The sequence below is a fragment of the Ahaetulla prasina genome, chromosome 3, assembly GCF_028640845.1.
Source record: "Ahaetulla prasina isolate Xishuangbanna chromosome 3, ASM2864084v1, whole genome shotgun sequence".
NCBI classification, from domain to species: Eukaryota; Metazoa; Chordata; class Lepidosauria; order Squamata; family Colubridae; genus Ahaetulla; species Ahaetulla prasina.
In genome coordinates, this window is record NC_080541.1 from 207,061,836 (window position 1) to 207,133,924 (window position 72,089).

The following is a 72,089-nucleotide window of genomic DNA, read 5'->3' on the forward strand; positions in this document are numbered from 1 at the left end:
AAAAAAACTCAGCATGACTGGAGGAGGGCTAATTATGCATCTTCAAAAAAGAGAAAAATTCCAGGGAACAGAGATTAGCCAGTATCAATATCTTGCATCAATGGAGTGGCATGGTGGCCTAGAGGTGGAGCTCTCACCTCACAATCAAGAGGCTGTGAGTTTGATTCTAGGTAGCGGCAGATATTTCTCCCTCTGGGTGCAAAGAGAAAATATCTGCTGCAAACTCTGCATAGGCATCAGGAAGGGCATCCAACCAATAAACGCTCAACTCCATTCAGTTTCCCTGACTCCACCCTAATGCAGGGGATTACAGGGTCATAAAATAAAATCTTGCATCAATATCTGGAAAGATTCTACAGCAGATTTTAGAATGTTTGTTAGCACCTTGAAAATAAGACATTAATTACCAGGAACCAGAATGAATGCATTAAGAATAAATCTTGCAAAGGTAAAGTTATCATTTTTTTAATCAAGCAATTGCCTTAATAGATAAGAAGGTATATTTATATTATATTTATATTATATTATATATTACAATTTAATGGGATGTACTGCTTAGCAGCTGTGGGCTGGTTGGCATGACAGTTAAGGGAATGTATGACTTTCCTAAAAAACTGTACTCAAATAGTGTTCATAAATGGTTCCTCATAAAATTGGAAAGATGTATTCAGAAGGCTGGAAGAAGGATGATACCTAAGTCCTCTATTTGTCAATTTGTCATGACTTTCATGAGAAATTACAAAATCATAGAATGTAAGCATTGGAATTGAGTTTTGAGATAATTTTGTCCGTTCTGCAGGGCAGGAATCCACTATTAAGACAAAATGGAGAAAACGTGTATCGTACTGTATGTACAAAGAACATACCATGGAAGACAAAAACACAACTGAAAACAACAATGTGTAGCTCAGAGTTGATCTGTGGATCGTTGGTGCACTGAAGAAGTTACCTAGTTGGGTAACAAAATGTCTGCAAGCAACCAACCAACCTCAGAGAGCACTGAGGACTCTAATGTTCATATGTTTCAGAAATGGTTTGAAAGTAATCACATGACATTTAACAAAGGACAGAGTTCCTCACATTGATAAAATGAATTGCCTAATAACAATATTTAAGATATCTGGCTTGTAAGACTACTTGTGAAAAATATCTTGAAATAATAATTGACAGCAAACTGAGCATGAGTCAGCAATATGTGGTGGCTGCAAAAAGTGGCTACCTATATCTACAAAATATAATTTCCAAGTAAAAAGAGGTAATTGATTTCAGGATTGGATATTTGAGAGACTACCAGTTTCTGGGTTTTTTGTTTTTTTTTGCCCATCTAGTCATGCTGAACATGCTTCAGGTGCCATTATTTAAGTAGCGTCATATACAGGGAACTCTTGAAACATACTTTCTCTGTTGTGGTTTCTGTTTTTTGGAATAATATGCCCCCAGAAATCTGAATAGCTCCTACTCTGATAATGATCAGGAAGCTATTGAAGACCTGGATGTTAGGCTAGAAACTAGGAGACAGTGAGTTCTAGCCCTGTCTTATGCATGAAACCAGCTGGGTGACTTGGAGACAGTCTCCCTCTCTTCCACTGTCTCTCTTATATATAATTATATGTATGTATGTATGTATGTATGTATGTATGTATGTATGTATGTATGTATGTATGTATGTATTATTGAGAGGGAAAAAATCAGGGTTAAAAACTATGGAAATGTAAAAATAATGGAAGAAAGAAAAAGATATGAAAAGATAAAAGAAAACATAAAAACAGTACAACTCAAGGAAGCGGGGGAAAAGAATGAGAAAGAAAAAGGGAATTATTTAAAGAATTGACGTCCAGTCTTCTTTATATCAGTAACAAACTTGGTTATTACTGTTTTCACCTTTCCAAATGGCATATCAGAAACAACCTTTTTTAAATCATGAGATCATCAATTCATTTTGTCCATTTTCAGCAAGAGTTTCTTGAAGGATTTTTAGTCTTTTATAAAATTAGTTACAGTACTGCAGCAGTACCCTAGAAACAATAAGCAGTTTCAGTGTAATGGTTCGAAAATGGCTTAATCTTAAAGTAAATTGACCTTTAATCTCAATGAGTGTATGTCTACATGTATATATCTATATCTCTCTCGTTCTGTCCTCCTGAGGCATTTGACTTAGTGAAATATCTTCATGCAGTAAATTCCATAAGTTAATAATATACTCAGTGAAAGATTATTTATTTTTGTCCATTTTAATGTTGACTGTCTTTCAAACTGATTTTTTTTTCCTCTTAGCTTTTTATCTTTTTGGTGATATTAAGAAGTTTGAAAGCATGACTAGGTGGCTAAGTGGCTAAGACACTGAGCTTGTCTATCAGAAAGGTCGGCAGTTCGGCGGTTCGAATCATGAGCAGGGGGTTGGACTAGATGACCTCCAAGGTACCTTCCAACTCTTTTACCATTACTATACTGTTATTAATTATTTATCAAATGTCCTGTGTCTGAGTTCAAGGACAATCTGTGAAAAAACTCTTTCTAGGGCTTCATGTTGCTAGCTATTATAAAGTTTATTTCATTAGGACCTACTTAAATTATATCAAATATCAAATTTGACATATACTAATGTGAAATATTAACTCCTATAATCAAACCCTTTAGCAAAACAAATAAATAATGTGTTATATAAAACAAAAGATACAAGGGAAAAATACATTTCATAGTGAATTCGCTTTAAATTGGCAAATTTCTCATGGGAAAAACAACAGCAATGAAATGCATATTTTCCCCTGTAATTTGTTGTACCATAATCAATAAAAAAAAGTTTCAACCTGTTTTATATTCAGTTTCTGAAATCATTCATTAAATTTAACTAATTAGCTGATTGACACTGATCCTCCTGCACAAGTCTGGCATTCTATATTTTAATCTCTGCTTACTATTTTCTCACCCTATTTTTCTTTTTAAAAACATTCTAGTCACTTAAGCCAGTGCTTTACCTATTCTGGTAAAATAAAAGGAATTGACAAATGTTTAACTTAACTGCATTTTGTTCTTTATTACAGTAATATCAAGCAATATCCTTCAAAGAGAATGAGCTTTGCTCATTGACTTGCATAGGCTGAAGTATTTTATAAACCCAGATACAAATAGTATTACAGTAGAGTCAGACCATTCATTCATTTCTCTAACCATTGTAATCTATGTCAGAATCTTAGTCGCACACAGCAGGGTAATGCAGTTAAAAAATTCCTGTTATAAATCATTAACACATCTGCAGTAATAACACATCCAAAACAAAAACAAATATCAAAATTATGGAGCCAACATACCAACAATCAGCATAAAGCTTCTCCATCTTTCTGTCAAAAACTCTCCAAAGGAGCTCCCTCTTTAAATATTCACTCATTCAGCTGTAAGTGCAGTGCTGAAAAGCAGGATATGCAATACATTTGAAAGAAGTCCATGAGACACAGCTGCTTTAATGAGTAAAAAAGAGGTGCTTTCTTTACCTTTGCACTGCTTTCAAAAAATTTGCCTGATCCTACTGAAAAGCAAAGTGGTGAAAAAAATCAAGAAATCAAGTAGAATTCTTCTTCCCCCCCCCCACCTGCTTGTGGCACAATCCCTTGAACATATGCAGGTAGTCCTTGACTTATGAGAATTGAGCCCAAAATTTCTACTGTTAAATGAGTCATTTGTTAAGTGAGTTTTGCCCCATTTTACCACCTTTCTTGTTGTTAGGTGAATCACTGTAGTTGATAAGTTAATAACCCGGTTGTTAAATAAATCTGGCTTCCCCATTGACTTTGCTTGTCAGGATGTTGCAAAAGGGGATCACATGACCTTGGGACACAGCAACAGTCATATATATGAACCAGTTGCGAAGCATCTGAATTTTGATCACATTATCATGGGGATGCTGTGAAGGTCATAATAGAATAGAATAGAATAGAATAGAATTTTGTATTGACCAAGTGTGACTGGACACACAAGGAATTTGTCTCGGTGCATATGCTCTCAGTGTACATAAAAGAAAAGATATCTTCATCAAGGTACAACACTTAATGATAGTCATAGGGTACAAATAAGCAATCAGGAAACAATCAATATCAATATAAATCGTAAGGATACACGCAACAAAGTTACAGTTATACAGTCATAAGTGGAAGGAGATGGGTGATGGGAATGATGAGAAGATTAATAGTAGTGCAGATTTAGTAAATAGTTTGACAGTGTTGAAGGAATTATTTGTTTAGCAGAGTGATGGTGTTTGGGGAAAAAACTGTTCCTGTGTCTAGTTGTTCTGGTGTGCTCTGTAGTGTCGTTTTGAGGGTAGGAGTTGAAACAGTTTATCTTCAGGATATGAGGGATCTGTAAATATTTTCACAGTCCTCTTTTTGACTCGTGCAGTATACAGGTCCTCAATGGAAGGCAGATTGGTAGCAATTGTTTTTCTGCAGTTCTAAGTATCCTCTTAAGTCTCTGTCTGTCTTGTTGGATTGCAGAATCAAACCAGACAGTTATAGAGGTGCATAACTATGAAAAATTGTCAAAAGTCACATTTTTCAGTGCCATTGTAACATTGAACGGTCAAAAAATGAGCTGTTATAAGTCGAGGACTACTTGTACTGTAATACTCATTACTAGAGGAAAAAGATCAGATGCTATCTCCTTGAGCCCACTGCTCCTATTCCTTCACAGTTGATGTGGCTTTTACAAGAAATAAAATAACAGAGAGGACATTAGTTACCAGTTAAGTCAGCACCTTGCATTTACCTTTGTGTGTGTGTGTGTGTGTGTGTGTGTGTGTGTGTGTTTTCTTATTCTTTAGCTCAGCTGTCATTCTTAAGATTTCCACTTTTCTATAAAGTTAAAAATAGAAAGGGTGACACTGGGATGTCCTGTGCCAATCCATCTCTATTCATTACATGTGAAACATGGTGAATTAGCTCACTTTGTCATCTATGGAATACTAGTAGGGCTCTGCTATTTTGCTCACTCGATCCGATTTGTAGGCGCTTATTCCTGCACTTCTGACCTCTGGATTGGATGATTGGAATTCTTCGCTGACAGCTCTTCCTGATAAGGAATTGCATAGGGTTCCCTTAGCCCAGCATGCACTGGGGCCTTTGTGGCACAGGTCTTTGGAAGATACATGGCCAACCCTCACGGTGACCTTTTCATAAATACCATCAGGCCCATGAAACCATCACAACATGTTATCCCCATATTTTTAAAAAAAAAAAAAAAACTGCTGATAAAAAGCTTGTTGCATGCAGAGATTCTCAGGATGCAATCTGTCAATTTGGTGTGACTGAGTTAAGGTGGAAGCAGCTGTGTCACAAGCATCATTTAAGTTTTCTTGGGCTTCTTGGGTCTTAAAATTTGATTTTGAATAGTTTAATTAAAAATGCTTTCTCACTGTCTTTAGTAGATGTGACATCTCGTTTCTAAAATGCTGAGATTTATTAGTAACAATTTTATAGAAATAGTGAGGGTCTTCTAAAGATGACAATTTAATCCTTTGTTTTTGAACTATTTGATCTCTCTCTATATATATTTGTGTATTTGAGAATGTGTTTTATACATTTAATTGGTATCTGTGGGTTTTGCCTATTTATTTATTTGTATTCTGTCTTTTAATTATTTTTTTACAATTAACTCAAGGTGGCAAACTTATCCAGCACATGTTCCTCCTCTTATTTTACCCACAAAAATAATCCTGTGAAGTGGGTTGGGCTGAGAGAGAGTAACTGGCTCAAAGTCACCCGCAGTCACTTACATGGCTAAGACAGAACTCGAACTCATGGTCACCTGCTTTCTAACCTGGTACCTTAACCACTAGACCAAGGGTCTGCAAACTTGGCTCTTTTAAGATTTGTGGACTTCAACTCCCAGAGTTCCTCAGCCAGCTTTGTTGGCTGAGGAACTCTGGGAATTGAAGTCCACAAATCTTAAAAGAGCCAAGTTTACAGACCCCTGCACTAGACCAAACTGGCTATCTTCTGTCCACTCGTCCGTCCATCCTTCCATCCACCTTAAAATTCTTTTTTAAAAGGAGGTAACATACCTATTTAAAATAAATCGATAAGTTGATAAACGAACATGAGAATGTATAAATTAGAGAAATGTAACCTTGTGTAAACCATACTCAACAATGTTAGTTTATAAGTAATACAGTCTGGTGAAACGCCACTGGTAATGCCACATTAAATCCACCTCTTCCCATCTCCCATTTAATTGATGCAATCCTGCAATCCCACATAGCAATCCTCCCCAAATGTTTTGAACTATAAATCCCATAATTATACATCTCCGAGGGAGATGGGCAATTAAGAAATACAAAATATGAATAAATAACCAAATAAACTCAAGAGTCATGCTTGCTGAGGAATGGGAAACTGTGGTCTAACATTTCAGAAGAGATTTTTTTTATTGGCCAAGTGTGATTGGACACACAAGGAATTTGTCTTGGTGCATACGCTCTCAGTGTACATAAAAGAAAAGATACCTTCGTCAAGGTACAACACTTACAACACTTAATGATAGTCATAGGGTACAAATAAGCAATCGGGAAACATTGAAAACAGTATTGAAGGCTGCTAGAAGTGGATAACCTCCCTCATTTTTCCATTGAGTTTAAATACGAAATGTGGATTTCTCATAAAGTGGAAGTCCCTAAAGATGCATTTCCATATCTGAAAAAGGGGAACATAAATGCACCATATTGTGTTCCTATTTTCTTCATTAATCTTCTCATTCCTTCCCCCCCACCCCCGCACCTTTCTCTTGTAACGGCTTTCTTCAACCTGGTGCTTTCCAAATCCCATTAGCTGTAACATCCATGGCCCTCCACAGATTAATAGTGGTATGAACATAATAGCACCCTGGGTGGCATACTGCCAATGACATCATTGTCCATCCCAGATGTTGAGTGAATTGGTAATACACTACCCTACTTTATACTGCTTCAATAACACAGCAGAAGGCTAGTATCTTTCTTCCATTAATATCATTGTGTTCAATAAATCAGTGTCATGAACTTCTAAATGCTTGAAAATAACCACGTGGATCCAAAACCAATGATTCAAGATTTTTATTGCATTCAAGCAAGAACAGGAAAGCTAATTTCAAAGTGCAGTGAAAGATCTAAAAACTGGGATTATTTAAATCATTCATTTGTAGGGAGTGAGTATATTCCTGGAAACGGGACGCTCAAAGGGATTTAAGAACAGAAACTTTATGATTCTTTTTCCAGGGTTGTGAATACATAAAACAATGGGTACTTCAGGAGAACAGAACCTTTGGGATTCGCCTTTTCACACATTTCTGCATCACCCCTTGACCTTGTGGTATTTGTTCCCCGTATGTCAACATTACACCATCTATTTCAAAATGAAAAGTAGAACATAATCATCTGCCATTATCACCAGCTGTTTACAGTGTACAAACCAGCCACACATACCAACAAGAATTTCTGTGTAACACGTTGAATGTTTCAATCCCAGGTGACCTGATGGGGTTTCAATTTTTTGATTCCCTTTGGGAAGCAACACGGGGGCTTTAAGACTAAAAGTTGTGAGTACTAGTGCATCTGCCCATGTTTTAGATGGAATCATTGTGATTCTATGATATCTAAGTGGCATGGATTCCACATGGATGCTCATATGCAGCGAACCAGGGACTATAAACATGTTGGAGTTGCACAGCAAAGAGCACATACTGTTTCTGAAGGTGATAGATAGAGAGGCAGACAGGTGGGATTCAAGAGGGTTGCAGGGGCTGCGGCTGTGAAAATATGACCAAAAAAATCTACAGATAAGGCATGCACATTTGATCTGCATCATACATATTTTTTCCCATGAATCATGTTCTAATTTTGAACTACTGTATAGGAGCACTCCCCTCTTCCCCACTGTATGACTTCTATTGTCTCAGTGGCTAAGATGCTGAGCTTGTTGATCAAAAGGTCGGCAGCTCAATGGTGCGAATCCCTAGAGCCGCGTAACGGGGTGAACTCCTGTTACTTGTCCCAGCTTCTGCCAACCTAGCAGTTTGAAAGCACATAAAAATGTAAGTAGAAAAATAGGGACCACCTTTGGTGGGAAGGTAACAGCGTTCCGTGTGCCTTTGGCATTCAGTCATGCCAGCCACATGACCATGGAGATGTCTTTGGATAGTGCTGACTCTTCAGCTTTGAAACGGAAATGAGCACCACCCCCTAGAGTCAGAAACGACTAGCACATATGTGCAAAGGGGCTCTTTACCTTTTAAAGAAGCTCTGATAAAGAGGGTGGGACTTTATCCTGATTTGGGGGTATAGGGCTAGAGGACTCAAAGAATGACACTGATGCTCTAAACAATGGGTGTCCAACCTTTTGGCTTGCCTGGGCTGCACTGAGTGAAAAGGAATTGTCTTGGGCAGTATAAAAAATGAATAATATAGATAATGTACATAAATCATACAGTAATGTTAAAAGTTTACAATCTTGGGAGGCTGCATTACTAAGGTGTCCAGGGCTGCATACAGCCTACGGGCCAAGGGGTTGGATACACCTGCTCTAAGACTTATAATGTCCTAAGACACCCATTTTGCCTTTAAAGCCCTGCCCAAATTGAGAGAGAGGAAGAAAATCAGTGAAGGTTGGGATGATATCAGGACATTAGTTCACCTCACAGATAAACTAGGTCAATCATTTGGCCATGTCCAGACTGATGATGCTATTACAAAGAGGTTTTAGAGAGAACAAAGTTTTCCCTCTTGTTATTATTATTTTTTAAATTCTGTGGTAAAACTTAGAAAGACTCCTGGGGTCACACTCAACTTTTTGGGGACTCCATGCCCACCCAAATTGCAGATTGACACTTCTTCCTCCCAAACTAAGAGGAAGTCTCCATGGATTTAAACTAGCCTATAAAAGTTAAGTTTTGGTTACAGAGCTTCCATAGATAGAATTTCCAACAAACAAATAAACAAACAAATAATTCGAATAGGATTTGATATATATTTCTTTCATGCAACTGAAAGTAATTCTGGAGCAAGGGGCGGATTTGTATTAAAAGAATCAGCACAGGAAAACGTTAAGTCTCCCCACACCCAAAGTCTTTGATCCCAGATTACATACATCCCTCCCCCCTCAGCAGATACACAGGCAACTCAACTTTTCTTTAACAAACTAAAGAGGATCTGGGAGGTCCAATCTCAAATCTCTAGCATTGCATGCAGAGGTATCCCGTAAAGGCCAAAACATGCCAAGTTGCTCTTTTTAAATCTTGCAAAGTCAAGATTTGTATACCATTCCCACATCTAATAACTAGACTGGAGTCATAATTAGAAATTAGGGCTAGCTGTTAATTATTCAGAAATCTTTTAGCTGACTAATTAATAAGTTGATTTGATTAACAACCCCAACCGACCTGAGAGTTTGGGAGATTTCACATCATTAAAAGTCTGCTCGTGGAGGGGAAGAAAGGAAATTTAGCCTAAGGTTATATGATGACAATTGCCTCAATGCATTATAAAAATAAATCAACCTTTTGGGAAAGTTGGGTATCAAGTGATCTACAAATTAATTTAAGCTGTACCCTTAAACCTGGTGAAACATGCCACATATCTCAAACTTTTCCCTTTATTTTTTTTACTTCTTCTCATTGATAAATTTAAGCCAATCTAGGTTGAGCCAGAGTAAAAATGCTAATATGGAAAGTCAACAAGTTTATAAATGCCAGACATCTGGTTTTTCAATACACATATCATACTCTCCTCCAACTCAAAGAGCTATCTTAAGCATAGGCGGTATCATTTTGTGGCACATTAGAGCTGACGTAGAAAGATTCCTTATCTCTAAAAGTCAACAAACAGGTCAACAAGGTAGTGTATAAAACACAGTGAACTTTATACCTCAGTTTGAAGGTGGCAAAATAACCTTTTATATTTCTGGGTTAATAAAGCTGATGTTTTTATGAATGCTGAGGATACAGCTGGGTTGAGATAGCCATAACTGCTTTTCAACTAAACGGTGTGCCATTCATATTCTAAAATATGTATAAAACTCCTCTCCCAGAGGCACATCTGCATTTTGTTTTTCAGTTTTCATTTCCTGATCCTGAAAGAAAGCCAAACTGATTTTCAATTTTCTGAAATCTCTTTTAAAATGCTAGGACCACATGGATATTGGCAACCTTTTTTGCATTGTTAAGTGAAGGAATTGTCTGGAAAGGACAGCCCATTGCAAAGTTTACTGTTAAGTCCTCTGGATCTGCATCATAATTGAATGAGCAGATTCCTATTTACAAAAGAAGGATGTTCTGCGAGAACAAACAGTACACAGAGAGCCTCTTCCAAAAAGATATGGGGGAAAAAAACAACAACCCCACATCTTCCCAAACCATCACTAAAAGGGCGATTTGCCAATATGAAGTACAATCAACAAAGTGTGTCTTCTTCAAAGATTTCCCAGGCCAATATTTAAAAACGGGGAGGAAACCTTCCATGTGTGAGCCACAAAGTTTAGTATAAATGTGACAAAAATGACCCTTCTCCTCCCCCAGGTCAGAGGAATGGGGACAAAAAAAAAGAGGGGATGAAAATGAATTTAACACAAAGAAATTAAGCCTGCCATAATGTCTATGTTTCACGCTAATAGCCTGCTCCATCCTGCTGTGTTGACCATAATGCTCTATCAAAAGTACTGTCAGGAGCTCCCGCTGAGTGGCTAATTAAAACAATTACAAAGACAAAGAAAGTATCAGTGGCATTCCAAGCTACAAAGAAAGAGATAAAGGGAGAGAAATTATCAATGGTTGATCTCTTCAGCCATAGTTTTTGAAGTGGGATTTATTGATCCCCACAAATGAAAGAGGTTCCTCATATTCACTAAAAATGTAGATGTGTGTTCAGTTGGGACCACTGGCTATATTTTGGACATATGAAAGATGCCACATATGAATATTGCAAAGGTACAACTCACAATTACACTGCATTTAAATATATATTGCAATTTCTGGGATGCCATATAATTGAGCATATGGGAATGCTGATTTATCCTCTAATTCCTAAAATGGCTTATCTTGGGGGAGGGGGGGAAGTGGTGGGTGGGTTGCATTTCCTTGGAGCTGATTATGAAAGTATTTTAATATTTTGAGGAGGCAGAGGAAAGTATTGCTACTATTAGAATGCTTTGAAGTATTTTCATTATGTTAGGGACATTTGCGAAGGGATAAAAAAAATCAAGATGGAGGGAGTGACTGTATGAGGCAAGCACTCCCCTTTTAAGTTTGCATATGATACACATAAAATGGAGTGAGGCTTTGATTACTCAGTTACTTCTGCCATCTTGACTTCTTCACTAGACAATAACTACAGTACTACCTCATACTGCAGTACAGTATCTGTGGCTATCTGAAAAAGGCCCTGGGGAAGATTTCCCTCCTGACTTTAATTGAGGCATGGCGATGTCTAATCCACTTACCCTGGCAACCATTTTGTTCGCCTAAGTTTGCCTGGTGGGCCCTGTGAGCTAAGGAGTTTTGACTGGTGGAACTCGGGAGAAGAGCATTTTCTATCATGGCACACACCTTTTGGAATTCAGTTTGGCCGCATCCGTGTTGGCTTTCCATCCGTCTCCGAAAACATGGCTCTATGCTCAAGCCTCAAAGCTCAGAAGTGGGATGAAAACAATTGCTTGGACATGTTGAGCACTGGAGCAGGACTTTGTTATTGTTTTCCAACTGGTTTATATTTTTGTATATGCTTCTATTATTATTATTTTTTAGTATTGTGAGCTGTTTAGAGTCATGTACAGTATGTGATATGGGCAGCCATATAAATCCACTACAGTAAATAAATAAACTTGTCCCTAACCCAGGAGTGAGTTAGTTGTATCATTGCTAAAGTGGTATTCTTCCACCCCAGCTTCAGGGATAAACTGGTTAGTCTTGGACCCATGTACTGACGAGAGGTCAAACGACTAGCCTTGTGGTGCAACCAAAACAATCTGGAACTGAACACGTTCAAAACTGTAGAAATGGTGGTAGACTTTAGGAGAAACCCTTCCATACTTCCACCTCTCACAATACTAGACAACACAGTATCAACAGTAGAAACCTTTAGATTTCTAGGTTCTATCATATCGCAAGATCTAAAATGGACAGCTAACATCAAAAACATCATCAAAAAAGGACAACAAAGAATGTTCTTTCTGCGCCAACTCAGTAAGCTCAAACTGCCCAAGGAGTTGCTGATCCAGTTCTACAGAGGAATTATTGAGTCTGTCATTTGCACCTCTATAACTGTCTGGTTCGGTTCTGCAACCCAACAAGAAAAACCCAGACTTCAGAGGATAATTAGAACTACAGAAAAAATAATTGCTACCAACCTGTCTTCCATTGAGGACCTGTATACTGCACGAATCAAGAAGTGGGCCATGAAAATATTTACAGATCCCTCACATCGAGGACATAAACTGTTTCAACTCCTACCCTCAAAATGACGCTATAGAGCACTGCACACCAGAACAACAAGACACAAGAACAGTTTTTTCCCGAAGACCATCACTGTGCTAAACAAATAATTCCCTTAACACTGTCAAACTATTTACTAAATCTGAACTACTATTAATCTTCTCATCGTTCCCATCACCAATCTCTTTCCACTTATGACTGTATGACTGTAACTTTGTTGCTGGCAATCCTTATGATTTATACTGATATATTGACCATCATTTGTGTTGTAAATGTTGTACCTTGATGAACATATCTTTTCTTTTATGTACACTGAGAGCATATGCACCAAGACAAATTCCTTGTGTGTCCAATCACACTTGGCCAATAAAAAATTCTATTCTATTTTATTCTATTCTGAGAGGGAAGTCAGGTGGCTGACACTGACTGAAAGACAAAACAAAGATTGGCAATGGATACAGCAAGTTTGATGCTGGTGGAGTTTTCTGCTGATTCAAGGATAGGTGCATAGTACTAATTGTTTGGCAGTGAGGAAAGGCCGTAACAAGTGCTAATTGGTGCCTTTAAGGTATTTTAAACCAGTGTTTCTCAAATTTACCAACTTTAAGCTACGCTGGCTGGGGAATTCTGGGAACTGAAGTACACATATCTTAAAGATGTCAAGTTACATAAACATTGTTTTAGACCAGGGCTGTCAAACTCCTGGCCCACGGGCTGGATGCATCATGCACTGGCCACGCCCATGCCCGGTTAAGCAAGGGGAAAAAAGCTCCGATATATCACATGATGCTGCGGTGACAATGTGAGTTTGACACCCCTGTTTTAGACTATAGGTCATGGGTGTCAAACTCGATCATATCACATGATGTACTGTGATGTATTGCGACATTTTTTGCCTTTGCAGAGCCAGGGTGACGTGGCCTGTGCATGATGCATCCAGCCCATGGGCCACCAGTTTGACAGGCCTGCTATAGGTAGTCCTCAACTTGCAACCATTCGTTTAGTGACAGTTCAAAAATTACAATGGCCCTGAAAAAAGTGACATGACCAGTCTTCACACTTACGACCATCACAGCACTCCCAAAACCTGATCAAAATTCAGGCTTTGGCAGCCAACATGCATTTATGAGAGTTGTAGCATCCCGGCGTCAATGATCACCATTTGTGACCTTCCCAGCCAGCTTCCTGCAAGCAAAGTCAATGGAGAAAACCGGACTCACTTAATGATCATGTGATTCACTTAATAACTGCATGGGTCCGCCTATCAATGGTGGCATGATAATAGGTAAAATCAAGCAAACACTCAATGACGGTGTTATTTAGCAGCAGAAATCCTGCAGGTTGTGATCCTAAATCAAACACTATTATTATTTCCCTATCCCAGGGGTCCCCAAACTTGGCAGTTTTAAGACTTGTGGACTTCAACTCCTAGAATTCTCCAGCCAGCACAGCTCCCAATTCTGGGAGCTGAAGTCCACAAGTCTTAAAGCTGGCAAGTTTGAAGACCTCTGCCCTATCTTATCCAGTATGTGCAGAACATGTGATCATTTACTCTCTTGACTTACGGAATACTGTAGAAATGCAATAATAAACTTGCTTACTTTAATTCTGGGTGTAAATATATTAAATACAATACTGATGTAGTTCATGACCTAAATGAGCCTTAAGCCATTCTGTTTACAGAGCAAATGCATTCTCTTACAGGGAGAAAAGTCAATTTTTGAATTGAAAAATAAGTCTTTTTTTTCCCTTTCATATTCTCAAACTGTTATCACCTCTATTATTTGCAAAACTGTTTTCATCATACCAGAACCGAATAGCAAAGGATTAGTTTGTTCAGTGAATCAGCACAAACTAAACAGTGGAACTATCATGAACTAGGTGGGCCCATTCTGTAATTGGACAGAGAGTGCAAATCAGCTGGTCTTTTAATCATGTCTGCACCAATGAGTCAAATAGCCCAATTAGCCAAGGAGTAACTTCACCTAGAGTAACAATAGTTCTTTCTGTCCCCCATTATCAATGGAAATAACTACAGCTATGATTATTTTCTGAGAAAAAACATTTTCAGAACACAGTCCACACTCCACAGCCATAAGATTGTGCCCTAAAGTGGAAATGCCATAGTTAAAGCAAAGGTGGAATAGAGTATGTTAGCATGTAATGTAGTTCAAAGTAAAATAAAGTTTAGAAGTGCTGAAAAATTAAGAACTGATAGAAACGTCTGCCAGCTGACTAAGTAGATAATGATTTGCATGAAAATACCCTGAGGAAAGTCTGCAATATTTAACAGGTATATTAACATACATGGCTCAATTTTTTTCCCCGTGAAAACCTGTTAACACAGTTTGAAAGCTAATTTTTATATTGGTAATGTTTTTGCTAGTTGCTAGATGGGGCTAGAGAAGCAGAGTGGTGGGAAAATTGGTGTGAAACTTTATGAGCTTGCCAGCGGGTGAGGAAGAAGTCCTGTAAAGGCAATTTTCAATTGATGCATTAGCTTGCATTTTTGGATTATCATGGGTGTTAGGTGCAAAAAATCTTTCTTTTTTTCTCTTCCCTTGATAGCTGATTGCATTAGTTTGGGCAAAAGAGACCGGTAAAACAGAGCTCAAAACAGAAAACATTGCAATGCGTAAAAAACATACTGAGATCTGTACAAATAAGAAAACTAGCAGTGTTGAGGAAAGAAGCCCCATGTACTCTTTTGTGGATTATATCTCTCAATCATCCACCCTTCTGATCATCAAAACACCCCGATGATTGAGAAATCATTGGTAAATATAACAATTACACATTAATTTCCCCTAAGGCTGTGCTGAAAAAAAATCAGAACAACCATTTGATGGCAGCAAAACCTCAAGATTGTATTTTTATGCTGCAATCTAATAATTCAAACAATCTAGCACCATTTTAGTTCGGTGACAATAAACTACAAATTAGGCCTAACACACCCTCATATCTTTTTTTTTATGTACACCGATAGCGTATGCACCAAGACAAATTCCTTGTGTGTCCAATCACACTTGGCCAATAAAGAATTCTATTCTATTCTATTCTATTCTATTCTATTCTATTCTATTCTATTCTATTCTATTCAAAATGCTGAAGTTGCAAGCTCACTGTCAGTGTAGCTTGCTAACATCTTTCCTTCTTTCTGTAACATCTCTGTCTATGTACTTGTGTTGTAGGTTTGCTTTATTTTTTTATTTCTCAGCCTTTGGTCCTAGCAATTTCTTGCAGGCTTCTGGTCCAGTGGTGGGTTTCAAATTTTTTTACTACCAGTTCTGTGGGCATGGCATGGCTTAGTGAGTGTGGCTTGGTGGGTGTGGCAGGCGAAGGATACTGTAAAATCTCCATTCCCTCCCCACTCTAGGGGAAGCTTACTGCAAAATCCCCTTTCCTCCCAATCAGCTGGGACTCGGGAGGCAGATAATAGATGGGGGTGGGGCCAGTCAGAGGTGGTTCGCTGAACTACTCAAAATTTCTGCTACCGGTTCTTTAGAACTGGTCAGAACCTGCTGAAACCCACCTCTGTTCCGGTCAATTACTAACTCCACCCAAGCCTGCTTTAACTTCCCAATATAATCAAAGTCACCTAGGTGCTGTTATCACCTGAGAGAATACCTTTATTAGAACCAATCAAAATGGTCATGAGAAATGGTGGAAATGTTTGAATTTGGCAGCCTTTGCAGTGAGTGAAGCTTTTGTTAAGAATTGCAGAAATATTTCTTCTGGGAGGTTGAACTTTTATAAAGTGGGTTTCAGAATGGAAGCAGGACCTTGAATTAATCAGTGATCGCTGTTGCAGTGTCTGGTTACACCAAACATCCAGAGACAGAGAAGAATTTGTTCCCCCACCAATGTCTGTAAAAACAAATTTGTTCCCCATGCGTTCCCTACCATAAACACTTCCCTACTGTAAACACTTTGCCGTTCCAGTCTCAATAAAGTTCTCTTTTAAAGGTATGTGTTGAAGCTGTTAATAAGATCTGCAAGACTCTGTGTGAGAGGAATCATTTATAGGTTATATGTGTGTTTATCTCCAGCCACAATCTCATGACTCTCAGCAATGTACAAGATGTGGGGGGGGGGAAGTGAAAAGATCCATGATGAGATTAAAAAATAAAACATAGAGAGAATAAAAATAAGATAATCATATTCATCCTAACAGCAAATATAAACAGCAAAAGATAAGGGAGTAGGCAAGAAAGGAGTAGAACTACTGTAAGGCAAGATCTCCTATCCCAAATTCTTTGTGCAATCTAGTAAGATATTGTAGTTGATGTCATCCAAAGCTACTGAGAAGTCTTAAAGGACCATAAGAGGCATAACATCCCCCTCTAAGAACCCCAAAAAGGGTCATCCGGAGAGCAACCTAAGCTATCTTACTTCCATGCTTGGGTCTGAACCCTGACTGAAAAAATCCCAGGTAATTTATTTATAGTTATTGTATAAACACATATTGATGTGTTTTTCTTGCATTTTGTCTTGGACCATGAATCCATTTTAATAAATTTTTCTTCTAAAATGCTGCATAATTGATCCACTGCCATCAAGAACCTTCTCCATAGGAAAAGGTTGAAGGCTGGTCAATATTTATCAAAAGACATATTTATGAGATTGGTCTCCACTTCACTTCCATAGCCCACCTATTTTCCTCCCACTCCATTTTAGCAATCTTTCTCTCTCTTTGGAATAGGTGGACACATTTCCAAATAAAGCTATGAGTTGCACATAATTAGTCACTTTTATTTTTTAAGAATGCAAAGGAAATCAACATGGGGCCAAAAGCAATCTTATAAAGGTCAGAGACTAGTTCTTTACTTTGCAACAAGCTGGGATCCCATTTTTGAAAAATAGAATATTGTAAAAATAAACAACTTGAAGGCTACTTTTCCAAAGGTCTCTTAAACCTTGGGCTGACCTTTTTTTAAAGTTTATGATCAAATCAAAACATATTTTAACTCTATGATTAATAGGGTGTGCTGATCACTTAAGATTTACTTTGATGAATCAAGACAATTTACATTTTTGTCGAGACAGTTGTATTTGAATCATCACTCTGAAAAAAAAGGTATATCTGTGTGTATGCTCAAAACTCCCCAGAATCACTGAGTCAATTGAAAGGACCAATTTGGCTGAGTGAATCCATTCATAGGGATAATTTGTTTGAAACTTCACCAGAATCCTAGGAAACAGGAACCATAACTTTAAAAAAGTGGAAAGGTTTAATCAAGAGGACAATTTATAGCTGAAGCTAATGGGTGATTGCTGTAGTCCAAGATATTTGATGGCAGGAAGATGGCATTGTGTACTCTAATTTTGACTAGAGCAATTCTCAAGACAGTTATCCTGAATATCTGGAACCTTTGTAATGCAAAATATTCATCCCAGCACAGTGTTATACGAAAAGTATATTGAAGCATATCTTGCGACCTTATAAATAAAGTTATATATAGTGCAGTGCATTTCTATGCTAGAAAAGTAAATTGACTAATGTTAATCAAATTAAAAATGATCATGGAATAATGCAAGAAATAATGCACAGTAGAAAATTGTCAGACCATGTTTAGATAGGTTTATTCACAACAATTTTTTTTGTTGGTTTATTCCCAGACAAATGATACATTTAGCATAGGAAATAGTCTTACATAATGAAATCAATATAAAAATATGTATGACTACAGTCAAGAATCCCAAGGAAAGTTGGACTACAGAGTACAGTTTGTGATTATTACTAAAGGCCATATATATGTATTCTTTCTATCTCATTAAAAATGTGTTGGAGGTATTTTGGGTCACATTAGCCAAGCACCTTCGAAGCACTTAAGAGATCCCAGTGGAGGAAAGAAAACGTGGCCCAGTTTCAAAAAGTTGGTCATCATTGTTTAATATAACACGAGTCCTGCGTAAGAAATATTTATGAGTCTTTGCAATTCTGTAATGGAACCACACCTTAGAATTGTTGTATTCTTTTCCTCTTACCTTGATGGATTTCAAGTCCTTCCTTGTGTTTTTTTGTTTCATTTGTTTTGGAGGAAAATAGTTTTTCACATTTATTTTTAGATTAGCTGAAAATGGTGCCAAATAGAGAAGGCTTGTAGAATTAGGTGGATTTCAAGAGCCCTGTAAGATAGCTTAGGTCACAGGAACATCTTGTCTGCTCTCAATGTAGGAAGTAGGAGAAGTGTTAAAAACAACACAAAAGTTTCCTCTTTTCTTTTTGTTGCCTCCAAGCTACTGGAAAAATGAGAACCTCTAGTCAAGTCTGCTAGTGACATCTTAAGGCTGAGACTAGAACTGTTGCATTGTTTGATTTAATAGACTTGCTCTTTGTGCACATTTGGGCTGCCAATATTTGTCAATATTAGTCAATATTTGCAAGATTCAGCATGAAAGTACTGTTACTGAATAATTGCATAGGCTTTATGAAGCTTGTTATTTATGCATTCGTTTTAAAAGAAAAACAAACCTAAGTTTAGAAATTAGGGTATACATCTATTTAAAATAATTAGTACAGTGATGTATGCAACTCCTGAGTTTGAATTCTTGACGCCCCCCCTCCCATCAAACCATGAAGATAATTTAAACTAATTTATGACTCTGCCAAATATCCAAATGTAAAAGGGATATAAAACTTAAATTAGTGACATCTCCATGACCTTTGGTAGCTGGAAACAAACAAAACAACAACAACAAATGTGTGAAGCTGTAAAAAAAAACACATGTTCACCAATTGGCTTTATAAGAGGTATTGGAATACTGCTACGGTAATACTAGTAATAAATGCAACAACTGCCATTCACTGAAAGGGTTCATTAACTTCCAGTGCTAATATTGGATCCACATTTCCACTTTATTCAGCTATGTGGAAGGAGTAGAAGCAAGAATGGTTTGCATAAACAAAAGGTATATATAGTGAATGATGTTAGTGTATATTGGAGTTTTATTATTTCGTGCCTTTACTTTTACTACTCTTACTCTATTTCTGTGTTTTGTGTAACTTTGTTTACCCAATGAAGAAATACCAAAATGAGTATGTATTTATGTATCTATGTATGTATGAATGAAGTATTCACACCCTATCTGAAGTATTATCTCCATGTCTGAATACACCTTAAGCAAGATTGGGATCAACTGGAACAAAGGAGTTGAAGAATTGGAAACCAGGTTTCCTATAGAGAGACACATTTTCAGCTTTGAGGAAAGACAAGTTAAAAGTAATGTGATAGCCATCCTTAACTGATGAAAAAATATCACAAAAAAGAGCACAAAAAGTTTTCTAGTGTTCCTATATATAGGACAAAGAATAGTGGATTTAAGTTATAGGGAGATAGATCCAAGATGAATGCTAGGAATAACATCTTAAGAGTAGGAGCAATTTGACAGTAGGTGCAATTACTACAATCATGAAGCAGGGGGCTGGATATGGTGGCCATTGGGGGCTGAGTCCATAATATGATTCAATCTTATATAATTCTATGTAACGTTAGAAAATGTATTATCTACAGTAGAACAGGATTGAACCATGGAATCCTTGGAGTTTTCTCCCCGGGTTGTTTATAGATGTTTCATTACCTACCTAAAGAGCACTGATTAGTGTATTTTTCAGAGTGTAAGACACACTCCCCACCCCAAGAGGATGGAAATGTTGGTGCGTCTTATACACTGAAAACAGCCATTTTTTGGCTCCTGAAACCCCACCCTGCTTGTCTCATTTTTGCGAAAAATGGGCCCATTTTTCTTAAAAACAGGATGCGCAGGGGGTTTGGGAGGCCTGCAGAGTGCTCCTGAGGGCTGGGGAGGGCAAAAACACCCCCGGTTTCACAAAAACAGGGGTGTTTTGCCTCCCAGCCTCAGGAGCACTCTGCAGGCCTCCCAAACCCTCTGTGTGCCCCATTTTTGCAAAAACGGGCCCATTTTTGTGAAAAACGGGGCATGCAGATGGTTTGGGAGATCTGCAGAGTGCCCCTGGAGGCTGGGGAGGGCAAAAACATTTTTTTTTCCTTATCTCTTCAAAATCTAGGTATCATCTTACACACCGGTGTGTCTTATAGTCTGAAAAATACAGTATGTTATCTAGTCAGGTAATGAAATGTCTGCATGCAAATAATCAAGCTCAGAGAACACCAAGGATTCCATAGTTCAAACCTGTTCCAGATAATACCATTTCTAATGTTATATAGAATTATGTAAAATTATATCAATTAATTAATGGAATAGCTTGCCTCCCAGAATTGTGGGTGGTCCATCACTGGAGGTTTTCAAAAATAGACTGGCAATCATTTGATCGGGATGGTATAAGGTCTTCTGCCTTGAACAGGGGCAGGGGATGGGACTAGAAGACCTCTGAGATCCCTTTCAGACCTATTTTTCTATAGAAAGGTTGTATTTTTTAAATTATTTTTTAAAGAATCAATTTATAGAATAGAATAGAATAGAATAGAATTTATTGGCCAAGTGTGATTGGACACACAAGGAATTTGTCTTGGTGCATATGCTCTCAGTGTACATAAAAGAAAAGATACGTTCATCAAGGTACAACATTTACAACACAATTGATGGTCAATATATCAATATAAATCATAAGGATTGCCTTATCATCAAAGGGCCTCTGGTGGCTCAACAGACCAATGCAGTCTGTTATTAACAGCAGCTGCTTGCAATTACTGCAGGTTCAAGTCCCACCAGGCCCAAGGTTGACTCAGCCTTCCATCCTTTATAAGGTAGGTAAAATGAGGACCCAGATTGTTGGGGGCAATAAGTTGACTTTGTATATAATATACAAATGGATGAAGACTATTGCTTAACATAGTGTAAGCCGCCCTGAGTCTTCGGAGAAGGGCGGGATATAAATGCAAAAAAAAAAAAGCAAACATTTATAACACAAATGATGGTCATTTGATATATTTATCAAAATATCAAAACTTATCCCAAAAAGAATATACCGTATATACTCGAATATAAGCCGATCCGAGTATAAGCCGAGGTCCCCAATTTTACCCCAAAAACTGGGGTAAACTGGGGACTCGAGTATAAGCCGAGGGTGGGAAATGAGGCACCTACCGGTTGGGGAAACCCTCCCTCCCTCAGCTGAGAAGGCTGGCGGCTCCCCCACCCCGCCCTCTCACTGCACCGGCAGGGCTTCCCCACGCCGTCCGGTAAAATGTGAAAAAAAGAAAAAAAAAAAAACCTCGAGTATAAGCCGTATATACTCGAGTATAAGCCGAGGGGCTTAAAAAAAAAAAAAACTCGAGTATAAGCCGTATAGACCCGAGTATAAGCCGAGGGGACGTTTTTCAGCACAAAAAACGTGCTGAAAAACTCGGCTTATACTCGAGTATATACGGTAAGTACTTTTCCACATGGAGACCGCTTCTGAACTTAGTGCTTGAAGTGGAAAAGAACGAAACTTTGATTTTGTGTTTTACCGAGTAGATTTATAGAAATGGCTAGTTCGTATCATTATGAAAAAGCAAAAAGTTGTGATTGGATGCTAATGCCTTATTTTACTGCAACAGTTGGAAAGTCATGCTTTTCTTTCTTTCTTTTTCTTATCCTTTCTCACTCTTCCCCCTCTTCCGCCCACTGCTTTTCTACACAATACTTTTGTATTTTATATCTTATTTTATAACTCAATAAAAATGTTAAACTGAAAATATCAAAACCTGTCCCTTAATAGCTTGAATCTCTAGTACTTCTTATTGCAAAATAAGACAAGGATAGCTGTTTCAGAAATGGTTAAGAAATCAATCTTGAGCATTCTGTCTTACAATACATGGATTTTATAAGGGCTCACAAGAAAGTTTCTTTTCCATGCTGTCCATGAGCTTATTCTGTACATTTCTTGAATTTCTAATGATTCATCATGATCTGGGTCAATATAAAATCATTTGTCTTGTCTCATTTTTTCCTCCTCTTTTTAACTTATTATCCTTAACTTTCCATTTTTAATAAAGTGGAAATCTGACACATTGAAGGAACTGCTTGAATTGTGCTCATGTCAAGGATGAATTAAAATTCCTAAAGGCAGCACTATGGCAAGATCTGAGTCTTCCATTTCTTTGTCATGGCTACTAAGGTATCCGTTCGACAACATATAAAACAAAGTGGGGTAAAACTGCAAAGTCTATAGCCATGATGGTGAACTTATGGCACGCATGCCATAAGTTCACCATCGTGGGATGCAGCGCCTCCTCTATGGGCATGCGAACCATTGCCCCAGTTCGGCTCCGCCCTGCATGTGAGCACGCCTCCCAACGGCCAGCGGGTCCTCGGGTCTCTGCTGCACATGCTCAGGGGGCAGGGCATGTGCAGGGGGGCCACACGTGCATGTGCAGGGGTGTGTGCGTGCCACATGGGTGTGTGCAGAGGGTCCACATGTGCATGCACAGAGGGGCGGGCTGCGTGCATGGGGGCTGTGCACGCATGTGTGTGTGGGCACATGCAGGGGGCCCATACACGAATGCACGGGAGTGGGGCGCATACACAGGGGTACATGCGCATTACATTTTGGGGATTCGGGCGAGCGTGTGCTCATTAGCCTGCATGTGAGCACGCTTTGGCCACTCAGTCCGGAAAAGGTTAGCCATAACTGGTCTATAGCATTGTAAATCTCGGTGTTCTCCACAAAGAAGTCTTGCAGTATATCATCCATTGAGTTTACAAGCTTCTACACTTTGGGCCACGTACTGAATTCAGCCCAGCATATCTCTGCCACATGGCCAGTTTTCAAATGTTAAAGAAACTGTGGAGAACTTTCACTGGATGAAAGTTAATCATATTATACCGGTATTATGAGATGGACTTCGTTTTCTCTTGCTTAATCACTTTTCTTCAAAAAACTTTTAAAAAACCCCATCCCAGTTGAAAAAATATATTTAAGCATAATGTATCATTGTGATTCAGAGAGCTTGCATATCACCTCTCTTTATTTTTCACACCGGTTATCTTTCCTGTTTATCTACAGAACTATACATAGCCTCTAGGTTAATAGGCTGGCCATCACAATGACATAAACATGCCAGTTTCCTACAATCAAATAACCAATGCATCAGGCTCTGAAAAAGTGAAAGGCTGGGAGTGTGGTTAGAGAACCTAATTGTGGCATCATATTCCTGTGTGGGTGTTCACTGCTCTTGTAATAGAACACCGGCATAGTTGTGGGTAAAACGAATTGTATCTGACACTTTTGTGCCAAATACTTCTAATTTATAGAGTCCTGTACATAGCGTGGGAGGCACCAGCACGGAACAGCATTTTCATCTGAAATCTTGACTGTGGATTAGCACACCAAAACATGCTAAAAATGAGATTCCAGCCCAAATAAAGCTGAATGTTTTCTTTTCATTATTCCAGGCCATTATATATTTTCTTGAAGTTCGCTTAATCTAGGCATTCTAGGTAACTCAACTTCTGATTCTGTCTGAAATGATGTAGGGCTTCCTGCCTGGGCAGGGGGTTGGACTAGAAGACCTCCAAGGTCCCTTCCAACTCTGTTATTATGTTATGTTATGTTATGTTATGATTCTCTTTGCCGGATGCAATGTATTCTCCAATTCAAACACTATTTCGTTCTAGATCTCTTTTAATCATTTTTGACCGGGGCTGAATAGGAGGTTTGTTCTCATTACAATTTCCACAAATTAGTACTGATACTCTGTCTTTTACTAGTAGGAGCATGTTCAGAGTAATGGAACTCATTATGCACATATTTTTGGTCATACTCAACATTATCTTTATCCAGAGGAGGTGAGAAACATTTGTGGGCAGGTGTTTCTAGTGACAGTCTTCCCCTTTCATCCCATAGATCAGAGGTCTCCAACCATGGCAAACTTTAAGACTTGTGGACTTCAACTTCCAGAATTCCTCAGCAAGAGAAGCTGGCTGAGGAACTCTGGGAGTTGAAGTCCACAAGTTTTAAAAGTTGCCAAGGTTGGAGACCCCTGCCATAGATAAAGTGGTTGCTTAGCATTTTTTTTTTAGCTTGACTTTCAGTACAACCCTGGATAGCTAAGTATAATCATGTTTAAAAAGCCAAGTTAAAGATTCATTAGGTCAGGCAGGATTCCTGGTGATTCTCTGCACATGTCTATAGATGTAATCACAACAATGAATGGTTTGTCATTATCTTCTTTCGGGATGGTTGTGGCTTTCCCTGACAACAACAATGGGTATCTCAGAGGCTTCAAGTATGAATCAAGTTTGACCCTGCTTACCATTTTCAAGATCAGCCAAGGGTGATGAGGTGCTACCATTGGCTATGACAAGCAAAAATGATGAAGTGTATGTGACTTTAATGTCCCCTTTTCTGCAATCCGATACCACAGACTGTGACTGCAGAATAAGGACAGAGGATAGAGAATGAAGTTATGTGAAAAAAACAGTATAGTACCTAAAAAAAAAGCTTCATTGTAATTTATACCCTGTTGTTATTAAATTTGACAAAATACTGCAGTGAGCAGAGATAATAATGAATCATTTTAGAGGCAGAAGATGATTTTAATGCTAAAGAAATATCACTCATTTATTTATGCAATTTATATACCACCTGAATCCTAGTAGACTCTAGGCACTATACAGATACTAATAAATTAAAACAAATATCAGTAATACTAATCATAATACAGACAATAAAAAATAACAATAGTGCTAGTCACTTCACATTAATTAATTCCTGAACCATTTTCTGGAATTCTCAAGTCTTTACAAGCTTCCAGAAGGTCATGAGAGTGAAAACCATCCAGAAGGAAGCTGTCCAAGAGAAGAGCCCCTACAGAGAATAACTTATAAATTCACAGCCCTCTCACACCTCATAAGAGGGACTTTTAGCAAGCATTCTCTGGCTACTTGGACTGGGTGGGAAGGATCTATCTGGGAAAAGCAGTTCCTTAGATACCAGGACTGAGACCCCCCTATAGGGCTTTAACAGCAACCAACAACCTGAATTGCATCCAGAACACCCAAGCTCCTGCGGCAAAGGTGTACTATGGCAGTAGGATGACTGCATGTTGATCAATACATTTCCAACAGCTAGAGTTTCTGGCTGATTTTCAAGAGAAGTACCATGTACACTGAATTACAGTAATCTGAGAGATGGGTAAGGGAAAGTTTGATGGCTCTCAGGTTCAAGATCATTGGAGCCGTAGCTAGAGTTGGGCAACGGCTCTTCAATCTATGGCCTTTGCCTGTTCTTGACTTTACCCAAGAGATTGCAAAGCCCTCTTTTTTCCCCCCCGAGAAACACAAACATGAAGTTTGTTAAAGTTTGAATTGTCCTGGTGGAATCACTAAGCTTCTGAATCAATAGTTCCTCCCATCTGCTTGGTTTAGACTGAATCAATGTTTCAATTTCTCCTTTCCAAGTCTTGACAGTTACCAAGTATAGGATCATCTGTATCTCCCACTGGCTTTGGAGTGGAGATACATAATCTGCCTATTGATGATCTCATACCCCAAACTGATGGATTATTTCTTACAACAGCTTCATATAGACATTAAAAAGGATCCTCTGGCAGTTCATACCACAGCAACTGAAGATCTGACCCCTGCCTCTCTCTGACCCCTGATCTGGCCTGTCAACTCAGGAAGGAATCTCATAGTAATGGTAACTTTCAAATCCCAGCACAAGTTGTCCACAAGAATGACCAATGTGATTTCTATTGCATGTCTAACCCATGTCCTCCAAAAATCTCTGTAATTTTTACCCTGCCAAACTAGGGTACTCTTAGTAGTCTTTCCCACTGAGGAAGATTGGAGATATGGGTAGACCAGCAATGGTTTCAGAATGGCCGAAACTTCCACTTGTAATAAAACTGAGCTCAGGAAGAGAGTTTGCAATGAAGCTGAAAGCATAGCAGCATCTCTAAACCTGACCCTTTGGCCTAAGCTCATGAAGAAGGTCTAATATCTGGCTATTTGTAGTACTGTCCTTGCAATAAGCACACCCTCCCAGTGCACAACTGTTATTCCATTTCTCTTGCTATGTGATGGGGACTGATGCAGCACCCAAAACATGGTTGAACAGATTTCAGCAACAGAAATGCCTCCATTTCATCCAGCCAGCTTTCGGTCAGATCCATCCACAATTACATTGTCAACAAGGCTACATTATCATGAGTGGACCGGGCATTCAAAAGCACCATTCTAAGCCTTGGCATCCAGTAAATCAGATGCCCAAGAATTAAGATTTAGGGACATTAGCATCACATTTCCAATTTCCCCTTTAGTATGGCTCCCTTACCCTCCCAACCGATACTTGCTCTTGACTATCTTCCTACTATCACTAATCAAGGAGAGAAGCAACCTGGAATTAAGGAGAAATTTCCTAACAGCGAGGACAATTAACCAGTGGAACAGCTTGCCTTCAGAAGTTGTAGGTGCTTCATCACTGGAGGTTTTTAAGAAAAGACTGGACAGCCACCTATCTGAAATGATATAGCGCAGGGGTGAAATCCAGCAGGTTCTGGAGAAGCGGTAGTGGAAATTCTGAGTAGTTCAGAGAACCAGCAAGTTGTTTGGCTGGCCCCAGAGTGAGGTGTGAATGGAGATTTTGCAATATCCTTGCCCCGGAGTGGGGAGGGAATGGGATTTTGCAGTATCATTCCCCTGCCACATCCACGAAGCTATACCACAGAACCAGTAGTAAAAAAAAAATTGGATTTCACCATTGGTATAGGGTTTCCTGCTTGAGCAGGGGGTTGGACTAGAAGACCTCCAAGGTCCCTTCCAGCTCTATTCAGATTTTTGTCTTGTATAAGTTTCCTTCTTCTAAACAGACCAGACAATATTCTCAGTGCATGTTACACTTTATTCTCCCTTTCATCAACTATCCTTACCTCACAACTTATTCAACTTCTCTGCAATCCAAATTCACCCAGTTCCCTTCACCTCCAACAACTATACTTCTGTTCCCATTTCCAATTCCCCAACTGGTTCTCACTCAGGCCAGAAACAAGGAAAGACATCTTTTCTAAATCTCTGTTCCTCAGAGAGCAGAACACTTCTTTCTTCCTCCCTCATTTTCTCAACTTTCTACAATTCCATTTAGGAAGCATGGTTGCACCCAATCTTCTTCTACCAGACTCACCTATTCTCTTCTCTGGCGAGTATGATATACAACACTGCAAGCCAACATTCTGTTTTTCAGTTCTTTTACTCTACTTCATCTTAGTTCTTCCTATTTTTTTAAAAAATAGTTTTCTAAGTTGTAAACATGTAGCCTAGGAGCAGTGAAGGAGCTGATGAGTATTATAAACTGGTACAGGTGATAATTTACTGGCCGTATCTACTTTGTAAAACCAAAGAACCCATGATCTCTAGATAAAGCTCAAAATGCCAGGGCTAGAACAGGGGTCTGCAACCTTAAACACTCAAAAGCGCCATTTGGACCCATTTCCCAAAGAAAAGAAAACACCGGGAGCCACAAAACCTTTCCCGTGCCTGACTATTTCTTGAGTGGCCACAAAACTAGCATATGTAGTTGAATTAAATGTTCTGACACTTTTCTTGGATTTATCTATGGTTGGCCTACAGGGATTGAGAAGCTCAATAAATCACGTGCCGGCAGGTGTTGCACTTTGGCAGTTGTGATGCATATTTTGAGTGACAGGAAGCCACAGCAGAAGGGTGAAAAAGCCACATGCTGCTCCAGAGCCACAGGTTGCTGAACCCTGGGCTAGAAATCTCCTCCTGGACCTAGAATGGTGCTTGACCTTTGAATGTTTGAATGCAGGAAAAAAAAACCTAGTGAGCAAAGATAGAAAAACAACTCTTACTATAATTTAACTTACATTTAAATAATATATTAACACTATTACTCTTCTATCACATATTGGCTATTTCCTCATTTCTTTCATATTACAATGGTAATGTGATAATAAAATTAATCAGTCTCTTGCGACCTCATCTAAAATTTTCCAATATTGTACTGGATTTTCTGACTGTTCATCCCTTGCCTTAGATGGATTACAACTTTTTGCCTGATACAAGACTATATTCTTAACTTTTCACTGAAAAATCAGTCATTTGTTTTATACAAACAATACCTATATAGATTTGTATACCTAAGTATACGTGTATAAACATTTGCTTGTCCATGTGCAACATCTTCAAACTATTCAATTTCCAGAATTTAGGAAACTTAATTTTTAACTAGTTCTACGTTATTGTTTACCGAAGAAATCTTGGTACCTTAGTGGGATGTATCTCAGGAACTGTTTTCTTTTCTAAGCTAGCATTCATGTACATGTACTGAAACAAAACAGTTCAATTCACTGTTTTTTTTACAGGAAATATTCATTAGACATACAGTACCTGTTCTTTCATCGTGTCCTTCCTCTCAAACCTCAGCTTGAGTTCTAGCACCATCTACAGGTGACAAAAAAAATTCACTACTAGCTTCTACATACATATCACAGAAATGGAGTGCATTTCTTCCCATAAACTGCACATAATCTGGAATATCACGTTATCAAGGTGTTGTAATATGATGACTGAACATTGCCCAGCATAGTGAGAAATGCTAAATAGATCCTATATATGCCTGCAACTTTGGGAATGTTCCCAGTAGGCTGTACTGAGGCTGTAAATGATTGTGTTGGGCTACACTGTGCAGTCCTACCTAATTGTTATGGTTACACCGTTTAAGCTGCTTTATTGTATGCTGCAGAAACAAAGGCGACCTTCAAACAAAACCAGGATTTCAAAATAGTTTTTAACTTCCATTAAATAGTGAAAGTGTCCCACTTTTGTGTGTGTTAAAAGTTAGATATGGTGCATTTTTCAGCCAGGGTGCCTGCCACATTCCCTCCTTCTCTTGACAACACTGTGTTCTTGCTTCTCCTCCCAAGTGAAAAGTGACACCTATTTCCCATAAACCAACTGGTGTATGAAGAAGATAATAAGTACATTCCATGCTAAGTCATAGGCCTGGTTTAGGGTGATGCTCAAATGTATCCTGTAGGTGCCACACCTGGAAAAAAAAAGATGATGCCTGATACACGTGGAGCTGGCCTACACTCATCTGAGGCACCACAAAACTGGTCTGCTGCAGATGCGGTTCAGATGTATTGTAGACCATCTGCACCGTGTATTGTGAGCTTCAAAAGCTAGTCCACCTAGTCTTGATATAGAAATCAGATATTCAAAAAGTAGTAAACTGCCCTGAGCCACTTAATTTAAGTTGCCTACTTAATACTGTCAACAACAACAACTGATAATTTTTCTCTCCACTTTCCTCCATGACAGACTTGAACGTTACATGTCAAACTGCTTTTGAAGACAGAAGAACAAAGCCACTTTGGGGAATTATATTGCAACATTATATCTAGCTATTGTTCTTTAGCCCGTCTGAAGTCATTGATCACAGTGGAGAACAATCCAGCAGCGGATTACAATGTAAGACTGTTCTCCTCAGTACTAAAAATGCATCATTTATACATTCAACACGATTTTAAAGGCTGAGATATGAAAGCAAAAAAAGAAAGAAAGAAAAAAGGAAAAAGGAAAGGAAAGGAGAGGAGAACCCAAGAGCCAATGAACAATTTTCAATGGTTCCCATTAAGGCTACAACTAGTTTTGAAGATTGACAGCATTTCCCACGCAGTCTGATTCACTGGGTATTTCTTTAAGCCTAGAATAAAGTTGGATAAGTTATGCTAAAGAGACATTATTTAAGCATGATAGATATTATCTAACAAGAGATTTAGACCTGAAAGCAAAAAGGAGTCTTGTGCAACAGGACTTATCCCCACCTAAGAGCATCTATTCCCACCACGATCCATCCTTAAAGCCAGCAGTATCACCATATTACTCACAAATGCATACTACTCCCATTTCGAGAAAGGGGCACCAGGCTGAGCATGCCTGCTTCATTTAGCAGCCTCTTCTAGAACTGCACTCTAGGACTAAATGGAGCAAACAAACGACTTTTTCAGCCTCCACTCTAATCTGGTATGGAGTCTGCAGGACACAACAAACTCGCATGGGCTCCACTTTGAATGATGGAGTAGGTTTGCTTTGGCACATCTGAATGAGAAGAGGATGAAAAGATTGGTGGAGCTGATGCTCGTACGGAAATGTTCTGCTCTTCAGCACTGACCACTGTCACTTCTTCTGCCCCTTCTTGAATTAAAGCATTGAGCCCTTCCAAATCCGAGCAGCTGATCCCTGTGCCATTGATGAAGGCCTGGTTAGCTGAGACCTCATGGCTGCCTACTGGAATGGTAGAGATCAGGGTCTGGTTTGATGTGCTTCCATCAGCTTGGTTGTGAGTTGTGAGAAGGACTGTGGGTTGACTGACCGAAAGGCTTTCTGCTGGAGACCCAACAGGAAGGGGTGGAGCCAATAAACTCACCTGCTGCAGTATTTGCAGCTGGTTACTGCTAGACAGATCGTCCTGATTCTGAGTTATTAAGGTAGGAGACACAATATTGACTTGACCTCCTTGTTCCAAGCTGCTGCCCTGAGGCAGCTGATGCCCAACAATGATCTTGACCTGCCCTTCCCCATAGGGGGAAGTGTGCAATGGCATCTGCAGATGACTAACTGTAATAGGAGTATCACCATGTGAGGTGGGGTCCATCTGGAACTGCAGGACAGCCAGCTCTGAAGTTTTATTTCCATTATAGTCAACATGTTGCCTTTTATGGCTCCTCAGAGAGTCCTCCCGGACAAAGGAGGCCTCACAGAGATCACATCTGAAGGCTTTCCTGGCCTCCAGCTTAGCAACTTGTTTGGAGGTGCCTTCCTTTGGCCGATCACCTTCCCCTTGACCTATTATCTTTTCTCTGACCCTGATCTTATCGGGATGGGTTTTCTTCACATGGGTGGTTAGATTGCTCCGTTGCTTGGTATCAAAACGGCAGAACTCACACTTGAAAGGGCGATCCTTGGAGTGAATCCTCTCGTGCACTTTGAGGGTCGCCTTGTTGGAACAGGAATAGCTGCACTCTGAGCATTTGACGGGCTGCTCGGGCTGGTGGATGCGCAGATGCTGCCGGAGACTTGTCTTATTCCCGCACTGGAACTTGCAGATGAGGCATTTGAAGGCATTCTCCATGTTGTGCTTGATGCGGATGTGGGACTTCAGGTTACCTTTCATGGCACACCGGACTTCGCAGAACTCACATTTATAAGGCTTCTCCCCTGTGTGCACACGCATGTGCCTCTTCAAGTCAGAGTTGATTTTAAATTTGGCAGGGCACAGACGGCACTGGAAAGGAGCATCTCCTGTTTGGGAGATAAATGTTTGCAATGGCAATATCTGCGTGACAGGGATGCAGATTAAATCTAGCCAAATGAAACTCATGATACTTACTAACAAAGTAATTGGAAAACTATGTACTTACTAGGGCTAAAGAGCATTTTGGATTCCAAGGTGGTACTTTTTAGGCCAGTGTTTTTCAATCTCAGCCTCTTTAAGTTATGTGGACTTCAGTACTCAGAATTCCTTAACCAGCCAGCATTCTGGGAGTTGAAGACCACACATGTTAAACGTTGCTGAGGTTGAGAAATGTTGCTTTAGAGCAGTGGTCACCAACCTTTCGGACCTCAAGGACCACTAAATTCATAATTTTCAATCCGCGGACCACTAATATGATCTGCCTAATGACCAATTGGGTGGCGTGGCTAAGTGGTCATGTGACTGGGTGGGCATAGCCAACTCAATGCCATTCATGTCAAAGGGCCTCTACTTGCCCTTCCCTTCCCAGCCACTCCTTGCTTGCCCGCTCAAGCTCCTTAGGGTCCCAACAGGTAGCAGTTGTTGTAGCTAAGCAGCCACCATGAGAAAGAGTCCATAGTTTGAGGACCCCTGATTTAGTGCAATATAAAAAAATGCAAATAATTTTTCTGTGGACCACCAAAATTTTCTTGCGGACCACCAGTGGTCCACGGACCACCAGTTGGTGACCGCTGCTTTAGAGGGTTTGAGGGCCCATCTGCTCAAACCACACACAAATGCTGGAATTTGTGGTATTACCTTTGTGTCATCATATGTTCCAAAGTACCTCTGATGAGACTGCAATTCCCAGAATTCCCAGGTGGCAGTAAACGGGCTAGCTAAAAATGTTAGAAGTTTCTCAGTATTAGCTTGGGAAGCGTGTCCTTTAAAGCATATCTTGTATAGAGCAAAAGAAACTGCATTTAGAAATATGTTTTCGGTAAAGCTGCTTTTTGAAAGACCCAACTTTCATTGATCCATTTACTGATCTGGTATATAGGCTTTGGTTTATTTAGCTGCTATCTTACTGGAAAAATTGCATTCAAGTGTTGATTAAAAAAAAAAAAAGTACAGTACACTACAAAGAGAAGTTTATAGAGAAAAATGCCAGTGTAAAAAAGGCAAGCGAGCTTTGTCCAACAATGTATTGATAATTCTTGCAGCACATCGACAGCTGTTATGAGCTCCATCTTGTTAATAAACGATGGTTATTGTTAATACTTAAACAAACAAAAAATACTATTGATTTACTGCTGCTTTCCGCCATTTGAACAGCTTGCGTATTGGTTGCCCCCCCCTTCCCTTGTACACACACCACAAGCTGAGTAAGTCACAGGATGCTATTTAAAACAGAAATAAAATAGACACAGCTCCCTAATACAGTGAATTTGTTATTCTTTAATAACTGTGACACATGAGGCTTAATTTACTTTACAAGTTAATATTTTATAGATTTTCATAAATGGAAGATTGTAAAAAGATGCATAATTGGTTTAGCCGGCTGCATGTTTCATTGATTCTAACTAAAGATTTTTGAAATCGTGACATGGCGTGCTGTGGTAATCCATGCATGTATTTAAAGATTAAGGCCCTTGCTATAAAATGTTTATTATACACATTATATTAATGAAGTTGCACAGACTGACAGTTCTGTTCTTTCTATTGGCTGGCCCTGCCTATTATTGCCTACAATGGTCTCCTTTTTCTAAAAAACAGCTGCAGCATTGCACAAAGTCTCCATTTTAGGATGCCAAACTGTATTGTAAAAAAAAAGTAGCAATATTTCATTGCTGTCAGTGCATTTAAGTTATAGTCCATCCATCTCAGTGAACATTAAAGTATTTGGCTTTAATAAAAATGGCTTTTAAAAAAAGTCGAGGAGCTTTAATGTTACAAGAAGCTTGGTTGTGAGAAAGAATAGAATTTTACCAGCCAAAAATCAAGCTATCGCAGGAGAGCCCTTTAGACCAGGGATCCCCAATCTGTGGGCCACAGCCCACTACTGGACCACGACCTAATCGCCATCGGAGCTTGTGAGTGGCTGCCCGGTGTGTGCATATGGCCCAACTTGCATGAGTGTCGTTGTGGGCACTCGTGGCCCAAGCTGTGTGAGTGTCATTGTGGGTGTTTGTGGTCCCACTTGCACAAATCTCATTGCGGACGCTTGCGGCCCCACTCGCGTAAGGATCACCACAAATGTTTGCGCATGCTCCTTCCACAAAATATCCCCTCTTCCCTCCTGCTCTGGGCTGCCAACCCAGAAAGGTTGGGGAACTCTGCTTTAGACAAATAAATTGTGCAGCAATAATATTAAAGCTGGAGAGGACTGCAAAGGTTGGGTACAACCCCTAGAAACTTGGACTTGTGGGAAAGCTCAGAGTCCAGCGCAAACCACTGACATAAGATAGGAGTCTGATTGGAGAGAGGAGAAATGATAACATCTGTAGGATCAATATTGAAAGTTTTCTAGATCAGGATCTTAAAGATTTTTTCCCCACCCCCTTTTAAGCTTTTACTTATAGTATTAATAGCAGACTCAAGCACTGCACTATATCATGTTTTGTTCAGTGGTGAAATGTAAAATTTGTTACTATCGGTTCTGTGGGCGTGGCTTGGTGGGGAGGGTAATAGGTGGGCGTGGCCACCTTTTTTTTACTTTTAAAAGCATTTTTTACAACCACTTTGGCCGAAGAGGTAGAAAAAATGCTTTTAAAAGGCTCTGATAATCCCAGTTGAGCCGCATGATCATCAGAGACTTTTTTTTTTACTTTTAAAAGCATTTTTTCATCTGAAGAAAAAATACTTTTAAAAGTAAAAAAAAACAAAACCTCTGATGATCACGCGGCTCAGCTGGGCATGCCGGGGGGGGGGGGGGAAGAGAGACAGGAACTTTTGCTACCAGTTCTCCAAACCACCCGCTGCCATTGCTATCGGATTGGGCGATCTGGTCCAAACCGGGAGCATTTCACCCCTGGTTTTGCTTAAAAAACATCAATTGATACCCACAGGGGCATCGGTACAAATTGCTAGATAAAAATGAAAAGACCCACACCATGGTAGAGCATGATGCAGGTGGTTCTCAATGTACCTTTCGTTTAGCGACCATTCAAAGTTACGACGACACTGAAAAAACTGACCTATGACTGGTTTTCACAATAATGATTGTTGCAGCAACTCCATAGTCAAGTGGTCAAACTTTGGATACATGGCATCTGTATTTATGCCAGTTGCACTGTCCTGCTGCTATGTGAGCAACATTTATAATCTTCCCAGGAGGCTTCCAACAAGCGAAATCAATAAGGGAAGCCAGATTTGCTTAAAGACCAAATGATTCACTTAATGACTGCAGTGATTTACTTAACAACTGTGGCAAGAAAGGTCATAAAATGGCGGCAAAACTGACGGAACTGTTTTGCTTAGCAATGGAAATTTTGGGATCAATTGTAGTCATAAGCAGAGGCCTCAACTAACAAAAGTTCATTTAGTGACTATTCAAAGTTACAATGGCATTGAAAAAAATGACTTATGATTGTTTTTCACACTTACAACTGTTGCGGCATCGGATCAGCAACCGTTGCGATCATGTGATCAATATTCATTTGGCAGTTGGTTCATATTTGTCCTGGTGTCAGGTCATTTGTGACCTTCTGACAAGCAAAGTCAATGGGGAAGCCAGATTCACTTAACAACTGTGTTACTAACTTAACAACTGCAGTGATTCACTTAACAAATGTGTCACGAAAGGTTGAAAAATGGGGCAAAATTCACTTCACAAATGTCTCACTCAGCAACATAAATTTTGTGGCTCCACGGTGATCGTAAGTTGAGAACTACCTGTATTGCCTTTATACAATTTTATTATTTTTATTTGTGTACTGCCCATCACATCACATCAGGGATGCGGTGGCTCAGGGGCTAAGACAGCTGAGCTTGTCGATCGAAAGGTCGGCAGTTCAGCGGTTTGAATCCCTAGTGCCACGTAACGGGGTAAGCTCTGGTTACTTGTCCCAGCTTCTGCCAACCTAGCAGTTCAAAAGCATGGAAAAAATGCAAGTAGAAAAATAGGGACCACCTTTGGTGGGGAGGTAACAGCATTCCGTGTGCCTTTGCTGTTTAGTCATGCTGGCCACATGACCATGGAGACATCTTCGGATAGTGCTGGCTCTTCGGCTTTGAAACGGAGATAAGCACCGCCCCCTAGAGTCGGGAACAACTAGCACTTATGTGTGAGGGGAAGCTTTACCTTTATACTGCCTATCACCGTTCCATGGTTTTGGCCAGTTCACAAATTTGTATAACTAATTGAAAAATAGATAAATTCTGTTGAATCGAATTGCAATCTTAAATGTGCAAATATTTTTTCATTCCCAAAACCATCTTGGGGTTTTCAGGGCTGAATTGACCTCGCCCCCACCTGCTCCCGGCCTTACCAGTATGTGATCTGAGATGAATGGTGAGCTGGCTGGAATTGCGGCTGGCGTAAGGACAGATCTGGCATTTGAAAGGACGCTCATCGGAATGGATGCGCTGGTGCTTGTTTAGGCTGCTGCTCTCGGCTGCTGCATAGTCACAGTGCTTACACTTGTAAGGTTTCACTCCGCTGTGGGAGCGCATGTGCATTTTCAGCTTGTCTTTTCGACTGAAACTCTTGCCGCAAACTTCACATTTATGGGGCTTGTCACCTGAAGAAGGGGAAAAAAATGTAAAGCACCGAGGGGAAGGAATTCATCTTTTCTAAGATAAAATTGAAATTATCATTCAAGGAGGTTTTTTTTTTATCATGCTGTTTACCTTCCCTCAGAAAATTAGAGATATGTGCAGGGATACAGTAAGCCCCCACCTTTAAATAGTCACAATAATTTGATTCGGTCTAAGAGAAATTTATTATTGATAAATTATAAATTGTTATTTATAAAAGAATTATTATTATTCCTAATGTCTACTAGCATTCATATGACTGTAACAATGTGCAGCAGTTCAGAAAATAACAGTTCTTTATCATTGTTCACCTCAATTTCAACTCCAGATTACAAATGTTTTGCTGGAAAAGGACACAAATTCTAAGAAATCTATTTCCACTGACTTAAAAATAAAACCATTTACAAATAATACGTGATTTACAACCATTTGTTTAGTGACCATTCAAACTTACATTGGCACTGAAAAAAAGTGACTGGTGATTGTTTTTCACACTTACGACCATTGCAGCATCCCTGTAGCATGTATTTATGATGGTTGCAGTGTCCTGGGGAAGTGGGAGGTGTTCATGTGATTGCTTTTTGCGACCCTTTGACCAACAAAGTCAATGGGAAAACTGGATTCATTTAACAGTCATGTTACTAATATAACAATTGCAGCAGGGGCGAAACGCTCCCGGTTCGGACCGGATCACCCGAACCAGTAGTGATGGCGGTGGGTGATTCAGAGAACCAGTAGCAAAAAGCCCTGCCCCCAACCCATGCCCAGCTGAGCTGCGCGATCATCAGAGCGTTTTTTTTTTTAACTTTTAAAAGCATTTTTTCTTTGGCCGAAAAAATGCTTTTAAAAGTAAAAAAAAAAGCCTCTGATGATCGCGTGGCTCAGCTGGGATCATCAGAGCCTTTTCAAAGCATTTTTTTACAACCCCTTCGGCTGAAGAGGTTGTAGAAAAAATGCTTAAAAAAAAAAAAGTTGGCCCTGCCCACCCAGTCACATTACCCCCCACTAAGCCACGCCCACAGAACCCATAGTAACAAATTTTACATTTCACCACTGAACTGCAGTGATTAACTTAACAACAGTGGCAAGAAAGGTTGCAAAATGGGGCAAAATTCATCGAACTATTTTGCTTAGCAATGAAAATTTTTGGCTCAATTGTGGTCATAAGTCAAGGAACAGTTGTATTCTAAAACTCCCAGAATGTACCTGTGTGTGTTCTTAAGTGCCTTTCCATGTCTTTCATTCCGTATGATGTCTTGAACTGACAACCTGGAGGGAGAAGAGAAATAGAAAAATCAATTAATAGGAACCCATTTTAACTGTCAGTTCCTGCAAATGATGGATCTCCTCTTTTCCCAACAACCAGTGTTGGCATATTAAGCAAAGAGGTGGTGAGACCCAGAGCTAGCTGGAGATCTGCTCCCAACCCAGTCTAACCCCAGCACCACTACCATACATGATTTTCAGATAGTATTTGCTCTTCCTGGTAAGGCAGACAGAACATTTCTGTTCTCCTAAAAGTGGCTGGAAGAACATGCAGTGACTTCCAAGCAAGAATGTTATTTCTGGTAAATATAATAATGGTTAAAGGAATCAACAAGCCTTAAATGAAAAAAAAAATCTAAAACGTGAAGAAAATCACCCTTTCATGCGGTGGGGTGAGATTTGAGATAGAGAAAGAAAGAGATGACATCTTTTCACTGTGGTAGAGAAACATTCACAGAGTCTAATTTTCCAGTTTCTTGTAGTGGAAGAAAAGTATTTGAACACTGGGATATACCTACGCAGTCCCACTGGAGCAGATGTCCTGCTGAAAGCCTACTTAAAGGTAAAGGTTCCCCTCGCACATATGTGCTAGTTGTTGCCGACTCTAGGGGGTGATGCTCATCTCCGTTTCAAAGCCGAAGAGCCAGCGCTGTCCGAAGACGTCTCCGTGGTCATGTGGCCGGCATGACTCAATGCCAAAGGCGCACGGAACGCTGTTACCTTCCCACCAAAGGCGGTCCCTATTTTTCTACTTGCATTTTTGCTTTCGAAACTGCTAGGTTGGCAGAAGCTGGGACTAGTAACGGGAGCTCACTCCGTTACACGGCAGCACTAGGGATTCGAACCGCTGAGCTGCCGACCTTCCAATCGACAAGCTCAACGTCCTAGCCCCTGAGCCACCGCATCCCTGAAAGCCTAATTAACAGGCTGCAAAAAATATACCTTAGAAGAAATGAGAATGTTCAACTTGTAATTATTTGAGAAAGAAAAAAAAATATTACAATTGGGTAGCTGTCCTGGGTATCGATAGCAAAATGATCTTTACAGAATGGATTCCAATTTTCTTTGGAAAAGCAAAAGAATGAGAACCACCAATCAGAGTGATGCATTCTGGACTCACCTAGACGTCACTGCCCAATTGTTGGCTACAATAAAACAAAGAGGTACTGGAGAGCCTGAATAACTGAGATCTAAAACCTTAACACCGGTTAATTTCCTCGGAACAGGAGGAAGGCACAGACACCTGTTGCTTTCTGTGAAACATCAAATTCATCTTAGTGATGAATGACTGCTCTGGATGAAGAGCTTCTAAATTGGAAAGATTGCACTCCCCTCCCCCCGCCCGGACAAATAAAATTCTGATATTTTCCATGGTAATGACTGCTAGATATTTGTTTTTCCAGGAAAAATGCTTGAGGGGTGACAAATGTAAATGCTTGAGAACAAATGGAATATTAAGAAGATTTCAAACTTCTTAGCATCTGTATCTTCTCTGCTTCCTATAGGTACTGAGACTTTGAGGTTGGCAAAAGATGTTTTAAGAGATCCCACTGGGAGACTGCCAAAGAGATAGTTGACGAACGATGTAGGATTTAGATGCTAGTCTTCCATATCTAAAACTACCCAACTTTACCAGTTCTTTATGCAACTGGATATGTTGTAGTCACACTCAGCTGAAACGCTGGGTGAATTTCCACCCAGACTAACCTCCCTCTGATAATCTCCCTTGTGATAAGAAAATATTAGATTTTATGAGTATATGGGGCTACGTTTAACCCTCAACAGAAAAACAAAGGGGCATTCAGGTAATACTAGAAGCTAAGGAAAACTATGTATAGTTTCAAGTTGCATCAGATATTGATGCTATGGATATTCTTTCAGCACTGAATGCCTGGAGTTATCATGTCAACATTTACAATATATTCCATGCCAAGACTGGTATTTGAGGTTACTGGAATTGAACAAGGAAGTTACACACGTTTCTTCTTGCTAGTCTTGAGGAAAGCTATCAGTGCAGTGAACTGTGTCTCAGATCCTGGAGTCTGGCTATTGTCATGACATCTATACCTCTGAGAATATGACTGACCTGACAAGTTTCTAGAGTGAGTTTATCAAAATGATGATCTTAGCAGCAGCATATCATTCTGTATCTATCCATACTTGGATGTCATACTGATCCATTCTTCCTTTTGTACTGAGGGATGGAAAGTTACCAGGAAACCTGATGAGAATTTGTTTTTAATTTAAGATTGTATATTACCTAAAGTCACTTGCTGAGATGGGGCTCATACAAATTGATTGACTGAATAAATGAAACTGTATAATAAAAGTGCATCACAGGGCAACTATTTTTGAACCAAGATACCTCAGATGGCTAACTAATAGATGTGTCCAAAATCCAGAACCCATGACTCCTGAGGAAAAGAAATTCAGGAAAATTTTGGCTGCTTCTATGCTACTGGTCACGTGTTTTCATTCTCAATGTTCTCTGATAGTTTCTCAGCCAATCTTGTAATCCTTCCCCATCTAGCAACAGCCATCTTCTTGCCTGGTAGGTAGGTAGGTAGGTTGGTTGGTTGGTTGGTTGGTTGGTTGGACGGATGGAAGGAAGGAAGGAAGGAAGGAAGGAAGGAAGGAAGGAAGGAAGGAAGGAAGGAAGGAAGGAAGGAAAGCTTTCCAAAGCTCCCCTATAGAGTCCCATAAAGAAACTCAAGGGGGAAGCCAGCAGGAACTTGAAAGTTACTCCTGCTTCTACTGATTTTTTGCCCGCCCTTGGTCATTTTTGTTCTTTGTTTAAATAAGGAAATAAATCTAAAACAATGACCCAACTGGACACAGATTGTTTAATGAATAAATAAAACACTTCAAATTCTGAAGCAGTTTCATTTTCTAACAAATGTGGAAAAGAATCACTTATTCTTGTGATAACCACAGAATCTGGACATTAGTAACAACTTCTGGACGGGGGTAATAATTATATCCAAATGTATCACCTGAACTGCACACCACCCATTGTGGCATCAGCTATAAAAACTGCAGCTTTGGCCAAATTCACCACCAGCCTAAATTCCCTTGGAAATAAACTTCAGTAGCTTTTTGAATCAATAAAGTCCTTATGACCAGAAGCGAGATCGCCTTGCGCAGGCAGTTATGCTTTTGGATTCTTTTAGGAATTTGGATAGGGCTCTCCCAGTGATGATTCCAGCCATCATATAAATTTTCTGACATATTATAGAGCACACGTAATGCCTGCTAGGGTAGAAATAGTTTAGAAGAAGAAAAGGAAAATAGAGCAGAACTCTCAGTAGCATCCTGCACTCATTTGTCTTCTTACCAGTCAAGGGAAAGAACAAACCCCTTGTAGATTGTCTTTTACTATTGTAGAAAAAATTGTCCTCAGTTCTTAAGAGAAAAGGAAATAAATTCCTTCTATTTCTAGCTACCTGAGCAGGGTTGTTTTTTTTTTTTTGAGTCTAACATGCCTTGACAAACTTGCTTTGAGTCTAAATTGTCTTGACAGCAGTCCTTCACAGAATGGAGCTATGGATACAGAAACCTGGTTTTTTATTTCTGGTTTGGTTCACCATTGCCCACTATTCTAGTGTTGCAAGCCAGGGGCCATGACAATGAACATGAGGGAGAAGGATATGTTTCTCCAAGATAAGCAGACCAGGGTGAAAGAGATTAATTCATTTAAATCCATGCACCAAGCATTGCCATCGAACAAGGATTTGAATCTTACTGGATTGGCCTATTGAGTCCTTTCCTCAGGTGGTCTGCTTGAATTGTAAATGCTGCTTGAGAGTAAAAATGGAGTGCGGAGGGGGAAGAAATGCAGCATAAATTTCAGTCAAATTCTCAAGCCAAGACAGGTTTGACTATATGTTCTAATGAAGTTAATTGACTTAATCACACATGGAAGGTTATTTTTTTTCTCCCCCCTCCTTAGGCCGCATGATCAATGACAACCTAAATTAATTTTAAAAAGCTGCTTCCATGAATCTTCTTGGAACTTTGTGGCAATGTCACTGAGTAAAATTAATACAAGCGATGCCAATTTATTTCCTCATTCCGTCTCAGAGAGCAGCAGATCAATGGGCAGAAAGTAAATACAATGCAAAGAACAATTCATAACTGCCAAGTCCCTTGAGGTCCTGTAAGGCTTCTAAGGAAAAAGAGAAAAAAGCCCCAACAAGAAGAAAGAATCTCTCTGAGCGCTTACATTTACTGATTTGCATATAATACAACTATGCTTTTTTCAAAGGTCAGGCATGCTTGTGTTTTCGTGCAGAAAAGGAACTGGTAGATTTGCAGGCACCTACTGATGTAGTTCCATAAAAATCCTGCATTTTTTCTAGCTACGGAATGAATGTGTCAACAGTTGCAATAAAGTATAAATTTCAATTCTCCGTCTCAGTTTTTTCAATGGAAACATGGCCAAATGGAGTACACGAGATGGGATAATCTCCTGATGACTGGATTAAAACAGTATACAAGTGTCGCTTCCTTCTCCTAGAATCTCTTTTGACTTCCCAGGCTAGACTAATAATTAGGATTTCCTAATAGCAACACACTAATTAGGTCCAAATCTGTTTAGCATTTTAAGATCAGCCCCCATGAGCTTCCTGGTGCCAACTGCTGAAGGAATTGCATGTTACCTACAGAATTCATTGAACCATGCTTAGTTTGGGCTTGAGAAAGTTAGCCATGCATGAGGCAGTCCTCAGGTTTAATTCAGTTAGCACCGATCATTAGTTAAGACAGGTAGTCCTCAACTTACAACCAGTCACTTAGCAATCAAAGTTATGACACCCCCCAAAAAAGGTACTTATGACCTGGATTCAAAGTTCAAAAATACCCCCGCCTCCCAAAATCACATAATTGCATTTTGAGCACTCAGCAGCCAGCCCACAGTTACAGCTGCTTGCAGCATCCTGTGATCATGTGACTGCAATTTGCGACTTTATTTATTTTTTGTCAAAAACTGGTGTTTACTTTCATTTTTCTGCAAAACAAACCCCCCCACCCGTTGCAGACAATGGGTTTGCTTGATGACCATTGGTGAGTCACTTAATGACAGCGCTAAAAACATTGTAAATTAAAGTTAGTTACGATGACCGCTTAACAACCAGCACAACTTACTTACAATCTAATTGCTGGCTCAAGTACAGTCTTAAGTTGAGGACTAACTATAACTTGTGTCTGGAGGATGCTGCTCCTAGACAGAGTATATACTACTGAGTTATCTGGAACAATGACCTTTGCTCAATGTAAGACAGAGCTGACCTCTTCATAACGGAATGATTCTGTGTCTAGCCTGAGTATAGCAAATATGCAGAAAGTACCCTTCCTTATAACTGTGTCTTGCTTTTTCTTTTCCAGAGGATTCCCTGCCCAGAGGTTTTCCTTTTGGAAATGCCCTCTAACTTCAGCAGTCCATCCCTTCCATGAGCTAATATGACCTGAACCTTTGCCAGAAGCAATACAACAAGAAACATCAGGAGAATTTGTCTACATCAATCCATAAAAATAGTTTACTCTGGAAGGTAGTGGAGTATTCTTTATTAGGAGATTTTAAGCAAAGGTTGGGTGGTCATGAATTAAAGATGTGTATTAGTGGATTTTTTTCCATCAGCAAAGGACAGAATTAAGTAGCAATCAAATTTCTTTTGGCTCCTACTCACTCCATGACCAAAGGTTCCAAGTCACTGAAGCACGGCATTTTCCCACACTGTTTATGCATGCTGGGATCTAGGTAATTGTGAACATGGGGAGTGTGCATTTTCCAACTGTTTCAAATACAGCCATGGACCTTTTTTGAAAGAGAAACTGTTTCAACTGTGAAATGTGTTGTTTTAAAACTTTTGGAAGCATGAAATGCTAAAATCAGGGGTCTGGAAATTGAGTCATGGCAGGTAACTGGACTTATTTAATGTTGGTTTGAGACATTACACTGCCCATCCCAGCAGCATCCTCAGTCAGAATAAGTTGGTTAGGGGAATCGGAATAGGCAGAGAGCCGTTGGAATGTGCCAACTCCTGAAATTCTTAGGGGGATTCCTGCACCAACCTCAGGATTTCTTCCCCAAAGTGTGTGGCAATATGTTGATGAAGATTCTCAGTCATCCAGATACAGCTGTCTGGAAGCTGAGTCATGGCAATTGACTTAATTTTCTTGCCAGTTTGAAGAAATCCCGAGGTGTCCCCCTAAGAATTTTAGGAGTTGGCACATTCCAACGGCTCTCTGCCTACTCAGATTCCCCTAGCCAACTTATTCTGACTGAGAAAGCTGCTGGGAAGGCAGCAAAATGTTTCAAGCCACCATAAAATAACAATCAACAAAAGAACCCAATCAGCTGCTCAGAATTTAAATATAACTCCAAACAATCAAACAACCAAACAACCAACTGACTACACTGGCACAAAAGACATTTATAAATTAAGGAGAATAGGACAAGATAATCCTGCTGATGATTTTACCTAGTCTGATAACGAAACATTCAGAAACTAAACTGAAGCAAGCTTGGAGAACAAAACCACTGCCAGAATCTAAAACCTGAAAATCTAAAATATTTTCTATTATTTCAGCATAAAATAAGTCCAGATGCCATGACTCAACTTTCAGATAACTCTGCCTGGGTGACTTGAGAATCTTCATCGGCATAAAAGCAGGGATGTTCCTTGAAACGGATCCAGATTGATTTATTGCCTTATTTCTCCCTCAAATTTGGGACATTCTGCAAAATTTCGATTTGGAAACATTTGGAAATAAAACATATTGGTGGTGGTCTAAGACCTTTGTTACTCAATTCTTGCCTGAAACCATCATGTGACTCGAAATGCCATTTTATGAAGAAGTCCCCCCACCCCCATCCTTCCATGGTAGCCACTGTACTCACAACGTATTTTCAAAATGCCAAGGGTGCCTCTGCCCCCTCCGTCCATTCAAAAATAGATTTCTGATTTACCCGGTTTATCCTTTACCTGGGTAGCTGCAGTTGAATTTCTTCTGCGCCACTGATGTGTTGGACTTTTTGCTGCGTGATTTCGGTGGAGTGGTAACAAGAGTAGCTGTCCGAGGTTCACTGTTCTCACCAGACAGGTACGTTTGGTATCCATGCTCAAAAACAAACTCGGGTGCTGATACTGATAAACATAAAAAAAAGCTTCATTTTAGGATCCCCAAATGTTGAAAACCCTTTTCATATTGCTACCTAACTGTCTATGGATTGGTGGCAGAAAAACCTTTAATGCACCCAATGCAACCTTTGTATTGATCAGATGTTTTTATGTTTACAGTCTACATTCCTATACCCAATCAACAAACCAGAGCTATGTTAAGTATAAGAGATGACCAGGCTTAGGCCAAGGGTGGGAATCAAATGCATCATCAGTCTGGAGTTCCAAAGGGGACCTAAATCCAGTCCCCCCCCCCCCCTTGAAGTCTACTGACTCATATCTGCCACTAATTTGCTGACTGCTGGATCAGATTTTTGTATAGACTGCTTGGAATAAATTCATAGTGCTTTTGAATTCTATCCTGACTCCTGGCTTCTTGACAGTAAGGCATTAACGGCAGGGAAGAAACCAGGAGGTTGAGGTAATATTTTCATTCTTGATCACTTCATTGCCTATCCCGAACACGGGATGCGCAGAAAGGAAAATGTAGAAGCTGACAAGTACCCTTTGCTTAAGCAATGGAAATTGGGACCACGAATTTCATTGCTAAATGACACGATTGTAAAGCATAAGATCCATGTAACTGCGCTGATTCATGATGGCAGTTCTGGCAGACCCATTTGAGGAGTCTCAGAGCCCATGAGGCATGTGATTGCCTCAGGGCCCACGGGCATGTGATTGCCATTTGCGATCTCCTGCTGGCTTCCAACATTGTTGTCAGTGAAGGTTGCAAACGGTGATCACATGACCACCAGATGCTATAACATAACTGCAAGCTGGATACTGAGCACCTGAATTGTGATCACGCGACCATGGGAACACTGCAACTATAACTTTGAGGATCTGTCATAAACCCCCCACGTTCAGCACAACTGTAACCTCAAACGGTTGCTGAATGAATGGTTCTTAAGCAAGGACTACCTGTACTTGTATCTGCCAAACTATTTCTATTTCTCCAACTAGCCCAACAGTCCCAAATTGTTCTCTGCGGCTTCTTTTCCAATATGGAGATAATTTAATATATATTTTTTCAGAAACTTTTTCCAATCCTCTCTTCCTGTCCCCAAGAATGGAAGCTACAAATGTCATACAGGTGTACTAAGCCACATACTCATACAGCTTTGCCAATCTTTCTGCCCATTAAGATGTGGGGCAGACTTCCATCATTTTCACTGAAGGTGCCAGAAATTAAACCATGAAGCTTCAGTGAGGTCCTTTGTGCTCAAAATGAAGCTACCTGCTTTGTAGACATCACTTCCCAAGCTTTCTAGGGAAAATACCTGTGATGGTTTGTGTTTCTGATGTGATGGTTCTTGCAACAGTTTGTGCTTGTGAGGCTGGCACTGTTTCTTCAGCCACAAACTGCACTGTACTGGTAGCTCCAGCTGTTGTGCCAGACAGCTGACAACCACTCCTTTTGTGACCAACAAAGGCATCAAGATTATTGAATTGTTGTTTGCAGAGACCACAAATGTGGATATCTGGAGTGAGTTCAACAAGGACTGTGGTTCCACCAGGAACTGCCAAAATATATGAACCAAACAGTTAATGACTCTCAAAAAACATTAACAGACATATTTAATATTCAGAAGCTACTGAATACATGATCGATGGACTTTTTAAAAACCGACTTCCAAAAGATGCAGGGGTATAGCCAGTAACATCATTATATCATCAGAGTGAGCTGTGAAGGAAGGTAGAGCTAACTTCAAGAAAAGGGAAGGAATAAGGGAACCATCTGTAGAACAGTTTAGTCCTGAAAGAAGAAATCATATCAAAGAAGCTCAAAATAGCCCTGCCTTGATTTTGTCCAATACAAACAGATTCTGTTATTTCACATTATTACAATAAGGCAATGTTTCTGAAGCTTGGCGATTTTATGATGTAGACTTCAACTCCCAGAATTCCCTAGCCAGAATCTTAAAAGTTGCCACATTGTTAAAAAATGTATTTATTTATTTATTTATTAGATTTCTAGACCGCCCTTCTCCCGAAGGACTCAGGGCAGTGTACAGCCTTATTAAAACACATAGGAACACAATAAATTTAAAATACATTTAAAATGAAATATTTAACCGGCCAATTTAAAATTAAAACGGTCAAACGACCGATATAAAACCCTAAACTATAAAATTATAAAGAAATTAATACAGTTTAAAATTCAATTAAAACTAAGTTAAACTAAAATATCAAATTAAAATAATATTTAGGCTAGTCCCGCCTGATTGAATAGCAGAGTCTTCAGTTCCCGCTTGAAGGTACGGAGGTCGGGAAGTTGGCGTAACCCAGGAGGTAACTCATTCCATAGGGTCGGTGCTGCCACAGAGAAGGCTCTCCCCCTGGGGGTCACCAGCCGGCACTGTTTGGCTGATGGCAGCCGGAGCAGGCCCGCTCTGTGGGAGCGCACAGGTCGTTGGGAGGCTATCGGTGGCAGAAGGCGGTCTCGTAAATAGCCCGGTCCTAAGCCATGGAGCGCTTTAAAGGTGAGCACTAACACCTTGAATTGCACCCGGAAGGCTACCGGCAGCCAGTGCAGGCCGCGCAGGATAGGTGTTATATGGGAGCAATGTGATGCTCCCACAATTACCCGTGCAGCCGCATTCTGGACTAGCTGGAGCCTCCCGGTGCTCTTCAAGGGGAGCCCCATGTAGAGAGCATTGCAATAGTCCAGGCAAGAGGTAACGAGGGCGTGACCGTGCGTAAGGAGTCCCGGTCAAGAAAGGGGCGCAACTGGCGCATCAGGCGAACCTGATAAAATGCTCCCCTGGCGACGGCCGTCAAATGTTCTTCTAAAGACAGCCGATCGTCCAGGAGAACGCCCAAGTTGCGCACCCTTCCCCTGGGGGTTAGAACTTCACCCCCCCCAGTCAGTGAAGGCGTAAGCTGACTGTACCGGGACGCAGGAACCCACAGCCACTCTGTCTTGGTAGGGTTGAGTTGGAGCCTATTCCTCCCCATCCAGACCCGCACGGCCTCAAGACACCGGTCCATCACCTCGACAGCTTCGTTGGGGTGGTTCGGGGTGGAAATGTACAGCTGAGTATCATCAGCGTAGAGATGATAATCCACCCCGAAACCACGGATAACCTCACCCAGCGGCTTCATATAGATGTTGAACAGGAGAGGCGAGAGAACCGACCCGAGGAACCCCACAAGTGAGAGACCTAGAGGTCGATCTCTGCCCCCCTGCCAACACTGTCTGCGAACGGTCAGAGAGATAGGACGAGAACCACTGATAAACGGTGCCTCCCACTCCCAATCCCTCCAACCGCCACAGCAGGATACCATGGTCGATGGTATCAAAAGCCGCTGAGAGATCTAACAGGACCAGGACAGAGGAACATCCCCTGTCCCGAGCCCTCCAGAGGTCATCCACCAACGCGACCAAAGCCGTCTCGGTGCTGTAACCAGGTCTGAAGCCGGACTGGAACTGGTCTAGAAAGACAGTTTCCTCCAGGTATTGGGGAAGCTGATACGCCACCACACTCTCAACAACCTTCGCCAAAAAGCGAAGGTTGGAGACTGGACGATAATTCGCCAATACAGCTGGGTCCAAGGAAGGCTTCTTGAGGAGGGGTTAATTTAAATTAACATGTGTATCCCATGTTTTCTCATCTTTCTTAATTTGCTTATAAATGTTACACTTCGGTTCAGAACCTCAACTTGATGTAGAATAGATCGACTTTTATGCAACTGGTATGATGACTTGCAAATAGATGCTGGAATAAAACTCTGCATAAAAGCAACCGGGGAAGGGGGGGGGGAGAAGGGGGCTGTATCCCTTCAGATGTTGGTGAACAATTCCTAGCATCCTTCACCATTGCTTGCCCTGGATGTGGTTGCTGAGATTTGTCCTTCAGCAACATCTGGAGGAGGGCTTCCCTTTCTTGTCCCCGATCTAAACTTCTAAAACTTCTAAACTTCTACTGCCAAAAAGAGAAGAGAGGATTATGCAAAATGACCAGCTTCCCACGCTTAAACTTGCCTCCAGAAGTTGTAAATGCTCCAACACTGGAAGTTTTAAAGAAGAGATCGGATAACCATTGGTCTGAAATGCTATAGAGTTTCCTGCCTGAACAGGGGGTTGGGTTAGAAGACCTCCAAGGTCCCTTCCAACTCTGTTATTCTAGTCTAAAAAAAAAACCACCTAACAGTATTTCATAACTGGATGCCAATGTTTTATCCAAGCCATATCGTCTGGGGATAATGTCAGCTTCAGTCCAAACTCTCTGGAGGGCACCCGACCAAAGCAAGGCGGTACGACAGTCATCTGGAAAAAGATGCATCACAATCGAACCGCAAAAGCTAAGCCTTCCGTGATGGGTAGCCAGGTTAGGAAGAGGCCTGCATGCTCTGCAAGTCTTAAGTCGGCGTGGACCATCCTTAAGGGGCTTGAACTGGGCAACTTCCCCGGGACTTGGGCAGCTTGCACGCTTTGCATATCCACGGCAAGGGTTGCATTGCACTGGCTTCCTCGGTGCCCCTCCCCCACATCTTGCAAATAAGCGATTGCAGGAATTCAGCGCGTAGTTAGAAACCCCCTTTTCTCCGAACCGCCGGCCGCCTTTGCGCGCAGCCGTGCCACCCCGCCGTGCGCCTTCTCAGATCCTTGCTCGCTTGCACTCTCCACCCAGGTTCCGGGGCCCGTAGCCGCTGCTCAGCCAGATTCCCGGGCGGGCCGAACGTTCGCTTCTGCCGCTACTCAGCTTGCGGGGCTCGCCTGTGCCTTAACGCAACGCGGCTCTTCCAACTCCCCGGCCCGGGAGCGCGGATAAGCCGCGCGGCACACTTACATTGCACGGGACTGGAGAAGGTTTGAGGGCCCGCGGCGCTCGAGTTCATCGTGGGTTCCGCGGCGATGCACGAGCTGAAGCTGCCTGCAAACAAGCAAACAAAGGGGGCAAAAATTTTTTTTTAAAAAGCCTCTTCGCTTCACCCCCCCCCCTCCGCAAGGCCATAAGGCGGGGACGGATATGGGCCTACCGAGCATGCTCCGTAGCAAAAGCTGAAGCCGGCGGAGCTAGTCTTTCTGCCCACAGAGCGAGCGTTCCTTTTTTGCGGTTGTCTTATGACTCTGGCGTGTTACTTAAGAGGAAGCTTATTAGATTTGCACGAGGCTTGCTTCCAAATAGGTTGCTATAGGCACGCGGTTCTTTCTGTGTCCCACGTTTCTGCTCGGTGTGATTATTAGTCGCCGCTAAATTATATACTGTATATTTGTACGTGGCTCCCCATCCTGAAGCGGTTGACCATCAACAGTTGAAAGGCAAAACTACATAAAACGGCACAAGCCTAATTTGTGGTTCAGCAAGGGAAGAAGAAAAACAAAAATGAAAGAAAAGCTATTGGTATAGGAAGACCTGTATGAAGCGTTACATCTTTGACAGGCGTAGATGCCTGCAAATTGGCAGGAAATGTTCCATATTTCAGAGACCACAGATAGGCGGGCCCTGAGTCATCCCGCGACAACACTGGTTCTCAGCATCTGCACAGGACTTTGCCAGACAATGCTGACCATCTGCCTGATTATATAAAGAGCAAGGCAATTTGCCAGGAAATCTAGTTGCTTAGAGACTGGTATGCGTGGAGCAAAACCTTGAATAAGGCCAGTCCAGTTTCTGCTAGAGTGCACAGTGTACAATCAGAATCCCAGTCTGTTCTGCAATGGAAGCAACCTATGGTCCACATTACAGGATTAGTACAATTCTGAGTGCATTCAGTAGTGTCTGCAGGGGAGTCAAGAGTGGGACGGAAGGATAAAAGCAGCTTCTTGCCATCACTAGCCAATACCTGCCATTTTTAGATTTGTGTCATGATGCACACCTACCTAAATCTTATGGCATGGCAACATAATGCTGCTTTTTAATTTGACAAAAACAAACTGCAGATATTCATGAATTCTATTTCTTTATTTTTATTTTTTCTGTTAAACTTCTATAATGCTCTGGGCAGTTCATAATCAAAACAAATGACAGTAAAATCCAATTGCAGCAATAGGAAGGAAAAAAAGAGAAATCGTGGCAAGAATGACAAATCAAATGGAAATGAGGCAAAATATTCTCACTTTTCCGTGCCAAAAAAAAAAAAAAGACAAAAAAGTATTTGACATCATAGAGATGTTACTGAAGATGCCGTGACTTTACCAGGGGTTGTGTGTGTGTTTTTTTTAGCAAGGTTTGTTTTTTGTATAGTTGAACACTTTGGAAATCGTGCTTAAAGCTTACAGATCCATTGTCTCTCTGAAAAAATTAAATGGCTGACAATGGTTTTCCACATATTTTAAATGAATGAAATGGCACCCGTATTTGTCTCTTAACTCCAGTTACAAAAAAGACCACACTAACATTTTTTGCTTCCTATGCACAAAACCCTTCTCATTTCATGACTGCTTTGGGGCTGCAAAAGGCATTCTGTGAGATCACCTGCAGCCCATGGATTGTATGTAGTTCATCCCTGTGCCAAACCGTAACAGGTTCAGTTTGTTTTGGCTTCATTGCCATGGCTGAGTTTAGTCATGGTGGCCTGTTACTATGGTTCAGATATCGCTTTTAGGGGGTCGGGTCATCCAGTGGCTGCAGAAGTGACCTGTGCCTTGATGTGATGAAAGAAAAATACAAAATGCTGTAATCCTAAAGCGGAATTAATTTAATTGGTATTGCTTTAAGGTTGTAATGGATGGTGGCCACAACACTAAACAACCTTGGCTAATCCAGCTGGATTGAACCCAATTGCAGTTGCTGATTTATTGAACAGCCTCCTCTCCATTCTGAGATTCAAACTGTTTTGGACTTCTGGGATGCGTTTCTCCCAGGCATCGGAGTGAGGGTTTTATAAGAACCTCACATGTTTTTGTGTTGAGAATTAATTATGGGTGTCTGAGAATTTATTGTATTTTTTGTTCTTTTTATTGGGAGTTTTATCATACATTTTTTGTTTTGGCTCCTTAGACTGTTAGCTCTTCAGAGTTATTTAAAATGAGCAGCAGTGTAAAATTTCTAAATAAATAAATGTATCAATTCATTCAATTTATATTCAAACACTTGAATGAGAGGCAACTAAAAATTGGTATTTCTGTGAAGTCACCAGGAGTCAAGCTCAACTTGAGAAGGAGGAAGAAGATGAAAGTTAAATTTAAATGTAACAATTTAGATAGCAGCTAATATGGAATAACGCCCAGTAGTTAAAATAATAAAGAATCTGAAATGTGGAAATGAAGGGAAATCAACTGGCAATTAAAATAACTAAAAAGATTCTAGAAAACAATCCTCAGTAATTCGTAATTATATTGATGAATAATGACAAATACCATAAACAAATGCATTGTGCATAAAATTAATTATGTTAAAAGAATAGCTAATCTGTCTCTGTGTTGATAACATATAATTATGAAGATGCTTTCTTGCATGTTTTTAAATAATGTCATTTGAATTCATAATTCAGAGTAGGTATTTTGACATTTAATACATGTTGCAATTTATACATTTTTTTAAATATAATTGCACTGTGCCACATTAAAAGAATCACAGCTTACTCAGCTTACTTATTTCCTACCAGCACATGAACAGTGAAATAATGGTATGGAAACTTCTTCAACGCTACAAATTGACAATAAGGAATCATTCTCCCACAACAGTATTTTTCTTTATAGGTTGCTGTTTCTATTACACTAATTAACTTTCATATACAGAGGAATTATTGAGTCTGTCATTTGCACCTCTATAACTGTCTGGTTCGGTTCTGCAACCCAACAAGAAAAACACAGACTTCAGAGGATAATTAGAACTGCAGAAAAAATAATTGCTACCAACTTGCCTTCCATTGAGGACCTGTATACTGCACGAATCAAGAAGAGAGCCGTGAAAATATTTGCAGATCCCTCGCATCCTGGACATAAACTGTTTCAACTCCTACCCTCAAAACGACGCTATAGAGCACTGCACACCAGAACAACTAGACACAAGAACAGTTTTTTCCCGAAGGCCATCACTCTGCTAAACAAATAATTCCCTCAACACTGTCAGACTATTTACTGAATCTGCACTACTATTAATCGTTTCATAGTTCCCATCACCAATCTCTTTCCACTTATGACTGTATGACTATAACTTGTTGCTGGCAATCCTTATGATTTATATTGATATATTGATCATCAATTGTGTTGTAAATGTTGTACCTTGATGAACGTATCTTTTCTTTTATGTACACTGAGAGCATATGCACCAAGACAAATTCCTTGTGTGTCCAATCACACTTGGCCAATAAATTCTATTCTATTCTATTCTATTCTATAAAATTTGTAGGACATTTTTCAAAGATCTCTGAACAACTAACAGCAACGTTTATTTTCTTTATTGTACTCTGTATGCCCTCATTTTCCTTCAGGGGCAAATAATGGTATGCAGTATTCCTCTATTTTACTTTTATTCTCTGCGCAATAGATTTGCTGAAAGATCATGATTGGCCTAACATCAGCCACCCATGTTGAGTAGAATTCGAACCTGAGTATTCTCACATTGCTCTTAGGTTTTTTTATCCACTATTAGCGATAAAATCTCATGTCCAACAAGGTTTTACCTGGTGCAGATAAATTTACACTTTTATTCATCCATGACTAAAGATACATGAATATTAATTAATCCAGTTATGTGAATATTGCACACTATATTGCACACTATATTGTGTAGAATGTGTTGTCAAAATAAATGGCCAGTTCTCTGTGATGGGTAAAAAGAAAACAAGAGCCCTTCATTTTTTTCCAGCTAAGTGGCATCATCTAAAAATTCTTGACTGATCTTGAAAAATTAAGCAAGATAAAACCTGGTTAATATTTGAGTGAAATTACAGGGCTATAGCCTCAACTGAGAAGTTGATAAAATATCCTAGAAAGCAGTGGTAAGAACAAACTTCCACGTTACTGCCGAGAAAGTTACATGGGTGTGTCTTTGAAGTTCTTCAAGAGTCAAATCCAATTTGAAAGAGAACTTATCTGTTATTCTAATTAGCACATGACATACTGGTCAACAGAAAATAAGGCTTGCTCTAAGAGTATAAGCAGACTTATCATGTAGGAGATTAGTTTTCCATGGACTTTCGTTTAGTGACTTATATCCCAATCTGGTGCTTTCTAGATATATTGCACTTCAACTCCCAGAATGTTAAACTAAGATGGCCATATGAGGTATTATTGTTGGACACAACTGGAAAGCACCATATTGGAGGACACTTTTAAACTAAGAGCAGCCCCATTGGCTGAGTTTGCACAATATAGTTTATTTATGATAAAGCAATAGTTATCTGGATCACATATAACCATGACAAATAAATCATTATGCCTTGAAACTTAAGGTATCTTAAGATGAAAACCTCAACTCTTGGAATAACAGCCTTTATTATGACATCTGCTTTTAAAATGATGATTCAGAGGATAACACAATCTAAAGGTAAGTTTGTGTTTTTGCTCACTAACTTCCCTTTTGAGATAAGTAGAATAGAGCAGAATGGGACCTTGGAGGTCTTGTAGTCCAACCCCCTGCTCAGGCAGGAAACCTACATCACTTCAGACAAATAGTTATCCAACATCATCTTAAAAACTTCCAGTGTTGGAGCATTCACAACTTCTGCAGGCAAGTTGTTCCACTGATTAATTGTTCTAACTGTTAGGAAGTTTCTCCTTAGTTCTAGGTTGCTTCTCTCCTTGATCAGTTTCCACCCATTACTTCTTGTCCTGCCCTCAGGTGCTTTGGAGAATAGCTTGACTCCCTCTTCTTTGTGGCAACCCCTGAGATATTGGAACACTGCTATCATGTCTCCCCTAGTCCTTCTTTTCATTAAACTAGACATATCCAGTTCCTGCAACCGTTCTTCATATGTTTTAGCCTCCAGTTCCTTAATCATCTTTGTTGCTCTTCTCTGCACTCTTTCTAGAATCTCAACATCTTTTTTTACATCGTGGCGACCAAAACTGAATGCAGTATTCCAAATGTGGCCTTACCAAGGCATTATAAAGTGGTATTAACCTTTTACGTGATCTTGATTCTATCCCTCCGTTTATGCAGCCTAGAACCGTGTTGGCTTTTCTGGCAGCTGCAACACACAGCTGGCTCATATTTAAATGGTTGTCTACTAGGACTCCAAGATCCCTCTCACAGTACTACTATTGAGCAAGGTACCATATATACTGTACCTGTGCATTTTGTTTTTCTTGCCTAAACATAAAACCTTACTTTTTTCACCATTGAATTTCATTTTGTTAGATAGTGCCCAATGTTCAAGTACAAGTAGTTGTATGAAATGAGTCAAGAAATGGCCCATTGGTGAAATCTGTAGCACATGTGAAGATGTAGGAAAACAGTTTGAAGGCTCTGAAATATCCTGGAATTCAGTGCCTCAGAGTATCAAATGAGACAATGATTCTCAGCATGGATCCAGTTCTTGGAACCCAGAATGGACCCAATATTCATGCTGTTTTCTTGAAAGACTTATGGCATTGATTTATTGTCTTCCCATATTTTTAAAAACTTCCCAGCTCAGCAATATTCCTAGAATTCTCTTTGGGGTACTAATCTTGCTTAACTGTTGGGTCTACAAAAGGCTAATCAGGTATGGCTGCTTACTATGTCCACCATGTATGTACTGGAAACTAAAATATTAACTCAATTTGATATTGTCAATGCTGACAGCAGTCTTGAAATTCAGGCAGGAATCTTTTTTTTGACCCTTCTGACTGTCGTGATTGAATTTGACATGCTTTGCCATGGGGTCACATTCTTCCCTAAGGTTTGCAGAATAGAGGTATTAAATGGCTAATTTTCCTTTGCTTTTGGAATCTCACAGAATGATTGGGATGGAAAGAAGGGAGGGACCTTTCAAAACTCTTGAACCTAAATTTGGACTTGTGTTTTGAGAATAATAAGATATTGTCCCAAAATATTGATTCCTACTCCTAATTCTCTTTCATCGTTATTGGCTGACGTATTCTGGTTGTGGGACATATTAAAGATTAGAGCAGGCAAAACCTGGATTTTTTTTTTTTAAAAATCAAATTGCATCCTATAAACTTGAGCTGGCAGAACTACTGGCTGGGGGATTCTGGGAGTTGAAGACCACCCATCCTCAAATTAAGATTGAGAACCACTGATCTAGATGAACCAAATCAGGGGTGAAATGCTCCTGGTTCGAATTGGATCGCCCGATTCAGTAGCAATGGGGGTGGGTGGTTCCGAGAACCGGTAGCAAAAATCCCTGGGCCGTCCCCTGCCCCAGCTGAGCTGCATGATCATCAGAGGGTTTTTTTTCTTTGGATGAAAAAATGCTTTTAAAAGTAAAAAAAAACCCCTTTGATGTTTCACTCTAACTACACAAACACAGAAAATCTCACAAAGCTGTATGTGGTATTTTGTGTGTGTGTGTGTATGTGAGTCAGTTGTGTTGTGTATGTGTAAAGTGTGAAAGTTGGTTTTTGAGCTTTTTGTGGCTGTGTGAGATTCCTGCTTGTTGCAGGGGCCATTTTGGGTGAAGTACAGCTGCTTTTACATTGTGTGTGAGTCAGTTGTGTTGTGTTGTGTGTGTGTGTAAAGTGTGAAAGTTGGTTTTTGGTACCTGTTATTGTTTTGTGTACTTTATTATTTTTATTATTTATTGTTATTGACCAGACCCACCCAGTCACCTGACCACCAAGCCACGCCCACAGAACCGGTAGGGAAAATTTTTAGATTTCACCTCTGAACAAATCCCATGTTTCCCCAGCCAACATCTTCAGTGTGGAACCCACATGTGGAGGTGATTCAAGTTGTAAAAGCTGCCCTATATAATCTACCTTAGATTTCTTTGTCCTTTTAAATTCCTTTAAAAAATTTTTTTTCTTTAAAATCCTGATTATTGTTCCCTTGCCTATCATTTGCTTTGCCATGTTATTGTCATCAGTATGGCTTGCTAACTTTGCAACCAATGTAATCTGTAAAACAGACAATTTATTCTGTTGGCTGGGTCTGATAATTAATGGAGCACACTGATGATAGATATGTCACATCTGGAAGGAAGTTTCTTCCTTGCAAACTAAATTTCTCTCAAAATTTATGCTGACACATGTTTGTATAAATAAAAATTCAAGGTGGAATGCTGCGGGGACAGCAGGATAACCAGCAAATGGATAGTATGTTCAAAGAGTCAGACAGTTCCAGATTAATATTTTCTCATTTTTATTGTACATTCTGGATTGGAAATGGAAAGAAATACCTATGGAGGGATTTTCTGAATACCCTGTGGTGGAGTTTTGCATTTGATAAGTAATTCTATTCCAGAAGCTTTTGAATGCTTTACTGGTTATAGAAACCAAGTGGGACAAACTTACTTCATATTTTAGGGATGACGTTTTCATAGCATAAATACAAATGTGCACACACTTTTTTTTTTAAAGGAAAGACATTCTGCAAGTATTGGGCAGTTATTAGATACTTCAGGTACAAAGTTTCCTATATACACGCATGCACGGGTATGAACAGAACTAGATAGTCCAACAGAGATTGGCACACATTTCTATACATGTAAACATTAAAGATTTCATACTTTGCTGTGATTCAGGAGGCAAAGACTGTTTGATGTTTTGCAGAATTCCCCCGAGACTCATAAATGCTTCTGTGCTGGAGGTACCCATTCTTGCTTGAGTCACTTATACCAGTTTATCAAACTAACGAGCCATTGACTGATGCTCTTTCCAAGTTTGAGCCCCACCAGGGAAAGATGGTGAAAAACAAAACTGAAATTTTAGACAGAACTGCATTCCGTAGAACCAAGACAACTAGAATTTATTAACTTGTAGGTGCCAAAGCTCACCAAGAATAATGTTCTCTGAGCCTTTTTCTCCACAAATCTTACCATCTCTCATAAAATCCAGGGACATGAGTAGGCTACATCATTCTGAATTTGGCAAGGTGATATGATTTAGGTTTTTACTAAACTGGCTTTGCACATTACTTGTTCCAGGATTGACTCTGCAGGAGGGAAAAAAAGGAGAGGTGCATCATTTGTTTGCCTAGATTACCCTGGCTTCTTCACTTTTAATGAAGTTGCTATGTCCAAATTATCCATAAGCCTAATTGTGAATGAGGCTTCCAAAATTAGCTCCTGTAACTCAAATAACTATATTGCATTACAACCATCAGCTAGCAACTGGCACTGAAGGTAGAGGAATCCGAGACCCATTTCATCAGCACAGCTGAGAGATTAGCTTCATTAGGCTAAGTCATCATTCAGCTGCTCCAAAGATGCTTTTCCAAAAGACCACTGGACTTTCTTTGTTTTTCCTTGAAGACATTTTGTTTCTCGTCCAGGAAGCTTCTTCAATTCTTTTTTTTCTGGAGAAGCACTTTTGGAACAACCATGATTTGGATGATTGAGAATCCCCATATCATTTAGTAAATGAATTTTCACAAAACTATTTCATAATAAAAAAACAAAGTACAACACACCATAAATGATGAATTAACTATCAACAACCAATCACTATACATGTAATACTTTCATTATTGTTAGTACTATATCAACCTTTAGCCTCCTTGATATTGATGAATTTATTACAATTCATAACATTAATCTGAATAATCTCTCCTTGGAGACTGTTCTAAGTACATACATGTAAGATAGAAACAGGAAATACCTAACATTTTCTGCTGCAAAATGAGTGTTGCCATCTATTCTTTGTCCCTCAAGACTGTCAGATAAAATGCTGTTCTTCATAGCCCCCTGTCTCTAAAGCAATCTGCCTTTTAAAAGTTCAAGGATGTGATTATTTTTTAAATGAGCTTAGAATAGTTGCTGCCATTACCAATAATAATAAAAACATTTTAAAAACACTTCAAAGTTACTGGTTTCCCTGACTTTCAGTAACGGACCAACCAATCAGAACTGGAGATACTATAGCCAATCATTTACAAATTATATTTTAAAAAGAAAGGTGTACGTTCATATAAAGTGCAGAGAGACATCACATTTAACTACTAAAATTACGTACACTTCAGGGACTGGCGTGCATTTCCCTTCAGTAAAATCTACTTTTCCTAAGTAGAGTTACTAGCTGCCCTCAGGTGATCTTGTTCTGAACCAGCAGAATGAAGTATCAGAATTTTGACTGTCAAAGTGGAGAAATTTCCCCACTCTGCAGCCTGAAATGGTATAACCAATCTTATATCAGTGATTAAGGTGTCAGACTTGTGATAGGGAAATTCCTATTCAACCATGAAGCTCAATGGATGATTAGGGTCACTCATTCTCCCTTAGTTCAGCTAACCACATGGGACTGTTGTCATTCAAATAAAATTAGAGGAGACCCCCATGTAAGATGCTATCAACTGTCAGAGAAGAGATATAAATGATTATGATAACAATGACAGTAATAAGGTCTGTTGTACCAACTCAGGATTTGACTGCCTCTTTGCATTGCACATAAGATGGACATTACGGGAGTAAAATCTGTGTTTAGCTATTGTTGGAAATGTGTTGAGCAAATATTAGGAACTGAAGACAACAGTAGCTGATCTACAGGCAGAGATAACCTTGTGGACTTCACTATCAGGTGTCAATAACATTAGTAGGATATAGGGTTAGTAGTCAACCAAAGGCTCTGTATTTAGCCCAGGTCTGTTATGTATTTGAATTTTTGGAGGGAAATTTGGGCGGGAAAAAGCACGTTTCTGAATGGCTGGTGCCTCAGCCAAAATGCTATATAAAGAGGGCTGATTGCCAGTTGCTAGGTTCTCACAATAAACTTAAGAGCTGTTGTCATCAATGACTGTCTCCTGCCTCCTCAACTTAACATTGGCGACGAAGGTGGGATGTGTATGACAGTGAGATCAAGAAAGAGCTGAAGTGGAGAAATAGTTTAGAACCCAGCCAGTTTAGGGCGGCTATGTAGAAAGTCTAACTACACGCCGCCAGCGCCATTTGACCCAGCCAAAGAGAAGTGGGGGTCATACATGGCTTGTTTCAAGTTCTTCCTTGAAGCTAACAAATTTCAAGGGGTATCGGACAATCGGAAGCGCACATACTTCCTGAGCCATTGCGGGCCAGAAGTATTTGATACCGCCGAATCGTTATCGGAACTGATGCCCGTCCAGTCAGTGCCCTGGCCAGTACTACAGACGACACTCAGAGCGCACTACTCCCCGGTGCCATCGAAGTTAGTGCAGAGATATGAACTCCGACAGAGAGTCCAACGAGAGGGTGAATCAATCAGCGTCTATATGGATGCGTTGAGAAAAGCCGCGACTCACTGTGAATATAGGGAGTTAGAGGATTCCCTATTAGAGCAACTCATCTGTGGAGTTCGGGACATCCGGCTGCAGAGGTGACTACTCACTAAAAATAATTTGACCCTCACGATTGTCCTAGATAAAGCTAGGGCACATGAACGGTCCACCAAAGCTGCTGAAACGTTGCAAAAGCCAACTTTGCTAAATTCCTCAGATTTCCACAGTGAGGAAATCCAGTCTGAATGTGAGGGCAAGAGTGAAGAAGAGGTTTTCCAAACGGGGAAACCGGAGAGAAATGGACTGCGATGAGTGCATGAGTTGTGGAGGCCAGCATCAGCAACAGAACTGCCATTTTAAAGAAACCATCTGCTGAAGGTGTGACAAAAAAGGCCACCTGGCACGGGTTTGTCGAGTTCCTCATCCGTGCTACCAAAAATTCTGAACCAAATTCAAACCAGCCTATCAACAAACCCCCAGCTCTGCGAGACGGCCACCTATTGGTCCAATCAAAAAAGGCGCAAAGTCCAGCCACACAACAATACGAGTGGGCCAAGCCTCAACGAAACCGGAGAAAAAAATCTTCACAAGGGCCTGCATAGAAGGGGTGTCGTGTAAGATGGAAGTCAATACCAGGTCATCGATCATAATCATGTCCTGGGATACGATCACCAAGAACCTCCCAAGCATCGCGAAGCGTCAATTGCAGAGACTGAGAGTCCAAGACTACCAGGGAAACCGGATCCCCGTCCGAGGCATCACCACAGTTCGAATCAAACCAAATCTCTACCGATCACCATCGTAGATGGAAGCCTGCCCAGCTTGTTAAGTCTCGATTGGTTCCGGGCTCTAGGAATGGGCATCACCAGAGTCTGCAGCGTCGGAGGCGACCTGAGGGAGGAACTGCTGCAGGAATTTGAGGACGTGTTCCAGGACAGCCTGGACAAGTATGTGGGGACTCCCATTTCGTTTAATTTAGATCCACAAATAGCCCCGATTAGGCTTAAGGCTAGGAGGGTTCCTTTTGCCCTGAAACCCAAAATTGACAAAGAACTAGACAAACTGGTTAAACAGGGCATCTTAATTCCAGTCGTCCATGCTAAATGGGAGACACCAATAGTGACACCCGTTAAGCCAGATGGATCTGTCCGTATTTGTGCCGATTACAAGGCAACACTAAATAAGGCTTTGCAGAAAAGTGCATACTCTGTCCCCATCGTACAACATCTGCTGCATTTGTTAGGACCGGGACAAATCTTTGCCAAACTTGATTTGGCTCAGGCGTATCAGCAGTTGCCTGTTGATAATGAAACAGCTGAGGCACAAATGATAGTTACGCAGAGGGGTGCATTTAAGTGCACCAGACTCCAGTTTGGGGTTAGTATCGCCCCTGGACTGTTCCAAAATCTCATGGAACACTTATTGCAGGGTCTACCGGGGGTAGTTCCCTATTTTGACGACGTATTGGTGTCAGCGAGTGACATGAAAGAGTTAAGAGACAAATTGCGAAGGGTATTGTCCATTTTTAGAACTGCTGGACTTAAAGTCAAGCTCAATAAGTGTCAAATTGGAGTAGCCTCAGTTGAATTTTTGGGATATCGGATAGATAAGGAGGGCATTCATCCAACAGAGAGCAAGGTACGAGCAATTCGGAAGGCCCCATCACTAAAAAACAAAGCGGAGTTACAAGCCTTTTTAGAACTTTTGAACTTTTATGCAGTTTTTTTAAAAGACAAGGCAACCATGGCTGAACCGCTACACAGACTACTAATGAAAAACTCCCTGTGGACTTGGGGCAGGACTGAAGCAGCAGCTTTCGAAGCTGTCAAAAAGCTGCTGTCTAGTGACAGTCTGTTGATCCAATATAATGGAACCTTGCCTCTCGTCTTGGGTTGTGATGCTTCACCTGTTCTCAGCCACAAGTTGCCTAATGGGGCAGAAGGCCCAATTGCATACTTCTCCCGCACTTTATCGGGAGCAGAGAGGAACTATAGTCAATTAGACAGAGAAGCGTTAGCAATAGTCTCGGGTGTTAAAAAATTTCACGAATATTTGTTTGGGCGGCAATTTGAAATTGTCACAGACCATCGGCCATTGTTGGGTTTGTTGGCAGGAGACCGCCCTACGCCGATTGCGCTGTCTTCCAGACTGACCCATTGGACTATATTCCTGGCAGCATACACTTACCACCTGACCCACCAACCGGGCAAAGAATTGGGACATGCGGATGCTTTGAGCAGGTGTCCCTTACCAGACACAATTCAAGACCTGACCCTGGGAATGCCAAGTTTACTAATTGACTCTTTGGACACTGGCCCTGTCACTTCTGCCAAAGTGGCTAAGGCGTCATCTAAAGACATTATTATCCGCACTGTAATTGGCTGGGTGCAGAGAGTATGGCCCGTTGCAACGGGCGAGGAATGTAAACAGTTGCAATCAAATGTTCTGAATTGTCTGTGCAAGGGGGATGTTTATTATGGGGTGATAGAGTGGTTATTCCTCTACGGTTAAGGGATAATGTCTTGGATTTGTTGCATGTGGGGCATCCGGGCATTGTACATATGAAAAGTCTAGCGTGGAGTTATGTGTGGTGGCCCCAGATGGACAAAGACATCAGTGACCGTGTAGGCAGATGCCAGGCTTGCCAGGATTCTAGGCCGTTACCCCCTACAGCCCCAGTGAGGGAACGGGAGAAACCCCAGGGACTGTGGTCTAGAATTCACATAGACTTCGCGGGCCCTTTTCATGGGCAAACATTCTTAATTGTAGTAGATGCTTATTCCAAGTGGTTGGAAATAATATTGATGAAAACCACGACAGCCGAAGCAGTTATAAGGGTTTTGCAGCGACTATTTGTAACGCATGGGTTGCTGGACACACTGGTGTCGGACAATGGGCCACAATTCACGGCCACTCAATTCAAAGGATACTTGGCCGAAATGGGCATCCGCCATGCCCTCTTGGCGTCTTTCCATCCGGCTAGTAATGGCCTTGCAGAACGTTTTGTAAGAAGTGCCAAGGAGGCCCTATCAAGAATTAGCCCGGGAGACTGGCAAACCAAAATTGACACTTTCCTGGCCGTACAGCATGGGACACTTTGCGTGGCCACTGGCCGCAGCCCAGCGGAGTTGCTAATGGGAAGGAGACTCCGATGCCCATTAGATAGATTAAACCCGACTTATTCCCCTGATGGGTATCCAACAACGAGAGATAAAACAAGGGTATTTGCAACAGGGGACACTATATTCGCCCGAAATTACAGTGAAGGTTCCCTTTGGTTGGGAGGGACAATTCTAGGGATAACAGGTACCAAATCATATTTAGTGGATATGGGAGATGGCAGAGTCTGGAAAAGGCACATAGATCAGCTACGAAAAAGACTAGAAGCCAAAACAGATACCGAACCACCAGGCCCTGACTACCAAATGTTTACGCCAACAGCTAGCTCAAGCCCAAGGCGGTCGGAGGACTTATCTGAAAGTGGCGAAGTCCAGCGACGCCCCACTATCCCTCCAGACGCCAGCAGGGATGACTCTGCTATTAATCCAGGGCCGGAGGGCCAATTGTAGGAGCTGAGAGTCCCTCTGACCAGCTCGACCCCCCACCAGGGAATGAATTGCGCAGGTCAGCCAGGATTAGGAGACACCCCGATTACCTGCGTGATTACGTTTGTAAATAATATGTAAATAGTAGACTAAGTGTTTTCTGGGAGGGGAGGAGTGTTATGTATTTGAATTTTTGGAGGGAAATTTGGGCGGGAAAAAGCACGTTTCTGATTGGCTGGTGCCTCAGCCAAAATCCTATATAAAGAGGGTTGTTTGCCAGTTGCTTTTGCTGGGTTCTCACAATAAACTTAAGAGCTGTTGTCACCAATGACTGTCTCCAGCCTCCTCATTGCCCGAACTTAACAGGGTCAATGAGGTATAGAGACGGTAGGGAGTACAGGAGGTTAAGCGTACTGTGAGGCGAGTAAGTATTTATGTTGGGTGACAGATACTAAGAGTTAACAGGGTTAAAAGAAATGCACTGCTGCACCATTAGCCATTTTCCTGCATTGTCTATAGTGGTGTTTTTCAACCTTGGCAAATTTAAGAGGGGTGTTTTAGTTGATTGGTTTGCCTAAACTGATTCTAGAAAAATATACTTATTAATACTTTGGTTTGGATATAGGGGTGTGATGGAATCACTGGTTAAAGAGGAGAGTGGAGTTAAGAGACATTCCAAAATGGAGTTGCTCTAGGGAAGGAAATGTCATAAAACAGGTTAGTGAAGCCTGATTTGTGTAACACACAGTAGGTGATCAACAATAAAGAACTGCTTAGGCCTATTTATGGTGTTTTGGTTTCTTTTTCCTGAGTCCCCATACCCTACATTTTTTTTAACTGTACTGTATATATATCACAGATTCTTCTTAAATCAGCGCCTATAACTTGGCTGTCTCGGGATTTGCTGGATTATAATTCCCAAAGCATGCATCTGATAAAACAATTGTGGAAGAGGGCAATAGTAGCTTAACCTGTCTAAAGGATGCAATAGGAATCCTTTTGTCAATGCTTGTAATTTGAACAATTATAAATTAGCCTCTCCCAACATGCAAAACATTCTGTAATTTCTTTGCTGTGTTTCAAGTCTGTCAGTAGAGGGTGCTGTTTGGTTGCGTTTGTAATTTTCCTAGCTGTACAGCCTGAATGCTACTATTAAATGTTCTTTGAAATCTGCTTCCAGACATTACTTCTTCTTTTTTTTTTAAGGCTCATTAGTGTGAAATTCCATTCCAAAGAGCATAGCCTAGCTATGAAAACTTCAATACCAGCATAAATTCCAACTCAGCTGTATTAAGCAAAATACCTAACAAGTTTAAATTCCAGAGCTCCCCGGTGTCTCTTAGCCAGTTGTCACCTCTGCCTGCCAATAGAAAGCCAGCTTCTCCATAGGACAAGTCCTCTTCCCCTGGGGCGTGCATGAAAATGAGGTGTACCTCTCAAGAGGCTTTCCCCTATGAAATAGCTAAAAGAATTCAAACAAGGAAATTAGAATATAATATTGAAAAGAAGAAGAAGCAGGTTTTTTTTTTGTCTTTTCACAAGAATCAACAAAATGAACTAACGGATTGATGCCCCACCTCATGTACAGGTAAGAAAGTTGTGATAGAAATGTCCTGTCTTAACTCGAGGCCACATTTTGGCAGAATGACATTATGAGCATGTATCATGGGCCAGGCCTAGGTACCTCAAGGTATACTGCATCTGTCCAGGGAGTCCTTGACCTACAACCATTTGGTTAGCAACTGTTGAAAGTTACAATGGAACTCAACAAAAGTGACTTACGACCGGTTCTTGCAGCTTTCCCACAGTTATGTGATCTCAATTTGGGCACTTGGCAACCATTATGTATTTATATGCAGTTGCAGTATAACCCTGGAGACATGGGATCACCATTTCTGATCTTCACAAACCGCTTCCGACAAATTAAGTTAGTTAGGGAAGCTGGATTCCCTTAACAATCACGAGTTACTTAACACCTTGCTTAACAACCGTGGCAAAAAAGGATGCCAAATCTAGTGTGACTCACTTAACAACTGTCTTGCTTAGCAGCTGAAATTCTGGTTCCAATTTTGGTCGTATTACAAGTTGACTACCTGTATCTAAGGATGAATAACTTTGTCCAAGGAACTTTTCTTCAGCCTGTTTGACATTTCAGATTAGATTTTGAGTGCAAATGGTCTTTGCAAATTCACCCTCAAATGAGTGGGCAAAAGAATTAGATGGGCAACATTTTTTATTTTTTTCTGAAAAAGGAAAAATTCTCCCATTTTTTTTTTTGTGTGTCAAGGGAGAGACTCATTAATAGTAATGGTGCTATCAGTACTGGTAAACTGTCTTTGGAGGATCCCCCACAAAGTCTTCCCTTGGGATTTCATTGAAGGTTTGGAAGTGAGGGACACTGCAGATCATTAGACAGAAGACTGTAAAAAAAAGACATTCCATATGATTGATCTGGTTGTACTCTGAAGTATACCTTGAAAATTATCCCTACCAGATAAAGTAGGCCTTATTATACTATAAAACCTGTATACTTAGCCTTTCTAAGGCTCTAAAGATAACACAGGGAAATTTGCACCAGACAGGGCTAAATGCATTGTTCACCTTTTTGCTTATTTCAGGTGAGACTAAAGATAGGATTTACTCTTCCTATTTTTACACTTAAATCCCGCACCTCTATAGAATTTCCAGTTCCCTGAAAATCTAACCACATACCTATCTTATGAAGAAGTCTGCATTATTCCTTAATTTTCAGCATTAGTTAAAACAATGCATCAAGTATGTTATTGGTGTGTTTACAGTTTATATTCATCCTTAGTTTAACTTTGATTTCTCTCATCTTTCTATTTGGACGCATCTATAAGTGTTCAAACAGTCTTCCCTCCCCACCTAAACCATCACCAGTCTTGTAATGGTTTACAGTTCTCCTTTATAAGCGCTCACTAGGGTTAATCGATACTTCCATCCAATTGGCCTAGGGGAGAGCATTAAAATGAGTCTCCTTCTATGCCTTTCCTCCATCTCCATTTTCGCTTTGTGGTTCTTGGCTTCTCAGGGAGGCAAATTATTTCAAACACTATTGTGACCCAACAGGATAGCTGCGTAAGAGCCATTAAGTGCTAAGGCAGCTGCTTAGCTGTGAGGATAGAGAGGCATACTAAGGACCCAAAAGGCAGATATAGGCAGGAACACCTATTAAAAATAAAAGGAAAATAGCCCATCATCAAATATCTTCAGCACACATAGTCCTTGACTTATGACCCCAATTGGGATCAGAATTTCAGTTGCTAAGCAAGGCAGTTATTAACTGAGTTGCACCCAATTTTACAATCTTTTTTCTTACAGTTGTTAAGTGAATCACTGCAGTTATTAACTGTGGCCTTTAAGCAAATCTGGTTTCCCCCATTGACTTTGCTTGTCGGAAGCCATCTGGGAAGATCACAGTGGTGATCAATATCCTTGGCTGTTTAGTAGAGGTGCTGCTGTAGTAACCTGAGAGCAGAGCAACACTGCGGATTGAGACCAAGTCTCCATGTGCAAGTGTCCATTTTCTCTCTCCAATTTCTCTGAGCTGAGGTGAAAAATTCCTCATAATGGGCTGGTCTCCACTTAGGTTGTTCAACAAAGAACCACAGAATTCACTGGCTGTATTAATTCATTATAGATACAATCTTGTCCTGAAGCAAGGACATTGGAATCCTCGGTGGCTGTGCATATTGGGAAAATGGCTTTTGAAAGCTACAAAGATTATAAATGCCCCCCCAAATAGCAATAGTCAAAACTTAAGAATCCAAGAGGCAAACATAACATGAGCTTCTATCTGCTCAAAAACTATAGGGATTTGGGCTACCCTCGATAAGCTTATCTTGAAGTAAGACAGAAGTTAGTTGCTGAAATTCTTATAGGGCTTTTTTTGCCATTATATAACTGAGAGTCAACAGCTGTCAAATTACATGAGTAATAGTTATCCATATTCAAAAGGAAGAGCCGTTGACAATGGCCTCTCATTCTTTCTTTTCATTTCGTCAGTATGCGCTCCAGAGCAGTCAGTAGGGCTGAGCAAAGCTTAGCCAGTCTTGCTACAGTAAAGATAAGAAACCCTAGGGCATGAAAGAATGGAAATAAATAACTACATAAGTAAATAAATAAATAAATAAATATGGTAGTTCGCTGTGTTCACCAAAGCAATGACAACATTTTTTTAAAAAAAAATCATTGGATTGCAGCGTAAATAAAAGAAGATGGTTAAGTGTGATGACATTGTTGAAGTTGCTGGCAATGCAGCAAAAGACAGTGTTGACTTTCCTTTATTCTTCTTCTCTCCTTCTTAGAAAAACAACTGCAATCTCATTATATCTCCTCATAAGATAGGAGGAAGATTGCTATCTGAGTCTAATGAAAACCCAAATGACAGGCCAATAAAACTTAGTGGCTGCTTATAAAGTCTTTTCAACGGCATTCTCAGAGGTATATAGATTACTTGAACTAGTTCAAAACAACACTACATACTCCCAGAGAAAGAAAATAAGGTAAATGATGGTAGAAATCCTGCATAGCTAAGCAGGAGATAAGCGAAGGGCATTTCTGTCTCTCATTTTTGACTGGGACAATATGTTTGAGAAATATTTCCTCCATTAAAAGTCCGACCATTGGTTTTCCTTTATATTACATTCATGTCCTTACATGGAGGGGAGTGGGGGATGTTTAAAAAGGCAAGATGGTGGCTGCAATTGCATAATTGAAGCCCCACCCCTTTTTATGTGCTTGTAATTATGGCTGTCATTTTGACTTTTTAACCACCTCTTGCAGACATCCCTGTTCTTTTACAAAGCAACATTAAAATAAAGCAATTTGCAAAGTCACTTTTCACTTGTTTATCTGTTGCTTGTTCTGTTTCCCATAGTTCAAATTCAGTGGGTAAACAATTTAAAATAACTGAGGAATTAAAAATAATGATACAACACAATGAAAAAGATCTCTTTCTCTCTCTTCCTTCTTTCTCTTTTTCTCTTTCTTTTAAAAAGGGCATAATTTAAACCAGAATTTCTCCATTAAGTTAGAAGTCGGTGGCTAAATGGAATGACTCCGAATTATATCAGAATCCCATTATCATCTGCTGGGATTTTCACACACTGCTGAATCTTTACTATTCAGAGCCAGTGTGGTATAGTAGAGAGTGTATTCCTAAAAGAAAAAAAAAATGGATATAAATCTACTAAATAAGGAACCAAATAAAATGGTGCCCCTCCCAAGAACTGGACCAATTTTAATATACTGCATTGCTGTGTGCTATACCATAGTGCAAATTCCCCCAGGGTTAGGGTAGGTTGTGAGTTTTGCATGTTGACTTGTCTTTTAAAAAATTATCATAAAGGAGAATTGAAGGGTACATTGATGACATGTTACCAACATTCACTGGGTAATGAACAGATCTGTCTTAAGTGTATGCCAAATATTCACAAGATTCAGAGCTGGACTGAATAAGTAAGGGATTTTGTACAAGTCACTGGTATTGAGAATATCTCTTGACATAGTGCATTTCTGGCAAATATGGCACTTAAAGTTGAACTGTTGAACTCTTGGTTCATCCCAATCAAATGACATACCGTAGTTTCAGTGCTGCTTCCTGAAAAATGTTGCTAAAATTCAGTATGTATGAGAACAAGATGAGGCAATTCTAATTTAATTCCCAGCTTCAGTGAGATGGGCTACAATGGATTCTGATGATGTTCATAGAATATTTTACTGGCCATCAAGCGAAAGTATCTCAGAAAGACAAAGATTATTTATCCAGTTCCTGAGAATGGGACATGAAGCAGCCATGGTATGGGATGAAGATTCCTTCCTTCCTTCCTTCCTTCCTTCCTTCCTTCCTTCCTTCCTTCCTTCCTTCCTTCCTTCCTTCCTTCCTTCCTTCCTTCCTTCCTTCCTTCCTTCGCCATTGGCAGAAACCTTTGGTTGTCCAATGTGGAATTATATCTCAGTTGTCTTAATTGTTCTAGAGATTGTTGATATGAAGAAAGAAACTCATCTGACTCTTTTCTATAGTCCAAACATTTACATATTTCCTAGTATGATGAGGGAGTCCTATACAGTGGTAGAGGTCACCATTGCTTGCCTGCATCTCTTCAGCCTCCCTTTCAGTTGATTTTTTTTTTTTGCTGTCTTGGGGCTGCTAATAATGTCTTCAGTGTAGCTATTTATTCTCCCTGGTATATATATGATCCCGTTATTATGTCTAGGTTGTGCTGAGAACAGATCACCTTGGTACCCTCCTTTTTTGAATGTCAGAATGGGAATCTGGAATTTCATCCACTCATTTGTCTGACACACACACACACACACACACTGAATGGTGCAAAGAACCATGGAAAGATACATGCTCAGTATTACAAGACAAGATAAAAAGACCTGCATGTGGGTTAGAGAACAAACGAAAATATACAATATCATCAAAAGACTAAAAGAATTGAAATGAAAATGGGCTAGACACATAGCAAGAAGAATTGATGGCAGGTGGACCAAAGCAGTTATAGAATGGATTCCACTTGATAAAAAGCATTCACGAAAGAGACCTAAAACAAGAAGGATCGACGTCATCAGCAAATATTGCGGGCCCAATTGACAAAAGAAAGCTCAAGACCGTTAGTAAAACAAACTCATCCATATAATTTATAAAGATCATAATGGCAGCATTATGACTATTGATTGAGTGATTAATTGATTATGTGCCATCAAGTTGGTGTTGACTCTTACTAAGCATATAAATAGATGTTTTCCAAAATGATCCATCCTCAACTTTGCCTTTCAGATATGTGCATATATAAATCTTCTAAAACTTTATCTTCAAGAGTTGCAGGTCAAAATTTGCAAAAGTGTTGCCAGTCAATATATTTATGATTAGGCTTGTGAAAAGGTCCAAGATTTTAATAGTAAAGTTTTTATTCTGGACATTGGGTATGGTTTTCTTAATACAAATCACAAATATCTTACTGGAAAAGGACAAATTCTAAGAAATATATACCCAATGACTCAAAAATAAAATTCTTTATAGGTAGTCAAACATCTATGCAGATTCTCAGTCATCCAGGTCATGGTTGTCCCAAAGGTGCTTTTTCAAGAGGCAACTGGAATTTCTGGTTTTTCTTTGAAGACGTTTTGCTTCTCATCCAAGAAGGTAGACTTGGACTTAAAACAATTCGTTTAGAGTCCATTTGAAGTTACAACTGCGCTGAAATAAGTGATTTATGACCATTTTTTACACTTATGACCATTGTAGCATATCCCTGGTCACATGATTAAAACTCAGATGCTTGACAACTGGCTCGTATTTAGGGCAGATTCAGTGTCTTGGAGTCATGTGATCATCTTTTGTGGTCTTTTGGCAAGCAAAGTTAATGGAGAAGCTAGATTCACTTAAATGTTAATGCCTGGAATGCACTACCAGACTCTGTGGTCTCTTCCCAAAATCCCCAAAGCTTTAACCAAAAACTATCTACTATTGACCTCACCCCATTCCTAAGAGGTCTGTAAGGGACGTGCATAAGAGCACCAACATGCCTACCGTTCCTGTCCTAATGTTCCCTTTGATTGTATCCAATTTCATATAGTTATTACGTATTTATGATTATATATATGCTTTATATAGTATAGTTTTTCATGCTTATGCTTATATATACTGTTGTGACAAATAAAAAAAATAACTAGAGCAAGAAAGGTCATAAAATGGGGCAAAAGTAATTTAACTACTGTCATGCTTAGCAACAGAAATTTTGGGTTTAATTTTGGGTCCTAAGTCAAGGACTACCCGTACCTAATTCTGCTAGACTTAAACTCAGTGGTGGAATCCTGCCAGTTTAATAACCGGTTCGGTGACCATGCACGTGTGCGCAGTTTTACAAAAACTTACTGTACCTTCCATGTAACTGCTGGGGAGTAACACAGCTGAGGCGCAGCAATCCACTCTGCCCAGTGAATCAGCTGAATAGGTCAGTAAATAGGTCAATAGGTCAGTGAATAGGTCAGTAAAGCGCAGGGTGGGGGGCAGGCGGGCCCACCTGATCATCGGAGTGAACCGGTTCGCTTCCAGCTGATCGTCGGAGCTACCGATTCACCCAAACCGGTCTGAACTGGTAGAATCCCACCCCTGCTTAAACTACACTTTTTGGGTTTCCTGCCTCAAATTAGTAAAAATATGTACTCCTAATTTCTAATAGCTGTTGCCTGAGGGGGGCTTGGGGACAAAGAAGGGAGCTGTATTCAAACTTGAGGCAAGGTCTCAGCTTCTGCAATTCCATTCTGTTTTCCATTTTCCCTCATTTTCCCAATTTTCTCTTTCTTACTCTTTCCTGTCTTTCCTTCTCTCCTGCTGTCTTTCTAACCGTTCCTATCTCACAGCTCATTTCTTTTCATATCTTTGAAAAATCAGTTTACATATGTTTTAAATATAGTTTCAATCATTGCAGAAGAAGAAAACATTCATAACAAGAAATATTAT

The 72,089-nt window shown here is 40.2% G+C and overlaps 1 protein-coding gene across 5 annotated transcripts; it reads right to left on the reverse strand.

Annotated features, from left to right (window-relative positions):
- Window positions 1-24,939: 24,939 nt before the first annotated feature.
- ZFP64 (ZFP64 zinc finger protein) lies at window positions 24,940-53,334 on the reverse strand. Of its 5 annotated transcripts, none has more exons than XM_058177300.1 (9): window positions 49,792-53,333; window positions 49,602-49,685; window positions 46,089-46,328; window positions 44,614-44,775; window positions 37,571-37,633; window positions 36,097-36,348; window positions 30,545-31,674; window positions 28,759-28,812; window positions 24,940-28,157 (listed from the first exon to the last, which is right to left on the reverse strand). In XM_058177300.1, the coding sequence occupies exons 1-9, from the start codon at window positions 49,796-49,798 to the stop codon at window positions 27,999-28,001; spliced, it is 2,151 nt and encodes a 716-aa protein (XP_058033283.1). In that variant the 5' UTR covers window positions 49,799-53,333; the 3' UTR covers window positions 24,940-27,998. The 5 variants fall into 5 exon arrangements, 2 of the variants coding, with proteins under 2 accessions (XP_058033283.1, XP_058033284.1); XM_058177301.1 differs by having other exon boundaries at window positions 28,007-28,188; window positions 49,792-53,334; XR_009154435.1 differs by having other exon boundaries at window positions 28,085-28,157; window positions 30,261-31,674; window positions 49,792-53,331.
- Window positions 53,335-72,089: the final 18,755 nt, after the last annotated feature.

Coding starts and splice junctions, on each gene's coding strand:
- ZFP64 (XM_058177300.1), bottom strand. Junction 46,329..49,601: donor CTTCTCCAGTCCCGTGCAAT/GTAAGTGTGCCG, acceptor ATATTTTGGCAG/TTCCTGGTGGAACCACAGTC. Junction 37,634..44,613: donor ATTCAACTGCAGCTACCCAG/GTAAAGGATAAA, acceptor TTCTCCCTCCAG/GTTGTCAGTTCAAGACATCA.